General features: G+C 42.0%; 1 protein-coding gene across 1 annotated transcript; it reads left to right on the plus strand.

Annotated features, from left to right (window-relative positions):
• The first annotated feature begins 8,904 nt into the window (after positions 1–8,904).
• Positions 8,905–29,631, plus strand: TAFII59 (TATA BOX ASSOCIATED FACTOR II 59). Its single transcript, XM_078590481.1, has 12 exons — positions 8,905–9,160; positions 10,626–10,712; positions 23,350–23,451; positions 23,519–23,627; positions 24,320–24,426; positions 26,379–26,516; positions 26,593–26,688; positions 26,971–27,095; positions 27,785–27,917; positions 28,423–28,548; positions 28,668–28,779; positions 29,202–29,631. The coding sequence occupies exons 1-12, from the start codon at positions 9,035–9,037 to the stop codon at positions 29,495–29,497; spliced, it is 1,557 nt and encodes a 518-aa protein (XP_078446607.1). The 5' UTR covers positions 8,905–9,034; the 3' UTR covers positions 29,498–29,631.
• The last annotated feature ends 42,458 nt before the right edge of the window (positions 29,632–72,089 follow it).

Raw genomic sequence — 72,089 nt, forward strand, 5'->3', positions numbered from 1 at the left:
TCGGCCACGTAGGTCACCCGAAAAACCCCTTTGTTCTTTTGCATTTTAGTCCTTTCTAAAACGTCTATTTGCTGCTGGACGCCACCCATAAATATTTGCGTATATGCCCTTCGCATTCTCTCTCCTCCAATTTTTTTCCTGAAATCATTAAAAAATCCTAATAAATTGCAATTGAACCTTGTACTTATTTTAATAGTATCTTTATGCTTGTCGTCACGACTGAGAGCTGTTTTTAGGGGCATCATTGTAACAAAACATTAATAAAAACCCCTTGAAGTTTAAAAATTGCTTTAAAACTCATATTAGCCTTATAAATGTATCCTTTTCCTCTTTAAAAATTCATTTCTTCCTCGAATAAATCCCAAAAAAATCCAATAAAATCCTAGAAAATTCAGTAATTCATCCCCATAGTCATTAAGATTAAAATTAATTTTCAAAAAACTGCCATTTTCATTTAACAATGATTATTTAAAGCTTAAATAAACTCCATAAAATTCATAAATTAACATAAAATTAGGGAAAAATCAGAATTCACTTGTAAATATATGATAACAACCTCGTTTTAAACTCTTTAAATGCATAGGATTGTGCTGATTGCTTGAAATAAAAATTGAATTTAGGGTGTTATCACCCCTGTCCGTCTAACTTCCACTCTCTCATGCTCTTCTCCTTCTCTCCCTAACTCTCCCTCTTTCTCTCTCTCTCTCTTATGCTCTCTCCTCTCTCCCTCGTTCTCTCTTATGCTCTTCCCCCCCCCTCTCTCTCACACTCTTTCACCCCTCTCTCTCTAACTCTCCCTCTCTCTCACGCTCTTTCACCCCTCTCTCTCTAACTCTCCCTCTCTCTCACACTCTTTCATCCCTCTCTCTAACTCTCCCTCTCTCATGCTCTTTCACCCTTCTCTCTTTAACTCTCCCTCTTTCTCTCTCTCCTCTCTCTCTCTCACTCTTACTCTGCTTCCCCACTCTAACTCTCTCTCTTTTGCTCTCTTATGCTCTTCCCCCTTCTCAAACTCTCCCTCTTTCTTTCTCTTACGCTCTCTCCCCTCTCTCTATCTTACTATGTTTCCCTACTCTCTCTAACTCTACCTATTTCTCTCTCTTACATTCTCTCCTTGTTAAAGACACATGTCTATCATCCACCTAACATGTCAGCGCCTAACACCAAGCGTTGTTCACCTTAACCTGTCACTAAGTGCCATTCCTACTGCAATGATTATATCGAAGACTGCTTTGGACATCATTTGAACTTCTCCAATCTGCTTGATTAAGTCGAGCACATCCGCCCTTATAAATACATGTATAGTTTAACTTATTGTATACAGAGAAGAACATTGTATGCTTGCCTTTCTACTTCTGTCGTCTTTTTGTTCAAACTTCAACATGGTATCAAAGCGCGCTCTATCAAGATGTGAAGGAGCACCCCCTAATGAAGGCGTCATTCAACGTCAATGACAAAGAAGAACGAGGTCACCAGAAAAAGTTATAACACAACATGTTCCCCCAGTAGGAATCAAGCTCACTCAGATGAATTATCCGTTGTGGATGCTTTGTGTGAAAGCCACAATCGTGGCACAAGGGCTAGGTAAGCACCTAACCTACGACAGACCATCCGTGCCAATGTTTACAGATGTTGAATACTCTTAATGGAAGGAGGATATGGCAGTCATGGCAACAATGATGTCGTCCACGAGTGACGAAGTACTTCCCATCATACAAGTTAGTATGACAGCCCTTGAAGCATGGAGAATGCGCAATAGTAAACTATCCTCGAACTTGGAGTCAAGAATCATGGAGCTAACAAACAAAGTGCATAATGGTTGACGAGATACGCGAACTATTGATGATTCTTTTTGCAAAATACGAAGCATCACCACCTTCCTTGGTGGCGTCGAATGCTCCATCCATGAATGCAGATTAAGGTTTGTTCTCCTTAAGGGACTTGGCACAAAGTATCATGCATTTTCATACCAGTATTAATAGTCATACTAGTACTCACTCATTTGATACTATAATGGCTATGCTGAGATCCGAAGAAAATATGCTCACATTTGGTGATATAGAAGATGGAGATGAACAACTACCTCTGGAAGCAAACCAAGTTCAATCTGATCAACATTAACATCAACAAAAGCGCTCAAGTAGAGGTTGTGGAGGACAAGCACAAGGTCGTGGTCATGGTTGTGAAGGTCCACAGAACGTCAATCAGACGTGAAGGTCCACAGAACGTCAATCAGCAAACAAGAACAGGTTCGAGATGCCAAATCTGCTCAAAGATCATGCACTGGACAGATGTATGCTATGCATGATTTGGGCCAAGACCACTACGGAGTGCATCTCCATCACCCACTTCCAAGCTAAACAATCCTCCTGTTCAACCCTATTTTATGTCCCTAGAGCTGCTTCCTCTCCATCAACTCCAGTTCAAATACGTTGGTATCTAGATAGTGGAGAAACTCATCATGTCACTACAAACCCTCAAGTGATCACATAATCAACACCCTATCAAGGATCAGACAAACTCTTTATCAGTGATGGCTCAGGTTTGCCTATTTCCGCTATCTGTAATTCAATACTTTTCACAAAATCACGCAATATTTTACTTCAAAACGTATTTCATGTTCCTAAAATCACCAAAAATATCTTGTCTATTTGTGTTGAATTTCATCCATAAAATTATTTTACCAAGGATCAGCGGACAAGAGCCAAACTACACAAGGGTGACGTTGGTGATAGACTCCATCATTTGACATCTTCAGCACATCCACCATTTTTTGTTGAACAATCATCCTCCGGGCTATGGCACCAGCGACTTGGCCATCCTGCATTTAAAACTTTGAAAAACATTATAGTACATTTTAGATTTCCACTAACTGATATGCCTCAACCACATATGAGTGAATGATGTGCTATGTCAAAGGCCAAGCAATTACCATATGGTCATTCTAATCATGTTTTTATGGAACCTCTAGATATTGTTCTCTCTGATCTTCGGGGACCTGCTCTAATCAATTCTCATCTTGGATTTTCCTACTATGTTACATATATTGATGCATTTAGGAGATATAATTGATTATTTCCTTTAAAAATAAAAAAAATGATCTACTCGACACTTTTATTCTGTTTCAAAAGTCAATTGAAAGAAAATTCAACCGCAAAATTCAATCTCTCCAATCGGATTGGGGCAGAGAATACAAGTCTCTATATCAAGCTCTACGAAGGGAAGGCATCCAACATCTCATCGCGTGTCCTCACGTTCATCAAAAAAATGGATTTGCAGAGTGCAAGCATCGACATATCATTGAAACAATTCTTTCAATGATGCATTGTGCAACCATTCCACAGTGATACTAGGGCGAACCTACAACAACTGCAACATACCTCATCAATCAACTCCCCATAGTACAACTACACTTCAAATCCCCCTTCGAGGTACTATATTCTCAACCTCTAGACTACTCCTTTCTTAATCTCAGGACATGTGCTGCCTCCAAGGTGAGCTCTCGATTTGAATGATGTGTGTTTTTCAGCTACAACTCTCATCATCATGGGTACAAATGCCTGAACCTTTGTACGAATCACATTATCATTTCTAGAGATATTGTTTTTGATGAAAATGTATATCCCTTTTTATTTATCAACACCTCTGTAACACCACTATCCAACAATCAATCAGACACTACCACTACCATCCAACACTTGTGATGTAGGATGACAAGGACTAACATGGGTAGGATAGGATAAATCAACTAAGAATGGATAAAATAAACCACAAATCAACACGATCGACTTCAAACATTTAAATACAGTGAAAATGTTGATGGTGCAGCTCCTTTCCTTGGTCGAGGGCAAGAGTACTGTCTTACAACCAATACGGTGAAAACAAAGCTCCAAATCTAATATCTCAAATGGTTAATTACGAGAATATTCAAACCTATTCAACTAACCTATTCTAATAAGCCCTACGACGGTGAAAAAAAAACGCGAGAAAATATTGGATAAAATAATACAGATCACAAAAGGGGGAAGGGTGGACCTTTAGCGCTGGCGTAGTGCGAGAGGGCGATGTAGGAAGTTGTGGAGCCATTTGGTGGTGAGAGCGGATGATGTGCGCTTCGACAGGCTGGACGCGGATCAAAATATCATAATGCAGTGCAGGCGGTGGCTCCGTGCAGTGACCGTGCGGGCGACGATTGCATGTAGTGGTGGTTCAGGTGGAGCCCCCGTGCGGTGGCTGCACCGGCAGTGGCTATGCGCGGTGGCTGCATACGTGGAGCTGCACGAGTGTTGGCCGCGGTTGCGGGGCCGCGTGGGCGGTTACGGTGCGTCGGTTGCTTAGGCGGCGGCGGCAAGGGACGGTTGCAAGGGCAGCGGCTATGGGCAACGGTCGCTCTGATGACAGCTTTGAGTAGGGAGGTCTCCTCTCAATGGCAAAAATAGTGGTAAGCAGCAGCGGTGACAGAGATGAGACTAGGGAAATTTATTTTAGAAGAAGAAACTTCAATTCCAAAGAAAAATCACCAAGGAGTTGAGTATAGCATTGGCCTATGTATATGTTGGGTTCTTTAGGCCTTGACATGGATGAACAAATGAAACGATGCACAGCGGAAGACTTTTGCGAATCGAACGACATCAACATAATCATTGAAACGAGGTACCTTTGCACGAATCCCATTCATGATTTCTTTGATCCCAGAGCAAGACGAGTCGGGCTGCTCAAGTGTGCAGCCTCTAGACGTATCCATGCGGTCCTCGACACGTCCGATCTCCTCCTTCTCATTGATGAGCCCCGTTCTTTATCCGTCGGCATCGTTACGTCGTCCCAATCACATCAGGGATGGAGAGGGGTGTGGGGAGAGTAGAGAAGAAGGGGAAAGGCCCCTAGACAATTCTAGCGTGGGTGAATTTTGTTCAGGGCCTTCCCCTATTTATACTAAGTGGGTATTTTTCATAAAAGCCCCAAAACTTAAGTATATCTTCCAACGTCCAAAAGATCATTTGCGTGTGACCCTCTAGGCCCATGTATCAGTCTAGTTAACGACTCCAGCGGCCCAATAACCTTTATTGGCCTTCCAAATTAATTAACTATATCGTCATATAGATTAATTAACGTCGGATGAATTTAACCCAATCCATAGGTCGAGACTCTGACACGTGGGGTACCAAGCTACACCTCGTGTCTTGGAAGAAACAAAGGAGTGTGTATTGACTCACTCGTGGAACCTGTTCGTCATCGGTTACCATGTATGTGTAATCCCCCATGCACCTGAGACTGTTTGGACGACTTAGGGTATGGTCAACTATCAAACCCTAATCAATCATCCGAGTTAGTACTGATGCATTCAGAAATCATCGGAGAACTCTTCTCTGATATTTTACTGCCTTGGCCAAGGACTTCATCGCATCATCTTCCTTGAGTAGTCACCTCTTATACCGAGAGTGGACGATCACATCTTGACCACTCAATCTCCTCCGTGTACTTCTTGATGCACCCGAACTAAGACTGTTTAGAATCCCATGATTAGAGACTCGTTGGCCATAGCCAAAGTACAACCGTCCGTCCACAAGACGTCTTTGGTGTCTAAAGTCTAAGGACCACTTACATAACCGTGACGTGAATCAACCTGATTGATAGTTCGGTATAATACCATTTAGGGATTCGTACGAATCAATTCAGTGAACTCTTTCCACTAAAGAACACCCACTATCTATACTTAGTGTCGCCGCACTAATGGCTACGGGACCAGCCATACTCATCATATGAGTGAGGCTAGATAGTGCTATTCTATCCGGATACTTCGATGTCCTTCTCGCATATCCTTTGAATAGGAATGTTTAGAACACATGTTTAAAGACTAGTGATCTCCGTATTATGATCTCATCATAATTCACTAAGTCCGATTATGTATTCATGGACTTCATTATACGCATCACACGTGCACTATAATAAATAATAATGAACATGGAACGAGATGTGGAATGTACTATTGGCTTAGTACAAATGTACATAACATCTCTCAAACCGTTGAAGCTCTGAGTGCCTTGCTTGTAGTATGAGATCTAGGTTCTGCAAAAAGCTTCCTAGGTACCCAACTTCAACGAAACCAGGTAGGTACTTCTCTATCTCAAGAACATTATGCACTTAGAATACTTCGTACGGCTAACATGGCTGATTGCAGACCAGTCATCACTCCATGCTGCAATACATTAACATCCAAAATGAAAGGGAATTAAATCACATCTTGAATGTGATAGTACTGCCTTTTGTCAAATTGTAGGTAATCTACAATATTTAACCATCACACGTCCTCACATCGAGTTTGTTGTAAATAAGGCATGCCAATTTATGCACGATACTCATCCATGCCATTGGAGACATCTAAAACATTTTATTCGTTACATTATAGGTACTTTCCATTACTCTTTACAATGCTACAATACTTCATCAAACATGTTTCATATCTTTAGTGATGCTGACTGAGCTGGTGACCCTCTTGATCGAAAATCTACAAGGGCCTTCTTAATCTTTATGGGTAAAAATCTTGTTAGTTAGGCCTCCAAAAAGCAGACACTGTCGCTTGCTCCAACACCGAAGTAGAGCACAAGGCTGTAGCCAATGCGACAACTAAGTTTATACGAGTAAAGTCTCTTCTTCACAAACTTCATATCAAGACTTATTTAACCTTCACCTTGTGGTGCGACAATCTTGGAAATACCTGTGGTAGCAAAAAATCTAGTGTTTCCTGCTCTAACAAGGCATATTGAAATTGATTATCATTTCGTACGAGAATGTGTCTTGCAAGGCTCTCTACAAGTTTCTTTTATTTCCGCACACGATCAACTTGCGGCTATTCTTACCAAGCCTCTAGCACGTAGTCGCCTTTGCGTGCTCCAATCCAAACTCAACCTTCAACTAGGCTCGAGTTTGCATGGGGACTATTGAAGACACCTATTTATCATCCACCATAAGGGGGTGCTTGACATGCCGACGCCTGACACCAAGCATCGTTCACCTTAACCTGTCACTAAGCGCCATTCGTACTGCAATGATTATATCAAATACTGCTTTGGACATCATTTAGACTTCTTCAATCTGCTTGATTAAGCCGGACACATCAGCCCCTATAAATACATGTATAGTTTAACTTACTGTATGCACAAAAGAACATTCTTTGCTTGCATTTCTATTTGTATCTTACTCTGTTCAAACTTCAACATTAGTCTCTCTCTATCCTACTTTGCTTCCCTGCTCTACCTCTCCCTCTCTCTCTCATGCTCTTCCCCCCCTCTCTAACTCTCCCTCTTTCTCTCTCTTACACTCTTCCCCCATTCTCTAACTCTCCCTCTTTCTCTCTCTTACACTCTTCCCCCACTCTCTAACTCTCCCTCTTTCTCTCTCTTACGCTCTTCCCCCTCTCTAGGGATTCGGGATTTGGACAGATCGGTTGAATGTTCAATCGGATCGGACATCCAAACGATCGAATCCGAACACCAATCTGTCCAGTTCAGATCGGATGCGAACCCTATCTGCACATCGGGTTCAGATCAGATTGTTCGAACAAGAAGGTTGTTTCGGATCGAATGTTCGAATGCGATCCGATTCGAACACATTGTTTGAATCCGAATTCAGAACCCAGTTCGGCTCCTGCAGTACTGGTTTAGCAGGCGGCGGCCGGAGATGGCCAACGGCAGCCAGCGACGGCCAGCAGCGGCCAGTGATCGTCAGCGGCCACTAGCCATTTGTTCGAGCTTGTTCAAACAGTTCTAACGAGTGGACAATCAAACACAAACGAACCAAATTGTTCGTTCAAAACTTTTGATCGAACACGAATAAAGGGTATGTTCGATCGAAAGATTCGAACAGATCAGTTCAAGTCGGCATTTGTTCGAAATCTTTCGATCAAGATTAGAACGATCCCATCCAATCCCTGAAGCCCGATGCCTAACCCTCTCTAACTCTCCCTCTTCCTCTCTCTCTCCTACTCTATTTCCCCTCTAACTCTCCCTCTTTCTCTCTCTTAGGCTCTTCCCCCCCTCTCTCTCTCCTCTCTCTAACTCTTACTATCTCGTATTCTCTTTCCCTCTCTCTAACTCCCCTTTCTCTCTTACTCTCTTTCCTCTCTCTCTCTCTCTCTCCCTTTTCTCTCTCTTACTCTCTCTCCCCTTCTCTCTTACTCTCTTTCGTCTCTCTCTCTAACTCCCCTTTCTCTCTTACTCTCTTTCCTCTCTCTCTCTCTCTCTCTCTCTCTCTCTTTTCTCTCTCTTACTCTCTCTCCCCTTCTCTCTTACTCTCTTCCTCTTTCTCTCTCTCCCTCTCTCTCCCTCCCCTCTCTCTCTCTCTCTCTCTCTCTCTCTCTCTCTCTCTCTCCCTTTTCTCTCTCTTACTCTCTCTCCCCTTCTCTCTTACTCTCTTTCCTCTCTCTCTCTCCCTTTTCTCTCTCTTACTCTCTCTCCCCTTCTCTCTTTCTCTCTTTCCTCTCTCTCTCTCTCTCTCCCTTTTCTCTCTCTTACTCTCTCTCTCCTTCTCTCTTACTCTCTTTCCTCTCTCTCTCTCTCTATCCCTTTTCTCTCTCTTACTCTCTTTCCTCTCTCTCTCTCTCTCCCTTTTCTCTCTCTTTCTCTCTTTCCTCTCTCTCTCTCTCCCCCCCTTTTCTCTCTCTCACTCTCTCTCTCTCCTTCTCTCTTACTCTCTTTCCTCTCTCTCTCTCTCTATCCCTTTTCTCTCTCTTACTCTCTCTCTCCCTTCTCTCTTACTCTCTTTCCTCTCTCTCTCTCTCTCTCTTACTCTCTCTCTCCTTCTCTCTTACTCTCTTTCCTCTCTCTCTCTCCCTTTTCTCTCTCTTACTCTCTCTCTCCCTTCTCTCTTACTCTCTTTCCTCTCTCTCTCTCTCTCTCTCTCTCCCTTTTCTCTCTCTTTCCTCTCTCTCTCTCTCTTATTCTCTCGCCTTCCCGCCCTCTCTCTCTCTCTCTCGGTCGTAGAGAGACGAAGAAATACAGAAGAAACTCGCTGGTACGCAAGAACAGAGGACGTCGTGATGAGCATCGTGCCCAAGGAGTCTATCGAGGTCATCGCTCAGAGCATCGGGATCAGCAATCTCTCTTCCGATGCCGCCCTGGCCCTCGCCCCCGACGTTGAGTACCGTCTCCGGGAGATTATGCAGGTAGATTTACCTCATTCGACTCTCAAATTCCACCCACCACCAGGTTAATCCCATTGTGTTTCTGTTCCCCTTGTTTTTATATCCCATTTTTTTGCCAAAAATTCCATATTTTTTGGGCGAAGACAGTGAAATTCTTCGCACTGAACATTTATTTGTGTTGATGCTTGCCTAAGTTTCCACATTTTTGGGTGAAGGCATAAGAAATTCTTCGTACTGAACATTTATTTGTGTTGATGCTTGCTTAAATTTCCACATTTTTGGGTGAAGGCATATGAAATTCTTCGTAGTGAACATTTCTTTGTGTCGATGCTTGCTTAAGTTTCCACATTTTTGGGTGAAGGCAAAGGAAATTCTTCGTACTGGACATTTCTTTGTGTTGATACGTCCCTTGTTTGATCACATTTTTAGGGTGAAGACGTAGGATTCTCTTCGTACTGAACTGTTCTTTGTTTTGTTGCGCTCCGTTGATTGCTTAAATTTCCACATTTTTGGGTGAAAATATTGGCAATTCTTCATACTAAACATTTCTTTGTGTTGATACGTCGCTTGTTTGCTAATTGTTTCACTTTTTTTGGGGGAAGACGTAGGATTTTATTCGTGCTGCACACTTCTTTGTTTTATTACGCTCCACGGATTGCTTAAATTTCCACATATTTGGGTGAAATATAGGCAATTCTTCATACTAAGCATTTCTTTGTGTTGATATGTCGCTTGTTTGCTAATGGATTCACTTTTTTTGGATGAAGACGTCGGATTTTCTTCATACTGAAAATTGTTCTCCGTTGATTGCTTTAATTTCCACACTTTTGGGTGAAAATATTGGCAATTCTTCGTACTTGACATTTCTTTGTGTTGATGTGTCCGTTGTTTTTCAATATCCTTTTTTTGTTTCCTCTAGCAATGTGGTTGGTAGAGTTTCCACATTTTTGGGTGAACACAAAGGAATTCTTCGTACTCAGTATTTCTTTTTGTTCTCTTCCTTGGGGACTCTAGAAGTTTCCACATTTTTGGGTGAACACTTAGGGTAACTCAGAAAGAAGAGCAAAAAGAGTTCTGGAGTAAGAACCTAGCACTTAGCCAAAACTGCCGGAAAGTTAATCACCATTTCTACTTTTTCAGGGACTTTATCGAAGTACATGTGGAAAAAAATCTTCAATTTCATTTATTTTAGCAAAAGGGTTGATGTTCTCACTACGGTTTTTGCTGCTGAGGAGTTCCTAATCAAACATATGACAAATCAGCATAATCACACATTCTTCTATCCATTGATGTTCTTCCTGCTATTCTCTGGACAATCAAGATGAGCTTTTTTTTTAAATCGTAATGATATACAAACGAAGTGATCCAATAAAATATTCATTTTGAATGACACAAAACGTAACTAGATTTGCAAATATTTTTTTTGAAAGAATTGATCTGCAAATGTCTCAATCAAATGTCAATTACAAGTAATTTCTTCTTTTAGGAGGCTATAAAGTGTATGCGGCATTCAAAGAGAACAGTCTTGACTACAGATGATGTGGACAGTGCCCTCAGTTTGAGGAACGTTGAGGTAATACTTTCTTCATTTGATTTTTATACCTCATTCTCAACACATGCTTACGAGTTCAGCTCTTTTTGGATTTTTTTTATATTTTGAAAAATTGGTATTGCATCAACATATGGGTGCTATTTAATACGCCCTTTCCTAACACCTACTCAAGGAGGCATAAGAAGAGCGTTTGAAGCAAGGGCATGACTACAGGTTGCCTGTGAGCCCCGAGTTTAGACCAAGAAAGAAACACTATAAAGAGAGAGGTCTCCTGTGAAGGCACCAAGAATTCTGTTAGAGATGTCAGCCGAGATATTTAGAATATACTCCTTGTCTAGAATTCATTCTATTATGGGAGTCTTCTTGTTGTAGGCCCCACTAGACGTACAACCTGGCAAGTATATAAGTCAATGGAGCTCCAGTGGAGAAGTGTGTGACATTCTTGAAGTCTGTTACGGGATTCTGCAGAGGCATCAGAGGAAGACACGAGGACAAGGTACGAAATATGAAATTCAACATGGTATCAGAGCAGGTACTGTCGTCTTCCTCCAGATCAATCGTCGTCATCCGCGGTGCAGAGAGATCTTCTTGAGGCACTCGTTTTGTGCCGCAGAGATCATCATTGTCCAGATCAGGGATTGTCCGCTCCCGATCTGACTCTTCTTGTTCAAGTAATCAGAGATCGTCCCGTCCAGATCTGGTCTTTCACGTCCAGATCTCAGATCTGATCTTTCTCGTCTGGATCTGATTGTCCAAGCCGCTGATCGCACTGCAGAGCGTCTTGATCTTTCTCGTCTGGATCCGTTGTGTTTGGCCCTTCTTATCGCACTGCAGAGCGCTTGAAGGAAGTCAGATCGGAGGAGCGTGAAAACTGAGGCATTGTGTTACTTCCGCATATTTCTCTTCAGTGTTGAAGAGTTGTGAAGACTTTGTTCCAGATCTACTCAGATCCAAGCCTTCTCTATATCGACATCGGACGTGTATCTTCAGTGTTGAAGAGTTGTGAAGACTCTGTCTCAGATCCACTCAGATCCAGGTCTTCCCTATCGGCATTATTCCAGGTCAGAGTGTTATTGCTTTATTAACAGTTGATTGTGAGAAATTAAACCCAACGATTGCGTTGTGTTGGATCCGAGAAATTACTAGCACTTGAATAGTGGCGATTCTTGTTGATAAAATGGAGAACAATGATCTTCAGATTACTCAACAAGAACAAGGTCTTTCCTCTATTCTACATCATGGAATACCTGAATCCATGAAATACACTGGGCTGAATCTATTACATTGGAGCAAGTTTGTTGAGATGATACTGGAAGGAAAAAGACTGGGTCATCATCTGGTTGAAGAAGTGAAGCCATCCGATCCATGTTATACACTGTGGAAGGCTGAAGATTTGACAGTTGGTTATTGAGCAGTCTGAGAGGAGATTTAATTCCAAAATATCTTCTGATTGAAACTGCTAAACAGATTTGGGAAAAAATACATAAAAGTTGTTTGAAGACTAACAATGACTGGCGAATTTATGAATTAGTTACCAAAGCCACACTTATCCAGCAAGGAGATAAAACAGTCCAAGCATATATATGTGAACTTCAAAGTCTATGGGATGAAATTGATCATTACAGACCGACTACTGAGACAGATTGCTTGTGTCGACACTATACAATGAAGGATCGGATTTACAAGTTCCTTATGGGTCTTAGTCCTGAATACGACTCATTGAGACGTCAAATCCTTAACAGAGAAATAGCTCCAAACTTAGAGCAGGTTATACAACTTGTACTCGAAGAGGAGAGCCGTGTGCAACATCCCTCAAATAGACCAACTGGTGAGACAGGCACTGGACTCTTTACGACAAAGCACTCAAGGCCTTACTCAGGCGAGAATCACAAAACTCAAAGGGACAAACCGAAATGGCAAACTAGAGAACCAAATATATGCTCATATTGTAAACGAAAAGGTCACAGAAAAGAGAATTGTTGGGATCTACATGGTCGACCACCGAGACAATCACAGGCTAATCTCGTCAATATTCAAGAACCTACAGATGGTAACGATACAGCTCATCCCACACTCAATGATTTCCATTCTATCAATGAGGAGTTAGAAAGGCTGAAGAATATGATTCGTCCAGTGAACACATCTATGGTTTGCAAAGGGGAGCATCATACTGGTAAACATTTTAATTTTCTTGGCACTCATAATGCATATAGTTCTTCCAACTGGATTATTGAGTCTGGAGCAACAGACCACATGACATCATATCGGTCAAATTTCATTGATTATTCTGTATGTTCCAGTAGCAGGCAGGTATTAACTGCAGGGGGAGAAATGCTCCCAGTATATGGTATTGGAACAGTTAGGATAAAGAATCTGGGATTATTAAGAAATGTCCTGCATGTTCCTAAACTTAAAGTGCAATTGATTTCCCCTCAAAAGTTGGTTAAAGACACACTGCTTACTCTAACATTGGATTCTTCTGGCTGTTTTTTATTTGATAAGAAGCGGAGCCGAAGGATTGGACCAATTGAGGAGAAACACGGCCTCTTGACTGTGCATGATGGAGCAGTTGCTGTGCTGATGGCGGATGGAAGAGGCCTGCCAGAGGAGAATAATCTTTCAATAATAGAGAAAATCAAACTGTTCCATTCGCGTTTGGGTCATCCATCTTTTGAACTCTTGGAACGAATGTTCCCAGCTCTTTTTCATAATATGGACACTTCCAAACTTATATGTGACGCATGTCAGTATGCTAAACACAAGAGGTCGTCATTTAAGGAGAAGGGTGAGCGGAGTGCAAGCCCATTTGATCTCATACATACGGATGTGTGGGGACCGTGTTGTGTGTCATCAGTAAATGGTGCTCGATGGTTCATTATAATTGTTGATGACTGTACTCGATTGACGTGGACATATCTTCTTAAGAGTAAGCTAGAGATAACGTATATTGTCAAACATTTTGTCACCATGGTACAGACTCAGTTTGGTGTACAAGTGAAGAGGATTAGATCTGATAATGCCCGAGATTACTTTAATGCAACACTGAGTTCTTATTTTCAAACACATGGTATTGTCCACGAGTCATCATGTGTATATACACCACAACAAAATGGTATAGCTGAAAGAAAAATTGGTCATGTTGTAGAGACAACCAGGGTCTTACTTATCCATCAAGGGGTACCTAAATATCTCTGGGGAGAGGCCCTATTGACTGCTGTTCATTTAATCAACCGATTACCCTCCAAAATACTTGGATACGAGAGCCCTATTGATCTTATGTCCAAATTCTTTCCTGCTGTAAGATTGAAAACTGGACTAAAACCTAGACTGTTTGGCTGCACGGTTTTTGTTCATGAACATCATCCAATTGATAAACTCAGTCCAAAGGCTCTAAAATGTGTATTTGTTGGATATACATCTACTCAAAAGGGTTATAAATGTTATCATCCTCCAACCAAGAGGATGTTTGTGTCACTAGATGTAACCTTTAATGAGTCTGAAAAGTATTTTTTATCTCTGGGTGGCACAGCTGAACAACCAGTCCAAGTGGCAAGAGAACTTGAATTGCCCCTCATGCTATTGCCTTCAAAGGATACAAATAACACTCACACGCAAGTACCAGCAAATATACCATCTATGTTCGAAAATGGGAGCTCAAATTCAGTACCACAAGAAGACTATGATGAAGCTGTTGAAAATAATATTGAGAATGAAGTGGAGAATCAGGAATCAGGAGAGACGATTGAAGTTCAACAACAGCAAGCATATTCAGAGGATGACTCAGGCTGGCCAATTGCGTTGAGAAAAGGGAAAAGGACTTGCACCCAATTTCCAAGATACCCTATGTCACACTTCATAGGATACACACAACTAGCCGCTGAATATCAAGCACTCATCAGCAAGCTTGATACAATAGTCGCACCTAAAACAGTCCAGGAAGCTATGAAGGATAAAAACTGGAAACAAGCCATGGATGATGAAATGGATGCACTACTCAAAAATGACACGTGGGAAATTGTTACATTACCCTCAGGAAAGAAGAAAGTGGGATGCAGATGGGTCTACACTATAAAGTATAAGTCAGATGGTACATTAGAAAGATACAAAGCTCGACTTGTTGCAAAGGGCTACACTCAGTCGTATGGAATTGATTACGGGGAAACATTTGCTCCTGTGGCTAAACTGAATACGGTTCGCATTCTAATTGCAGTAGCAGCAAATTTAAACTGGAAATTATTCCAGTATGATGTGAACAACACTTTCTTACATGGAGAACTGGACGAGGAAGTGTATATGGAAATCCCTCCTGGATATTATTCATACACGCACAAGAGTCAAGTGTGCAAATTAAAAAAGGCATTATATGGATTGAAGCAATCTCCAAGGGCTTGGTTTGGGAAGTTCTCTCAGGCAATGAAAGATATGGGTTACTGTCCAAGTAATGGAAACCACACTCTCTTTGTTAAGACAAGCCCGGATGGAAAGGTAGCCGTATTACTTGTATATGTAGTGATATCATTGTTACTGGTATTGACAGTGAAGAGATTTCAATTTTAAGTAAAAAACTTGCACCGATATTTGATATCAAATCCTTGGGATTGTTGAGGTATTTTCTGGGAATAGAGATTGCCTATTCCCCTGATGGCGTTTTCATTCCTCAGAGGAAATACATTCTAGACATATTGAGGGAAATGGGTATGAGCAACTGTAAACCGTCACCAGTACCTATGGATCCAAATCTGAAACTGGGACCATGTGAAGAAACAACTCCAGTGGATCGAGGACAGTATCAGAGGTTGATCGGTAAACTCATATACCTAAATCATTCTCGACCAAATATTGCATTTGCAGTGGGACTTCTCAGTCAGTTCATGCACAGTCCACGGGAACCTCATTGGCAAGCAGCATTTAAAATACTTGCATATCTCAAGGGAACAGCAGGACGTGGGCTAGTATTCCAGAGAGGAAAGAAATTGATATTGGAAGCATACACAGATGCAGACTATGGTGGATCTGTGGTAGATCGTAGATCAACGACAGGTTATTGTATGTTTCTTGGAGGGAGTCTGATTACTTGGCGCAGCAAGAAGCAAAAAGTAGTATCAAGATCAAGTGCAGAAGCAGAATTCAGAGCAGTGGCAAAGGGAATTTGTGAGATTCTGTGGATCAGAAATATTCTCGTTGATCTAAATATATCTCAAAATTGTCCTACAATACTTCATTGTGACAGCAGATCTGCCATTGATATATCTCATAATCCACTTCAACATGACAGAACAAAACATATTGAAATTGATAGACATTTTATCCGAGAGAAGATTGATTCAAATGTGATTTCCAAGAAGTATATTCCTTCAGATCAACAGGTTGCAGATATACTTACCAAGAGTGTTCCCGGCAGTCTATTTCATTGGCTTTATTCCAAGCTGGGAATGAAGAATATCTACCTACCAGCTTGAGGGGGAGTGTCAGCCGAGATATTTAGAATATACTCCTTGTCTAGAATTCATTCTATTATTTGAGTCTTCTTGTTGTGGGCCCCACTAGACGTACAACCTGGCAAGTATATAAGTCAATGGAGCTCCAGTGGAGAAGTGTGTGACATTCTTGAAGTCTGTTACGGGATTCTGCAGAAGCATCAGAGGAAGACACGAGGACAAGGTACGAAGTATGAAATTCAACAAGAGGCTATGGCCAGAGGCTGGAGATCAGAGGCCCTCCGATCCAGAAGAAACATTGCTGATTTGGCGGCGTGATACGATCCTGACTAGGACCTATCATAGGAAGATGAGGCGTCAGACAGTTGACGCATTGTCATCTGCACATGGTCATGGGAATTCACAGGTGTGAATTCAAACTAGCTACCGGCGGGGGCCAATTCAATATAAATAAAGGGGAGAAGTTGTCAAGAAAGGGGATTACAAATTCAAGAAGTTAGCAACCTTGGCGGGAACGGGAGATCCTCCAGTTTAGAAGGGAGAGAATACCAATCCAACCTGCTTTCACCTTGTCCTTCCTCTAATCATCACTCTATACTCGAGTTCTTCTGTACAGATCTCAGATCTACAGAAATCCAGGTGAAGAATACTGATATTCTTGTTTTGAAGTACAATTCCTTGGCCATTTTATCGTTTCTTGACGTCAGGATCCGAGATTCTATCACAGCGTTAGAGTTATTTCCTATTCTTAGTTCTTTCCCGATCTTGTCCTTTCTCTAGTTGTATTGCTTCTCCTGGAACATTCTCGGGTGAAGCACTCTGATATGAGCCAAATCAGGAAATATAAATGTAAAAGGCAGGTGGAAAGGCTTGTTTAGATCCTTTCTAAAAATAGAGATGCTCGATATGTTAAATAAGATGGTGCACCCTCATGAAAGCTTATGTTTTTTGGGTTTTGGAGAATTGGAGTTCAGTCGACTAGTCGAGTAGATCCTCCAAGACTGAGGGGAGGATCGATCTGGTTCTTCTCCACGCAGGCGGTCTGCTGATTCAGCCACGTCTGGAGTCTATTTCTTTTGAGTTATTTTTCTTCTTCTTGTCTATTCCCGACGTTCTCCCTTCCAGGTCAACAAACTGGTTGTTTGTTTGAGAAGGAGTGGGTTTGTCTTTTCCCAGTGCTATCTTCACAAGTCTCTCGATTCCCTGTTTTTGTTACGATTTCGGATATGAAGGAGGGTAGCGTATCACACTTCTCTTGCCTTCTTCAATCTAGATTTCTCATCAAGAATTATCGGGTTACATATCACAATTTAAAATTCTGCAGCTGTTTTTTTGTGCAACATTCACAAAATCATCTGAACATTCATGTTATAAATGATAATCAGGGCATAATACACTGATTGATATTTGTTGACATTATTGTCTCCTTTCCTTTTTCTTTTCTTCTTTCTATTATTAGCCCATTAAGGGCCCTTTCTATTATTAGCCCATTAGGGCTCCCTATAAAACCCCTTGTAATCTCTTTGTTTGTGTATCAAGAATTGTTCTTTCTTCTTGTCTTCATGGTATTAGAGCCCTAACCCTAACCCTAATCCGGGTTCCTGGGCTCGACCGTAGCTCCGATCTCTGGCGTTTCTACATTCGCCACGATCTTGAGCTCCTTCTCCTTCCGGTTGGCTACCTGCTCCTGGCGGCGCAGCTTCTTTCCGGCCACATTTCCGGCTTCCCGCACCGCGCTCCCTCCTCGGCTGTGCTTCTCTCTCGGCAGCGTAGGCTTCCCTCTCGACCGCGCGCTCTCCTCTCGGTCGCGGCCGCGCTCCCTCCTCGACTCTTCAGCGCGCCTGACGCAGCCAATAGCCGCGGGCGTTCCTGCAGCCGTGTGCTCCTCGTGCGACACTTCATTCTGTGATCAAGATGACGGAGCCTGTATCGGTTTCCGGTGTGACGCCAGCATCGACGCCACCCAGTGTGGGTTAAACGTCAAATGCTTCGGAGGCACCTCTTGAGTCGGGGAATTGGTCGGCTTCACCTGGACCGTTTTCTCTGCCTCAAATGCCTCCAGATGGGATGTTCACCGGCTTTAACCTTCTTCAGTGGCAGCAATATGTCCAGATTACTCTCAAGGGGCGACTGATGCGTCATTTACTTGAAGAAGGGCCTTCAAGACAGACTCAAGTACTATGACTGGCTAGGCGTTGAAGGGGTGGTCCATCGATGGCTTTTGGATAGTATTTCACCGAGTATCAAGGGTGAATTTCTGTCTCTTGAGTCTGCCGGGCGTGGGAAGCGGCCCTGACAGCCACTCCAAGAAAAATAATATTGCCACACTGTATGAGCTAGTGCATCGGGCCGCCAATCTGCGTCAAGGAGACAGGACGATCATGGAGTACAGCACAGAACTCATTTCTCTGTGGAATGAGATTGATCACTACATGCCTCCGGACCCTCACTCGGTGGATCGCGAGTACACTCTTGAACTCGGGTTTTTCAGTTCCTTATAGGACTTAACCCGAATATGAAGCGGTACGGGCTCAGCTTATACACCGGGAGAAAGAGCTTTCCTTCAAGGATGCGCTTCGCAGCGCGAGAATTGAAGAATCTCGCTTTCAGCAGTCCCAGACCCCGGCTTCTGCACTTGTAGCACATTCGTCTTCCTCCACGCGCTCCTCGGTGACGACCACATCGACTGGAGCAGGAGCTTCGTCTCGTGGTCCATCTACTCGGACTGAGGAATCCTCCAAAGGTGATCCTTCCCTTTTCTGCAATTACTGCAAAAAGCGGGGTCACTCCAAGGAGACGTGCTTTAAGCTTCAACGGAAGCGAACACAACAGAGCAATCTCGCTACGGTTGCACCTTCTGTCAACCAAGTACCGATGCCTGGTCAAGTGCCTCTGTCCTATGGTCTTCTTCCAAGTGGAGCGTCTTCGGCGAGTGCTTCTCTTCCCGGCTTTACACCTGAAGAAGTGGAACGTCTTCGGCGATTGCTTGACCCTCCAGTCGTGGGCTCGTGCTCTCTAGCTAACGCGGGTATGTCCACCATTCCTTCTCCTCCTCCTTCACCATCTCCGTCGTCATCATCATCCACTTGGCTTCTTGACTCTGGTGCCACTGCCCACATGACACCCAATCCTAGAGCTTTTGTGACCTATGAACCCGTTTCCGGCTCCTCCAAAGTTAAAACAGCTTCCGGTGATCTTCTCACTGTGGCTGGGATTGGTCGTGTGTCTCTCTCTCCTTCGATGAACCTCACTAAAGTCCTTCATGTTCCACGGCTTGCTCATCATCTTCTTTCTTTATCCCGCCTTGTTCGTGATCTGAACCAAGATCTTACATTCACTCCTAATACCTGTTTTTATCGTGATAAGGTGTCGGGGAGGACGATTTCCATTGCTGAGGAGCATGAGGGTCTCTATCTTGTTCGATCTCCCTTGTCTCCCCTCGCTGTTGCTGCCGCTGCAGTTCCCCTTTCGGCGTCTCATGAGCGTTTGTGGCTTCTCCATCGACGCCTCGGCCATCCATCCTTTGCTACTCTTTATCGTTTATTTCCAAAACTTTTCCAAGGCCACTCTGTGGACCGCTTTGTTTGTGATGCTTGTCGAATTGCTAAACATCATCGTACTACGTATCCTATTTCTTCTTCCCATTTGACGACTCCTTTTGCTCTCGTTAACACCAACGTGTGGGGACCCTCCCCTGTTCATAGCACGTCCGGTGCTCGGTGGTTATGTATATTCATTGATGACGCTACTCGTTTCACGTGGGCCTATCTCTTGAAAAATAAATCAGAGATCTCCCTTGTTATTCCTCAGTTCTACTCTCTCATTCAAACTCAATTCTGCACTTCTATTCGTCGCTTCCGCTCCGACAATGCCCGAGACTATGTCAATTCCACGTTAAGTACTTTCTTCCAAGAAAAAGGCATCATCCATGAAACCACATGTCCTTACACCCCCCAGCAAAATGGAGTTGCAGAACGAAAATTTCGTCACATTTTTGAAATGGCTCGGAGCCTCTTATTTCACATGCATGTGCCAAAGTATTTTTGGGCTGAAGCTGTCCTAACTGCCATTCATCTTCTCAACCGTCTTCCGTCTCGCGTACTTAACTACTCTACTCCCATTGATTGTCTCCAGCATTCCTTCCCCAACATTTCTCTCCGAACCAATCTTACCCCTCGTGTCTTTGGGTGCGTTTGCTTTGCTCCTAACCACCATCTTGGTCGTGACAAGCTTGATCCTCGGGCCATCCAATGTGTCTTCGTCGGCTATGCTTCTACTCAAAAGGGTTATCGATGTTATCATCCACCCTCTCGTCGATTTATTGTCACCAAGGATGCTACCTTTGACGAATTCACTCCGTATTACCCCTCTTCTTCTCCACCTTCTCCTTCTTTACCACCTCAATCAGATCCCCTTGAATTTCTTATTCTTCCTAACTCATCTCCCTCGTCACCTGTCCCAAGTCCTTCCTTGCCTGTTCCTCTCGAAGAGCCTCCATCTGATATTCCCATGAACACCTTGTCCTCTGATCCTCTGCCTGCACCAATCCCAAATCCACCTGTCCTTACTAAAGATCCATCCTCTGCTTCATCGAACCCTCCTGTAGAGTCCCCATCGGATCCCTCTATCCCACTATGTTGTGCCCCTTTACCTATACGCCGTTGCCCGCCAGAAAAGCGCTATGGTATCACTCTTGCTCGTCGCAAGCCTCGTGTTCCTCCTACCCCTGAAGTTCCCTCATCCTCCTCATCCACTCCTCTTGAAAATCCTTCATTAGCACTTGTGTCTTGCCCTCATCCTTCTCCATTGTATCCATTAGCCGCATCCATCTCATCTCATCGTCTTTCCCGGCCTACCACGCTCTTCTCACCTCCCTTGACACTATCTCCCTTCCAAAGGCGGTGGACGTAGCCCTCTCTTCCTCATTGGCGTCGGGCAATGGAGGAGGAGCTTCTAAGCACTTGCCATAAATGACACATGGGATCTGGTTCCACTACCGCCAGGCAAGCACTTGGTTGGCAGTCGTTGGGTTTATGCTGTAAAGCACAATTCCGACGGCTCTATTGAAAGGCACAAGGCACGTGTTGTGGCGCAAGGGTTCACCCAACAGTATGGCATTGATTATCAGGAAACGTTTGCCCCTGTGGCCAAGATGAACACTGTCCGGATTCTCTTGGCTCTTGCCACCGATCGGGGCTGGATATTGCAGCAATATGATGTCAAGAATGCTTTTCTTCATGGTGATTTGACTGAGGAGATCTATATGGCCTTACCTCCTGGATATGCCTCCTTAGTGCCGTCTACTCCGAGTTCAGTTGTTTGTCGCCTGAAGAAAGCGCTATGCGGTTTGAAGCAATCTCCTTGTGCTTGGTTTGGCCGTTTCACCATGGCCATGAAGAACCGGGGATACCGTCAGTGTAATGGAGATCACACGCTTTTCTACCGTCATTCCACGTCCGGGGGAGTGGCTATTCTTCTCGTGTACGTGGATGACATTATCATCACGGGTGAAGATACGGAGTCCATTACTCAGCTGGCTATGTATCTGTCGTCGGACTTTGCCATACGTCATCTTGGCCCATTACGATATTTTCTTGGTATTGAGGTGGCTTATTCTTCGAGTGGGATTTTCATCTGTCAGCGGAAATATACAGTGGATCTTCTTTGCGAGCTGGGAAAGGAAGACTCCAAGCCTATTTCGACACCGATTGATGTGAGTCATCGACTTGGTGCGGATGAGAATGAAGATCCGGCTGAGCCCGGACAATATCGAAGACTTGTGGGCAAACTGCTCTATCTCACCCACACCCGTCCCGACATTGCATATACAGTGGGTGTTCTAAGTCAGTTTATGCAGAACCCTCGGATGAGTCATCTTCATGCTGCCCATCGCCTCCTCCGTTTCTTGAAGGGCACCATTGGCCGTGGATTAATGTTTCGTCGTCACAGTGGTCTGCGTCTAGAAGTCTACACTGATGCCGATTATGCAGGATCTGTGGTTGATCGTCGGTCGACCTCTGGGTACTGCACCTTCTTGGGAGGCAATCTTATTACTTGGAGGAGTAAGAAACAGAAAGTGGTCTCTCGATCAAGTGCTGAAGCGGAGTTCCGTGCCCTTGCGCATGGTCTTTGTGAAGCACTTTGGATTACCCAACTGCTTCGTGAACTAAGGTGTCCGGTTTCTTCCCCTGTTCAGCTGTTCTGTGACAACAAATCGGCTATCAGCATTGCTCATGATCCCGTCCAGCATGATCGTACAAAACACATTGAGATCGATCGACATTTCATTAAAAAGAAGCTTGAGTCGGGAAATTTCTGCACGCCATATGTTCCGTCAGCTGAACAGCTTGCAGACATCTTCACCAAAGGGCTTCATGCCCCTCGGTTTGAGGAGCTCTGTTCCAAGCTGGGTGCGGAAAACATCCATGCTCCAGCTTGAGGGGGAGTGTTGACATTATTGTCTCCTTTCCTTTTTCTTTTCTTCTTTCTATTATTAGCTCCTTTCTATTATTAGCCCATTAAGGGCCCTTTCTATTATTAGCCCATTAGGGCTCCCTATAAAACCCCTTGTAATCTCTTTGTTTGTGTATCAAGAATTGTTCTTTCTTCTTGTCTTCAATATTGATGGTTCAAAATATTTTGAGTTATGTGTTACAATGATTAAGCGAGAAAATATGAGAAATCCCAACCTGATTAGCAGTTTACTGACCTTAAATAAGTATTCATACCCACAACCCATTGACTGGTACATATCAGAATAAATTGTATGATGAATTTCTATGGAAAATATTGTTGAAAACCATTCTCAACTGTGGGCAGTTAATGGATGAAAAAATGTTGTAATAGTTTGGCCGATTGTGCGTAGTATAAGGCATATATTTATTTCCATTTTCTCAAATAGTGTGCAGGGAGGCCCTCGTGCATTTACCTATTTTCAGTTGGTTCTAGATATTCTTGCGTAAATGTGAGTTTTTTTGCTATGTCACATTTGGGCGCTCATTATCGTATCTTCTAAACTTTTCTTGTAACCAAACGTGAAGTTCTCTGGCACTTTGAAATTTATTGTTGTTGAATAAACAAAACAACGTGAACTAGAATTTGAAATCACTTAATCGCTCAGTATAGAAACACATTTGTTCCTAGTGAGGGAACTTCTTATTTAAACTTTTGAATTTCTATTTTTTTCTCTACCCCACGCTTATATTATCTTGTTTTCCCAGCCAATCTATGGATTTGCGTCTGGTGACCCATTGAGGTTTAAAAGAGCTGTCGGGCGTAAGGATCTGTTTTACATTGATGACAAAGAGGTTGATCTAAAGGAGGTAAGTGTAATTTTACTAATTTCACTGTATTTCTTTCCGTCTTTTAACCCTCCTATTTTCGTATCAGGTGATTGAAGCACCTCTGCCGAAAGCTCCACTTGACCCTGCAGTTGTTGTTCATTGGCTAGCGATTGAGGGCATACAGCCAGCAATTCCTGAAAATGTGCCTGTCGAAGGTAAAATCTATTAGTTTTGGGTTAAAATTTTGATTTCTCTGCTGGCCTCCAATGGAATATATTTTCCCTTAAATCATTGTAGTAGTCTTATGGTGGCTGAAATTATTTGGTTTTAGAAAACGAATTACGTCTTTATGATTAATATTTATTTCAATAACTTATTATCGATTGAAGTAACAAATATTATTGGTAGAACGATGTGTTGGAGCAATAGTCTTCATGGGACGCAGTTGAGACGAGGATTGAATCCAGTGGAATTTAATTAATGAAAGGATAATTCAAGAATTATTTGTATAAAAGTTTTGTTTCATCAGCTCTCCAAACCTACAAACTTTGGAGATACAAGGAAATCGATTATAAAATCTCTCTGTCTCGCTGGTATTTTGGGTCTTTGAGAAATAGAACGGCAATTCAGAAAGTCTGATAGTTTGAGATCTACAGGGGCTTTCTAAATCAGAGTTTGTTTGAATATTCCAGTTTCAACCATTGAAGTGATTGAGTCTATCTAGAAAAGTGATCCATTTTTTGTTTCTTGAGATTTTTCTTAAATTATTCCCCTGAAATTATCCATAGTATCTTAGTTCAGCTTATATATCATCTTGGATGACGAAAGTTCTCTTTTTTTCATAATGACTGCATGAATTCAATTTTAACATATTTTCTTATTTTGCGTTTTTTCTATTTTTTATTAGCGCTTGTAGCGCCGCCAGATAGCAAAAAGCTTGAACACAGAAAAGAAGACGTGCTTCCTGTTGACATTAAGCTCCCTGTCAAACACGTATTATCCAGGGAGTTGCAGGTAAAGCCAAGAGTCTTGTTGCAAACCTACGATTTTCAATCCCTCTTCTTTTCTTATCACGATCAGTTGCCTTTTCTCTTGACAAATTAAATGTTGGCCTCAAAGCTTGTTATGAGGTTCCATTTACGGAACCACATTATTATATTTTTTGAAGGGTTCATCATAACGTATTCTTTCCAGATTGTATGGGCCATATCCGTAATAAGGGTCGTCGTCCCTGGACAAACTTGTCATTGTCATTCAAAATTTGTTATCATCACTGTCATTGTCACAAGCATGTGGCTACGATGATTTCCTCATCTTCATCCCAGTTGCAGATGAGTAATGATGATGATTACGACTTTTTCATTGTCATTGTGGGGCAGACAAATGATGAGGAGTATGACAACTTCTGATTGTCCTCCAAAAAGGATCATTCAGTTCCATAGATTGAAGCAGAGGTCATAGAACAAAGGGAGAACGGAGAGACAACTTCTTTCGAAAAAAAAAAAGAATGGGAAGACAATATGAGAGAATGAAGAAGATGAAGAAAGTAGGCGAGAAATGAAGGAAAATAGATCTACAAGCCGGATCGGCCTTGTCGCCAAATCTGGATCAGGAATGCTTCCTGAGCTCCAGCCTGTCACTGCAGCAACCATCTTCAAGATTTGAATATTGCCTCTGGGTTATTCCCGTCCTCTTATATAGGGCCCGCTTTATTCTACGAGAGCATGTGCGTCTTATTGACAGGCGCTTCTTCGACCTCATGTAGGTTTGGGGGAGACTCGTAACAGCCCTCAAGAAGACCATAGGTCGTCTGCATCAGCTGCGGCAGGTCAGCAATGGGAGGAGGAATCCGCTGGGAGAGTAGTGGTTTTGTCATGCCATCACCACATCCTTGTCATTTTCCACTGCTAAGATGACAACTTCATGATAAGAATCCAGGAGCTTCTTATTGTGGAAGATACATATAGGGTACAGGAGATACTCCAGCGACAAGTTTGTTGCTAGGGACTCAGAGGGAGAGGAGAGTGATGGAAAGATCATCTGCCTAGAGAGGCTTTGGCTAGAGGAGGGAAACCGGTGAGATGGATATCACATGGGAGAGAAAGGAACAACAGTGGACTTTGATTAATTTCTTCTTGGCTCCCTCTTAAACGGAGAGCTGCCTTATTTCAAGGGAAATGAATAAAATGCTTCTATTGGGCTTCAAGAACAAAATAACACTGCATACTACGGGGATCATATCATTTTGTCATCATCATCTTCGTCCAGGTGCAGGGGAGGATGGCAAACTGTTAGAACTCGTACTTGAATCAGAGGATGTGCTAAACGATAGGAGTTACATAAGAGTTCAATGATAGTTCCCATCAAGAGAAACCGGATAAAGAACTATCGACTTGTCGCTGGCAATATTGAAGAAAACCTACTCAAGACTGAGACTAGGATAGATAGTTCCAGATGAGTACAGAAAAAGCAGAGAATAGAACCAGAAGTAGATGAATCATAAAAGAGAAACTGGACAGAGTTCTCGCTATTAGTTCTGAGATGGACGACCAGATCAAGCTCCTCTTGTTGGCAAAGACGTGGAGAATCTCCCTCTTCCTCGTCCATTTGGCTGACGATTTCTTGTATGCCTCAAACTGTCGAGCCCTCTTCCTTTATATAGAGCCTCCTTCCACCTTTATTCAAACAAACACACACATGTTGCTAACATGCGCGACGCCATTTCTGCGCCTTCTCTTGCTTTCATAAGTCTTCATCAGGGGCTTATCACAAACCAGAGTCCTTATACATATTAAGGGGCTTGGATCTCCTTGTTTGCTTCTCATTTCAACCTTTTGCTGACTTACTCTCTTAATTACTTATGTACCGCCAGGTTTTTTGGCCGTTTTGATCCTTGGTCTCTTGTTTCATGATCATGTTATTTTGATCAATGCTGAATATCTTGCTTCGTTTGTTTATTGGCACAGTTGTACTTTGATAAGATTACAGATCTGGCCTTAAACAGATCTGAGTCCGCCCTTTTCAAAGAGGCCTTATCAAGCTTATCCACCGATTCTGGGCTTCATCCTCTAGTCCCTTACTTTTCTTATTTTATCGCTGAGGAGGTCAGTTATCCATTTTTAGCTCAAGAATTCTTTTTAAAATCTGATGAAGATTCTCTTAACATGTAGTTACTTGCAGGTCACCCGGAACCTGAATGATCTATCACTTTTGGTTGCGCTTATGCGTGTTGTGCAGAGTCTTCTTCAGAATCCTCACATACATATTGAGCCCTATGTAAGTTTTTCCCTGTGATAAGGATGCATGGTTTGCAGAGGCAAATCCTATTGTGTTTCTTGAGAAGCAAATATGCACACAAAATCAGTTAACATTTTTAATGGAATGCTATTAAAAAAAACATTTTTATTGGAATTGAGGGAGAATCAAGATTGGGTATCTGAATTTTTTTCTGAAAAACTGTGGACGAGTGACATGTATGTCTTATCTTTCTTCTTTGTATTTTGAAATTGTTATAACTAGGTTTAATTATGGGACACTTTGTTTTCTACACAATTTCAGTTACATCAATTGATGCCATCAATAATCACGTGCCTTGTCGCCAAGAGATTGGGCCATAGGCTTTCGGATGATCACTGGGAGCTGAGGGACTTCTCTGCCACGCTGGTTGCTTCAATATGTAGCAGGTGAGCTTTAGTCGCATATCCTCTATTTCTGATAATCTCCCTTAATGAGACCTCAGATCCCGTTGACCATCGTTGGGAAACTTTCTACTCTCTTGTAATACCTTTTAAAGGTAAATGTCATTTTTGTAAAACCTTGTCCTTAAACTTCATCTTGGATATAAGAACAGGTTGTTGAGAGACGAAAAATCTAAGAAATTTGACATACATAGGCCTCAAAGAATCGTCTGACTTTTCATGTGCTGTGATAAATCTCAATCTTGGTGCTGACATACCGTTTTGAATCATGACATTTAGAGCCGAATTGTTTGTCTGTCAGCTAATCAATCTGGTTACTTGAGATTGAATTAGATCTCAATTTGAATCAGTTGAGTTGAAAGTAAAATTTGATTGATATGAGCTTAGTTAGCGAAATAAATGGAATCCATACTCATCAACATGACCTCAAATGTTCTCCATTTTTTTGAAAATCTAGAAATGCAAATAAGCTCAATATATATGGAGAAAGTTTAGATACGATGCATTTTTTTTTTTTGAAAAAAAATGATGATGCATTAACAGTGAATCAGTCCTAGATTAGAAAAATTTCGAGATTTCCCCCTATTTTCTTCCGGATTTTTGATTCTCCCCCAATTATCATTCTACTAGATTAATGGTAATACATGGTTCTCATATATCTTGTTCATCTTTAGGTATGGGCATGTCTACCACAATCTCCAGTCTCGGGTGACCAAAACCCTGCTGAATGCCCTCCTTGACCCCTCTAAGTCATTGACCCAGCATTACGGAGCCATCCAAGGACTTTCTGCCCTAGGAGCCAATGTGGTATCATAATCTCTCTCTCTCCTCCCTTCCTGTCCTAATTGTCAACGTTGATTATTATGGATAAACTAGGTCAATGTTAGTAAATATAGCTGAAATTTTTGTTGGTCAACTTTATTCACCCTGAGTCAACTTGTGTCAAAGATGGTCTCCCTTTCTCTCCCTTCTCCTTTCATTTCTTAATTGTCAACGTTGGTCAACACAGACAAGCCTAGGTCAACGTTAGTGAACATAGATAAAGTTTTTGTTGGTCAACTTTGTTTACTCTTGACCAACTCACGTCTAAGCTGGTCTCTCTTTCTTATCCTTTCGTGTCCTAAATGTCAACATTGGTCAACACCGATATACTAGGTCAGTGTTAGTAGACTTGGGTAAACTTCTTGTTTGTTAACTTTGTCACCCTGGGTCCACTTAGCTCAAAGTTGGTCAAGATTGGGTATGTAGACAGCTTGATCAACTTTTTTGAAATAAGGGTAACTCTCTCTTTACTCTTCGCTTTTGTTCTCAGGTGAGGCTTCTGATCCTTCCAAACCTGGAGCCCTACTTGAAGCTACTTGAACCTGAGATGCTACTCGAGAAGCAGAAGAATGAGGTCAAGAGGAACGAGGCTTGGCGAGTGTATGGAGCCGCCATGGTAGGCATAAAAAAAAAAAAAACTAGTAATCATTCGGGTTTGACTTTTCTTTGCATTTTTTGGCAAAAAACTGTAAGCTTGTGTAGAATGAATTAATACCATTGCTCTTTTTGGCTCAGCGTGCTGCAGGAAACTGTGTGTACGAGAGACTGAAGGCGCTTCCAGGCTTGTTTTCCCGGCCGGCCCGCCAGACCTTGAGGCCGAGTGCCAGAATCGACCTTTCCGGGCTGAGTAAGTGCAATCAGAGCTTTATATCTGTCCCCTTTTGAGTAAATAAATGAACAATCTCACATAAATTTCTAATGATGTCTTCCTTTCATGTTATAATGATAGTTAGATCATGGATTGATGGATGTTAAATATCAGTGGACTGATAGGTGGATGAATCCATTGATTGGTAGATAGATTGATATGTGGATATATAGATAGAAAGGCAGGTTAGTAGATCACAGCAAAATGTGCTGATAGGGGGATAGATGTTCTGGGATAGACAGGTAGATAGCCAATAGATTGGATAGATAGATGCACTGTGATAGACAGGTAGTAGACTGATAGATTGGATTGATTAATGTATTGATAAGAATATGAGTAGATAGCTTATAGATATAAAGAGATTGAAACTAACTTTGTTGGTTGACTTGTTTTGAGCCCAGACAAAAGAAAGTCAACAAGCACCGAGATGTTGACGCAACAGTCGCCGTTAAAGAAATTGGTCGTCGCTGCCAAGGCGGAGCCTAACAGCACTGCTGTTTTAGCGTCGTCGGGGCCGCTGTCCCAGGTCAAAGTTCAGCGTCCCGTGGCCGGAGAGCGGTCCAAGTCAATGCAAGCGCTGACTTTGGCATGGAAGGATGATGTGGACGCAAGCAAGTTGATGTCCTCTCTCTTAGAGCTCTTTGGAGAAGGAATGCTCTGCTTTCTTCAGCCCCCTGAGCTCTCTCTCCATGTTTGATATTTCTCTTTACGATGTAAATTATATCCATAATTCTGTTTTCTGATGAAGAAACTCATCATTGAATCAAATAATATTTATCTACTAAGTGATTAATGTTTTTAATGTAAAAGTTGTCCATTATGGCAGCTGTTTATGCTGGTCTTCTGATATGATCCGGACTCAGATTTACAGGAGGAAGAGGTCTGGGTAGATGAGCCGACTGAACTCGGAGGGCCAGCCACTGAGGCAGGTTCTTAAGCCCCTCAAGCCTCTCAAGAATTGAAATGTAGCCAACCTTAGCTGCCACTCTCTCTCTCTCTCTCTCTCTCTCTCTCTCTCTCCCAGTTGTCACTCCACTCCCTCCTTGCTATGCAAACTCATCCTCATCTCATCTTCGAAAGCAGCCACCCTTCAGTTGATGATCCTTCATAATCTCCTCCCACTCCTGTTCTCTCTCTCTCTCTCTCTCTCTCTCTCTCTCCCTCTCGTCTTTCTCCTCCCCCCTATCTTAAATGTGAAATGTTTTTAGAATCAAAGCCGTTACCATATTGAATGTCTTTTGGGCCATTATTACAATTAAAGAGATAGGAGGCTTCACCCAATCCAGTGGATCACTATAGACGATTCTAGAAGCAAGCTACCTTCTGGCTGTGGAATCTTATCCCAATTCCTTCGCGCTAGCTTAGTAAGCTAGCTTGGTAAGCTAAGCAAGCCTGGTTCTCTGGGCACTGTGGTATCGCATCATTTGGTATTCAAGGTACCACTTTTGCACTTCCACAATGCATCAAATGGACAAGAAGTCACTCTTTATGTGTCCCTCCTGTTAATTATAGACACTCTATGTGTCTTTGTTACATGTTTCTTTGTCTTCCTATTATTTGTTAATTCATTGTTAGTAAATGGGACACATGTTATAAGTGGCCCCTGTTGTTTCTATTTCTTTTAATTAGTGTATGCTCGGCACAGTTATATGTGGCCCACGTGATCATGTAACATCTAACTTATTCCAAAAAAAGTCACATTATAATTATGGCTTACCAAACTCTACAATTGGCTGGTATTGTAAGCCAGAAAGATGTAACAGAGTTCAAGCTTTTGTTCATTCTAAATTTGCCGCCAAAAGCCTGTTTACTGCCACCGGAGAGGAACCTCCAAGGGTGATCACAGAAGATGCCTAAAAAATAATGTCTAAATATAATTTAATTTGAAAATTGAAGTAGAAGTAAAAACTGTTCTGTCCTACTAACAATGAATTGTCTGAACTGTTAAATTCACCAACAGATCCAGTCATTATCCACAATGATCTATTCATTATCCAGAAAAAGGTAGGTGTCATCTGCAATGATCAGTTAAATGATCCTGGTCTGAATCAATATTTTGAAATCAATATTGTAGAGACATTAACTGAATCATCCTTGAACGCGGGCGGACTTGAGAAATAATTGGGATAAGTTTCAGCCCAATAATCAATCCATAAAATGTCCCACGATAAAGGAATGATTCCCTCAACCACCCATAACTACCATTAGCCCATAATTACTACTTGGATGTTGGTGGACTTAAGAAATAATTGGGCCAAGTTTCAGCCTAATAAACACTTCAGAAGATGTCCCATGACTAAAGTGTGCCAAAAACGGACACCCATAACAACCCCCATATCATCGAATGGAGCATTCTTCGGGGTAGGAAATCACATGCAAACTGGGGCACACTCTTTAGCCGAATAAGCTAGGTCAAAAGAACCTAAAAATTTCTTGTATACTAATTTTTTGCTCTATAGATTGCATCTAGGGCAAAGTTATCTTCCAAAATTTTATCCCTTTGAGGAGAGGCCATGAACAACAAAAAAATTGAGAAGGATAAGACTAGAACATCATCATAACTCTTTTCTTTATGATTATTATCCATAATTTATAACCTTCATAAAAATATGATGGAAACTAGTTTGTGGAAAAAATAATTAGGATGATAACTTTTAAAAATAGTCATCTTAAATCAAGATGCATCAAATGTTTCTTCTCCGTGGTAATTCTGACAGTTTGTTTATATCTGCTTCCACTTGGATCAAGTACCTAATAAAGATATTCATAATTAAACTGATGGGGGACCATCCAGCCTCGAGATATATATTCTATGTTTTTTTGCACGCCCGGCATGTACTTGTATTTTTTTCTTTTTTTTTCCCCTAACTTGGGCCCTTTTTTTAAAAAAATTTTGGGCCTTCTTCCCTTTTTCTGAGGGGGAAGGCCCATATCTTCCCTATAAGAGGGGGGGGGGGTTACCCATCGTAAAAAAGGAGGGAGCCCAGTGAACAAGAAGTTTCAAGATGTAACCCTAAGTTTCTTTTGGTTTCTTTTTTGGGAGTTTTTTTTAGTTTTAGAGTTTGGAAGATTTACAAAATTGCCCTCAAGAAAGGTGGTTAGGGCTTTTCCTGTCATCGTCACCGGAGCGCCGGCGCCACCATCTCCACCGCCTCGGTGGCTATGAGGGCCCCTTAGGCCGCCTCGGCCGCACCCGGCCGGCCTCGATTGGTTCCGGCCCCTCCGGCCACTTTCCGGCCGCCTCGCGTTGCCGCGGCCGTTTTCTGCCACCTGTGGCTGCCTCCGGCGCCCCTCCGGCCGGCCTCGGCCGCTTCTGGCCCCTCTAGCCGCCTCCAAGCTCCTCAGACTGCCTCGAATCGTGTCGGCTGCCTCCGGCCGACTCAGCCTCCTCCGGCTGCCTCCGGCCGACTCAGCCTCCTCCGGCTGCTTCCAACCGCCTCCAGTCGGCCTCAGCCCAATCTGGCCTCCCCCTTCGGCTGCCTTCCGACTGCCATAGGCCGCTCCAGCCGTGACGGCCACGTCCAACCGTGTCAGCCGCCGTCGGCCACCTCCGGTAGCCACCATCCGTCTCTAGACAGCTCTGGATGCCTCCTACTGCCGACGGCTGCCTCCGGCCACCTACGGCCGCCTACGACCGCCTCCGGCTGCCTACAGTCGCCTCGGCTGCCTCAGTTGCCCTCATCTGCCATCGTCACCCACGCCCGCTCTTGGCGGCCCTCGGCCGCCTTGGTGCCCCTCGGCCCGCCCTCGATCGACGGTGTCGCCGTCGTCCTCAATATCACGCTCGCTTCTGAGCTTGTATCCGCACCTACCTGTGCCACCGTGTCTACATGCGCTACATGCACGCCTAGCATCCTCTAAAGTAGTTTCAAGGAGAGCACTCACTGGACGACCCGCCGCCGCTAGTTCACCGCCGCGAAGTACATGCCGCCGCCTTCGTCGCCGATGCCTACCACCATCCACTAGTAGTTAGTTTAGAGTCATCTTCATCATCGAAGCGATGCCAGACGTTTCTGTCGCTGAAGTCCGATAGTATCTTGATGTAGCCGCCCAATGCCGCTGTGTCGTTACGCCGTCCTATGCCTGCTGCTACGGTCTCCTAGAGTCGCTACAAGGGAGAGGATTGTTGGATGACATGCCGCCGCTAGTTTATCGCCGCGAAGTACATGCCGCCACAGGATATACAGCCATTGCGTTGCACCGCCGACACCTGTCTTTTTCACCTATAGCAGATCATAGCCGAGGTCCACTCAGTGATCGACATCGACGCGGTCGCCTTGTGCTTCCGTTCTGCTGATCAGCCCTCCTTCCCTTGTCCCGGCATGTCGTGTTACATCATAAACCTGACTGGCTTTCCAAAAACTTGACTAGAATAAACTTCCCCATTAAAAAGGAATCCTAATATTTAGGTTAGACATCATATCATTTAATTGGCATGCTTAATCAACACTATCTTCCCAGTCACCTCTAGCATACAAAATTATGTATGTTATCTACCAAGTCATATAATGATCTAATTATAGAGTAGAGTTAGGATTAAAATGGAGTTAAATAGGTGCATACTCAGACAATGAGATTTTCCTTAGACCGTCAGTACGATTTTCTTTCACTAAAAACTTCAAGAGAAACGATGTTGAAGCTGTTTAAATTTTTGTCAAATGTGAGGTGGCCCCCCATGAATAAAAGAAAATATGGAAACTGTTATCTCTGATATTTATCTAAATATAATTTTTTTCCTTGGAAATAATTTTCAATAAGATGATACCCAAGGATGTCAATTATCAATAAATACGGAACTCATAGAAAATATCAAAACAATGACCCTTATAGTCTATAGAGGAAATAAATATGAAGTTAGGAAGATTAATAACAGGGAACATCAAATTTAACTTAGTTGACAGCACACTATTTATTATGTTACTTTTACTAATGTTACATATTAATTAGATTAAAAGAACATATGTATGTTTTCAAGCTTCAAATGATTTATGATATCTTTAGAGTGATATTTTAATTTTATAGAAATTATGGTATGTTTATGGAGTTTTTTGGAAAAAATTAAAAATTTAATTCATATGTAAATTTTTTTTTGGTCTAATTGAAAATATTTTATTGATGAAATGTGGTTTTCTTACCAATTAAAAATGTTTTCCCAAGTGTCACAATGAGATATGTTTTGATTGAGAAAATGATTGATTGTGGTTAATGTATGACTACACCCTTTTATGGGCTAAAAAAATCATTGAAAAATGTGCCACTCTGACATCATGATTTGTGATGCCATAAAACACCAATAATGGTACTAACTTCCTCTTGTCATACCTTCAAGGACATGTGGCACCAGGAAAATGTTGATTAGAATTTGAAATTTATCAACGAGACATGTGGAAGACGTGGCAGAAGATAAAATTTTCATTATTAAAACTGCAATAAATGTGGCATCAATGTGTACGTACACATCAGGCCACCTGATTTTCTGGAAATGAAAAGGACCTAGGTTTTGGATATGGATAATAAGGACAAGTGATATGGACATTTTAACTACTATGGGGAAATTTACATAGGAAGTCATTAATGGAAATGTATTTGGCTGACAAGCCAATCACACATTCCACATCTTATTCCATGTTCATTTAATAGAACATATTCATTATAGTGCACTTGAGATGCTTATAATGAAGTCAATGAATACATGATCGGACTTGGTGAATTATGATGAGATTATATTATGGAGATCACTAGTCTTTAAGCATTTGTTCTAGACATTGCTATTAGAAGGATACACAAGAAGGACATCGAAGTATCCAGATAGAATAAAACTATCTAGCCTCACTCATATGATGAGTATGGCCAGTCCCATAGCCATCAGTGTGGTGACACTAAGGATAGATAGTGGGTGCTCTTTAGTGGAAAGAGTTCACTGAATTTATCCATACGAATCCCTGAATGGTATTATACCGAACTGCCAATCAAGTTGATTCACATCATGGTTATGTAAGTGGTCCTTAGATTTGAGACACCAAAGACATCTTGTAGATAGATAGTTGTACTTTGACTATGACCTAAGTGTCCCTAATCATGGGATTCTAAATAGTCATATTTCGGGTGCATCAAGAAGTTCACGAAGACAATTGAGTGGTTAAGATGGGATCATCCACCCTTGGTATAAGAGGTGACAACTCAAGGAAGATGATGCGGTGAAGTCCTTGGACAAGGTAGTGAAATATCAGGAGAAGAGTTCTCCGATGATTCTTGAATGCATCGGTATTAACTTGGATGATCGATTAGGGTTTGACAGTTGACCATACCCTAAGTTGTCCAAGGAGTGTCAAGTGGATGAGGGACTTGATAAACTCAAATAAGGGTAGTTATTTCCATGCATTAATCATCTTATATCTTCTAAAAGTAAGTACATCATTGCCAAATTCTGCTTGTTTTTGCATAGTAATGAGATCATGCCTTTTCACTACCCTAGAGATGAAAAAACTTACATTTCTACTTAATTAGTGTTTCCATCAATGATTTGACATGAATTTCACAAGTTAAACAGTTCTGGATTTACTCTTAATTGGATTAGAGGGATATTTCTAACCCCCACTTGACTCATTGAGTCAAGTGGGATATGAATCTAACAATTTCCCTAGTGTGTTGACTTTTCAGGTCAAGGTTGACTTTTCATGGTCATAAAATTACGAAATTTTATGGAAAAGTCAAGAAAGTAGTCTGAAAGCTTGGGACAAAAATTAAAGTCAAAAGGAACAAAGATCAAAAAGATACACGCTGACCAGTGGAGCTGACTCAATTGATAGGCTTGGTGCAAAGGAGCTTGAAGGAGACCTTCTAGGATGTCCTTGGAGGCTTCCAGGTTGATCAAGACATATGGGGGTGACTCCAGATACCAGATCCTGGTTGGATGAAAGCCCAAGGTCGAGATCCAGGCCAGGATCCATGAGGTGGAACCCATCCATCCATCCATTCCAGCCCAAATCCAAGGGCTAGAGATGATTTGTAACAAACTCTAACCAACTCTAACCAACTTGTTCTGTTCCCTCCAAATTCGACCTGGAGGGAAAGAATCTGGTTGGTTGGGGTCTGTTCACCTGGATTGAAGCTTCAAGAATTCAATCCTGGACGTTCATCCATGATCCAACCACCAAGAATGACTGAAACAAACACATGTACCCCTATAAAATGGCCCCCCTCACCCTCTTTGAGGGCATCCAAGAATTGAGTATTGTTTTCTTTACTTTGTGTCTTTCTTGAGCTTGTTCCTGGGTCCATCTTCATTCAGAAGGTGCAAGGAGTCTTCTAGAAGCGTCCTGGATCTTGAAGCCAGATGGTAGGGAGTTGGAGCAACAATCTTGGGCCATTTGTGGTGTGACAAAAAGGTTACGCTGTTATTTCCACCCTATCTCCTTTTAGAATTCTCTTAAGCTTCTTAGCTATACTTAGGCAGATAGCCAACGTCTCAAGCTTTCCAACGCCTACTCACACGTGTCAAACCGATATCCGGAACTCCAGATATCGTCGTTTTGGTCCATAGCACGTGAGAGGACCTCCGCGCGCGGCGGAGTGGCGAAGCCCAGCGCACAAGCAGTGGCGTAAGCGCCCAGGCTTGTGCGCTATCTCTCTCCTCCTCTTCTTTTATCCATTCAATTAATTCAGAATTTTTTATCTCTCTCTAGAGACGATAAACAATTCTGAAAAAATTCTCAAAAATCATTTTCAATCTAAACTTTCTACGGAATTTTTTTTACACTTGGTAAAATTCATATCATCCTTCTTAATTGAACATTTACCTTCATAATCACTAAAAGCTTTACAAAAAAGGTTATATGAATCTTGAACTTGCAATACTAGTTGAAAATCTTTCTAACTAACTACCTAGCTCCCTAAGGGATCGACCCTTACTAAAATACTACTAGTAAGGAAATTAAATTATTGATTGGTACTTAACTATCCTTACAAACGACTCTCAATCAAATTGTACCCCTTAGTTAGGCCAAATCAGGACTATACATACACGGTAACCAATGACGAGCATGTTCCAAGAAGTGAGTCGATATACACTCCTTTGTATCTTCTAGAACACGAGGTGTAGCTTAGCACCCCACGTGTTGGAGACTCAACCTATCGATTGGGTTAAATCAATCCGACATTAATTAATCTATATGTTGATATAGTTAATTAATTTGGAAGGCCAATAAAGGTTATTGAGCCACTGGAGTTGTTAATGAGACTGATACATGGGCCTAGAGTGTCACACGCAAATGGTCTTTTGGGCTTTGGAAGATATACTTAAGTTTTGGGGTTTTTTATGAAAAATACCCACTTAGTATAAATAGGGGAAGGCCCTGAACAAAATTCACCCAAGGCCAGAATTGTTCAGGGGCCTTTCCCCATCTTCTTCCTTCTCCCCACACCCCCTCTCCAGCCCGATGCGACCGGGACGATGTAAAGACGACGACGGAGAAAGAATAGAGCTCGTCAATGAGAAGGAGGAGATTCAATGAGCCGAGGATTACGTAGATACGTCTAGATGCTGCACACTTGAGCAGCTCGACTCGTCTCACTCTGGGATCCAAGAAATCACGGATGGGATCCGCGCAAGTTTACTTCATTTCATAGTCTTAATGATGCCTTTTGATTCTGTTGAAGTCTTTCGCTGCAAATTTTTTTGATTCTTCATCTAGATCTAGGCCTCTAGAACCCAACAGTCAGTACTAGAGGACTTTAAGGAATTCATTTCTAGGGGAAGAATATTCAACAAATCAGAGGATTGTGCTGACATTCTGGTGATCAAATATGTGTATTGGTGGAGGAGAGAGAAATAACAATGGCTCAGGATTCTCCAACTTCTAACTGTGATATCTGAAAATTCAGAAGGCTTTTTGGGCTCAAAGTTTGAGTACACCTTCATCTCTTTTGCATATACCTAACCTTACCATAGGATTTACAAACAGAACCATATATATGTAAAAAATGTCATGGATTTTCTCCTAAAATTGTGGATCAAGTGAAACAGGTGATTCCATGTTCCATCAAGATTTCTTGGTGTTGCATCATTAATTGAAGTCGGAATACAAAAAAGAGGTGAATGAATTTACATTGAAGCAAATGAGGATCCAGTGTGATTTTTAGGTTCTACATAGTCCTAATCTTCTCCAAACCCCCTACAATATAGATCTATACATTCCTCTGATATCCAAACCATTTCAACATTCCATCCAGGCCCTAACTCATTCCATCATACAATTAATCATCATTCCATTGTGTCATAAGATGAAAATCCATTATGTATACGTATTTGTAAACATATGTATGAGTATTTTAACCTTTTAATTGCTTCGTCATTCCTATTTTATCCCTCCTACAGTTCATAATCATTTCACTATGTCATAAGATACAATGCCATTATATATACATATTTGTACACACATATATGAGTATTTTCACCTTTTAATTGCTTCATCATTCCTACTCTATCCTTCATCTCTCTCTTACAGAATCCCTTAAAAGTACGACATTTCTTATAAATATTCATAACATATACAGAATACTATTTATCGCCTCATTAACTCACCATTTCCCATTTCTCCATATATCTTATCTAAGAAATTCTCTCTTCTCATCTCCTAATCACTTAGATTCAATCTCCATCATAATTTTTTTATTAAATCCAATTGGGATTATTAATGACTGATTACCATAAAATTGAGTTTATCAGGAATGAAAAATGAGTGATGCCAAACTAAACCAGAAAATACGTGGGATTCAATTAATTACTAAAATCAAATATTTTGAGTAGAGAATGTTCTCCCAGGGTTACTATCACATGAGTGACGATATTTATGTTATCCATGGTATTCTTTTTTATGTAAGGTCAAGTGGGATATATTTTAATTGAATATTTTTATAAAATACAATTCATAGATGTGATATCTATGCGGACTATGTTTGGTGCCAACTCCTACTTATGCTATTCTAAACCTACAGGGATACATTTGCTTTGTCAGTCAGTGCAGTTTTAATTTTCACCATTTACACCTTTTCTTCACCATTCACATTGAATGGGAGAAAATCCAAAAAAGTTATCCAAGAAATAGGGGAAAAAACTCAATCCTGTGAGCAGTATATATTTTTCCAAGAAATTTTGAGCATGATTTTATTTAGAAATTTCGTTATGAATCATCAGGGATGATTCTGTACATTAAAAAATTACTTTCATGAAGTCTTAAAAGTTAAGGATGATGATAATGGTGATATTTTTTAATAAATTACTGTTATGATTCTGGTCGAAGTTGAATATAAATCAATACCTTAAAACCAAGAAGGTTGTGGTTAAAGGTGATAGCTATAGGCAAAGTGAGCACACAAAGATGGATTATTTAAAGGAAAGGCAGAATGAAAGATGATTATGACATGTGAAAAGGCAGTATTACTTAGCTTACTCCCAAGATTTAGATAAAGGTGGAAGGGTCGAAGGTAGAAAAAAGCCGAAATGGCAAATGCCCTAAATTCTCATAGAAATAGGGCGAAGAAAATTTGCAACCACATAGGACAAGAACACACGATGGGCAGTTCATGGAGAGAGAGCACATTCTAGAATAAAAACCCCATTTATTATTATTTTTTATTTTTTCATATTTTTTTATTTTTATGTATTATTTATGTCTTCTTTGTGCAACAAAATGGTGATGAATAACTCAAGAAATCCTTTTAAGTAAAACTTGTATTCATGTAAATTATGCATGAATATCTAAAAAATCTTGTTAATGAGAGTATAATGGGGATGACAAAATGAGATAGAATAATGAGGTTGGAAAATGGGGAATGAAAATGAAAAAAGGGATAAGAAGGAAAATATATCATACGATTATCACAAAGGGGAGGATAGTCAGACTGGGAGATAAGCATTTCATTAGTAAAAGTTCAAAAGGTTTAGAGATGTCTTCCTATAGGAAATAATAACACAGGATGGTGGTGTTAGGTAGGTGATAATGTGCCATCATGACATGCATCAATACCATTTATATCCAATTCTAACTTTTAACTCATAAGAACTTGATGTGCGTTAGCTTGCAGTTTCAACATTCCAGCATTCATTGCATTTCCTCGCTTGTTTGTTTTTTCATGAATTTAGTGTTAATATGATGTGATTTAGAGGTTTGGCCTTTCTCAAGGTCAAACCTTTGTGAATAAATCATTTTCTTTGGAGTTCAATGATTGTCAGAGCCAGATTAAGAGAATTCATGACTATCGGTCACTCCATGCTGGGCGCGGGCAGCAATTCAGGACTAGGGCAATGCCCACCACCATGAGCAGGAGGCACCTCCACACTGTCACTCTGACCTGCTGGGGGGGGGTGGGGCACTGCCAATCAGCCCCTTTATGTGTAGGGGTGACGTGGCCTCATCTTGAAGGATCACCCCCACTTAAGGGTGATTGGACGGCTAGGAGAGGTCACGATCACCCTTAGGGGTGCTGGTAGGCCCCTAACTAGGCGACATTCCCTGCCTAGAGGCCTGCGTGCTTATTGGGAGGGCGTGTCCGTTGTATTTTGGCTCACGACATTTTAAGGACTGAGTCATAATGGATAGTGATATCCAAATACCTGATCTATTAGGCCATTGCCACTGTTGGTGGTGATTCACGATAGACTACTCACGTGCCCGTCCACGCCCAGAGCGGGACGGATCAGGTACAGTCCACACGTGCTGGGCGCGCAGGCTGATTGGTGTGGGCGCGCGCGCGCCAAGCGCCACGCGCAGGCGCCAGCGCTGAGCACTGCGCAGAGGAGCGGGAAGTGCTTCACGCGGGTGCGGGATGCGCAGGCCGGGTGGCATGCCGCGGGTGCAGTGAGCGGAGTTGTGCGGGATGCCGCGCAGTGGCCGCGCGGGCAGCGCCCGCATTGCATGTGCGGGGCGCGCGGTCGGGAGACATATCCCGCCAGGAGACTAAGGCAAGTGGCACACAGAGAGCGCCGAGATGGCACAGCGGGCACGCAGCGCTCCTGCGGGTAGTGCTGGGCGCACAGCGCCCAGCTTGGGGGCATCAAATGCAGCGGTGTAGCGCAGACTGCGTACTAGAGTGTTGACATGGGTGCTGGTGGCGTGTGTGATCGTCAAGGCAGGGGTGGCGTGTGTGATTGCCAGGCCCGCAGGCGCACGACGCCTGGCCTGGCGCGCTTGTGTAGCGGCAGAGCGGGCGCGCGCGCGCGGAGCGGCGGCCCTGAGGCGGTGTGGCGACATTACGTCAGCGCAAGGCGCCTCGTCTCGTTCCTTGTAACACCCCTCGTCTTCCCCCACGTAATCTTGATGTACTCTTTAAGATATCAATGTAATGACCCTATTCACTGACGGGGCCTAGCACCAACATCTCCTCTAACCCCTCTCAAGCGATCTTAAGTAATTGCACAAGCTTCCGCTGCAAGAGATCAAGGCTGCTAAGTGTTCTGCTCCAAGCACTGAGGCCGGCACACGCCAATTCTGAGCAAGAAACCTAGCTCGAGATTTGACTGTGTGACAGGTGCCAATAGACAGAATGAAGATCCCCTCTTTCAAAAGAATACTCGGGTTCTTAGGTTTCTGTTGTGCAAAAATTGTCCAAGAAGTGCGATCCGGTGAGTGCTAGTGGCACCGATGATGAGATCCACCACCGGAGAACGACGGGTGAGTGGTGATGATGATATCCACACCGAAGAACCTTGAGGAAGTATTGCCTGCCACATGCTCGATAAAATGCCCGTGCTTGAACCAGGAACTCTATGGCAGGGATAACCTCAATTCGACGAGTGTGGATCAACCAAATCACGCATCCAAGATTAGTTCCTATGTGTTTCATCAAAATCTTTGCTAATAAGGTTTGATTTAATTTTTAATTTTGAATTTTATTTTTAAAAATCTGATAAACCGGCAAATTCTCATTCCAAAACTCTAAATTTGTGAGTCCTCATCTGATAAGAATCTGATTCGCACAATTTTGGATCCTAATGGATTGCTATCACATCTGTTTTTGTGTTTTCACCTTTTATTTGTCATTATTCACTCAATTTTATTCATCATTATTTACTCAAATATTTTCCTAAACACCTATTTCTCCATGGAGTCTATTGAAAGTTGAGCAGAGGAGGAGATCAACGAGAAGAAGAAGAAGAAAGTGGAGAACAAAAAGAGGAAGCGCCGATTGGCAACATGACTATGTGCCTCGGGTTTAGGAATAGAAAAAAAGATACATAAAGAGAGAGAGAGAGAGAGAGAGAGAGAGAGAGAGAGAGAGAGAGAGAGAGAGAGAGAGAGAGAGAGAGAGAGAGAGAGAGAGAGAGAGAGAGATGTGGGCCAATGGCCCACTTAGGCCCACAGAGGGCTCCTCTTCTCACACTTCCCCTCAAGCTAGAGCGTAGATGTCATAAAGGCCCAGCTTGCCTGAGAAGGTGATGTAAGACGTCACAGTCAGTCCTTTAGTAAATATATCTGCAAGTTGATCTGCAAATGCCACATATGGTGTGAAAATAAGTCCTGCGATGATACGGTGACGAATCACATGGCCGTCGATTTCAATATGCTTGGTATGCATGGAAGAAGTTTGGTTGTTGGCAATGAACATGGCCGCTTGGTTGTCAGACATCATCGACATAGCTCCTTTAACCAGAAAACCAAGTTTACATAAGAAGTTACATATCCATAGCATCTCGGAAGACGTCTCGGCCATCGCTCGTTATTTTGCCTTGACACTGGATACTGATGGGACAAATTGCTTTTGACTTCGCCAAATGACAAGATTAACTTCCACATGCACGCAGTAGCCAGTCATAGACTTGCGGTCTTGACGATCACCTGCAAAATTGGCATCGAAGTACCCGACAACCTTTAGATGACCATGATGTCAAAAGATAAGGCCTCATCCTGGGGCACATTTAAGATATGCAAGCAGACATAGAGTTGCCTCCTAATGAACCTCTCGAGGGCCATGCATAAACTGACTTAGAACATTTTTGATGAAAGTGATGTCAAGCTGAGTCAGCGTAGCATAAAGTGGAGATGTAGTACTCCAAAGCTGAGGCTTACTATCTATCGGGGATGCATATGGCTTGCATCTACATAGACCAGCTTCTTGCAAAATATAAAGTATATACTTGCGTTGATTAACAACAAGAGCGCATGGTCGAGATGCAAATTTGATGCCAAGGAAATACTTAGGTTCCCCTAAGTCGCGAATATCAAGATGCTGATGTAGGAATGTCTTGATATGCTGATTGCTTGCATGGTCACTGCCCGTAATGATCATGTCATCCACATAGACGGTGAGAATAATACATTCCTCCGAGGTAGTCTTGCGGAAGATAGTGGGCTCCATGTCACAAGCCACCAGTCCACACGTCGAGATGAGTTCACCGATAGAATTAAGTAGAACCACTAGAGAGAAGGTTTCCTCATAGTCGATGCCATGAACCTACAAGAAACCCCGAGCAACTAGCCGCACTTTGTAGCGATAAAAAATGCCATCAGGATGATATTTAAGGGGGAACACCTAGCGACAGCTGAAGACATTAGTAGAGATCGGTCCACCAACAAGCTACCACGTATCGCGACGAACAAGAGCTGAATACTCTTCATCCATAGCAGCTTTCCACTAAGGAATTGATAATGCAGCCCCATGAGATTGAGGAATAGATTCCACAGCCAAGGCCATGGCAAATGCCCGATAAGGGAAAAAAGTCTGGCGTACGAGACCACATCAGAATATGGATGAAGAGTGCATGAGCGTGTACCTTTTTTGAAGTGCGATCAGAAGGTGAAGATCATCAGGAGGACTTGAGGAGGACGTGGATTGGGCTTTAACAGGGAGCTCAGAGGGCGATGAGCTATGAGTCGGAAGAAGTGGAAGAGGTGGGGACGACAAAGAGGTGATAGTAGACGCGGGGAGCGAAAGTAATGCAAGAGAGGTAAGTCAGGTGCAAGAGATGAACCCGAGTGCTCCCAAGATGATGAAGTCATGGAAAAGAAATGGGTTGACTTATGAAATGTGACATCGGCTGAGACTATGTAACATCGACTCTCCGGAAGGTAGATCCAGTATCCCTTTTGCATGAGAGAGTAGCCAACAAACATTCCGTTGGTCAACCGTGGACTAAGTTTTGATTTAGTGGCCGAGTGGTCATGAGCAAAGGCCATACACCCAAATTTATGGGGCGGTAATGGAAATAGCTACGGCTCAGGATGAAGTCAATGGAGAGGAACATCACCACCAAGAGGTGTGGAAGGAAGACAATTGATGAGGAACGTCGAGGTCATGATAGCATCCACCCAAAATTTATGAGGGACATTCATCTCATATAGAATCGTCTGGGTCATGTTCAGAAAATGATGATGCTTACACTCAGCTACGCCATTCTGTTGAGAGGTATGAGGGCACGATGTTTGATTAATAATACTAGTTTCTGTGCACAAATCTTGAAATTCATGTTGAACAAGTTCTGTGGCATTGTCGGCATGGATTATTTTCAAAGTACACGAGTATTGAGTGGAAATTTCCTGAAGAAACTGACGGATCATCGGAAGAGCATCTGTGCGATCGATCAGAAGATAGACCCATGACACACAGGAGTAATCATCGATAAGAACCATGTAGTAGCAAAAACCAAGTGTATAATTAACGCGTGACTGTCCCCAAATATCACAATGCACTAACTCAAAAGGTTTTGCATGAATAGATTCAGCACTTTGAAAAGTAGAACGATGATGTTTTCCTATTTGACATGACTTACAAACAAAATCTTTAATTGGCATCTAGAGCTTGACAAAGCTTGGTGATACCAGGATGACCAAGGCGACAATGCCACTCAAGTGAGGAAGAAGAATGGGAAAGGTGATGGGAAAGGCTTATGCCCCAAACCAATCTGTGCGCCTGTCCTCAAGTCCTGAAACACACAGTGGTATGGCAAAAAGGTAACCGAGCATAAAAGAGCCTTAGTCAAGGTACTAATGGATATAAGATTGATTGGAAAGCTCAGAATATAGAGAATATCATGAAGCAGAAGCTGAGATGTAAGGAATGCAATGCCTTTTCCAATAACTAAGCAAGATCGATCGTCCGCAACAAATACATATTCAGGGTTGACAAGTGTGGCAAGGTGAGAAAGGATGGTATCGTCACCCGTCACGTGATGTGATGGCCCAGAGTCAATAATCCAAGACCTTGAAGAATGAGAGTGAGGGATAGTACCTTGACCAGAGGTAGGGGCCACGCGTAGCAGTGGTAAGAGCGGCGAAATTGGTTGGAGGACCACCAGGAGAGGGAGTAGCCAGGATAGAGGTCGAGGATTGTACAAACCCTAGAGGCGGCAAAAGTGGAGAAGCCGATGAAGAAGGGACATGACGAGGATGTCTGGGTGGATAACCCCACTTGTGATAGCATCGAGCGGATTAGTGCGTCGGTCGAGAGCAATGCATGCATGGAGGACCAGTATATTTGTTGCGACGACAATCAGAAGTGCAATCACCTGATTGTTGAGAATTGCCAAAGCTTCTCCTAGTGGTAGCCAGAATCGCAAGAGCAAAAGTAGCACCGAAGAGTCGGATGATGCGATAGGAGTGGACAAAGAAGATCCCTTGACGGGTGTGAGGCTGTCCACTCGTTGAACTGCATTAAAGACATTAGCCACGGACGGAAGAGTCGTGCCACTCAAGATGGAGCCACGTATCTGTGTACTTATGGCTATAGGTATAGAGTTATAGAATATGGATACCTGTAACTCCCCCCTATAATGCCTTTACTCCGCGAGATCCAGAGTGCATGGATGATAGACCTATAGTCGAGAGTCACATCCACGAAGAGTAGCATACACTATCTCGAGAGAACCCTCTGATCCTTGAAGCTTGAACATCTTCTCAAAGATGTCAATAGTAGATGGGATATTACTCTTTGGACCATACATGCAAAAGAGATCGTCCCATATTGTCTTAGCCAAGGATATAAGTTGTAGTGAGTCGGCGAGATCAGGGGAGAGCATTTTAAGGAGCCAAGCCGTGGCCGTACGATCATGAATGATCCAGTGTGCATAATGCGGATCATCAAGTGGTGGTGGGTCTTCCGTGAGAAGCGACTTGTGTTGATGTATTTGAAGAAATTGACAAAAACTCGCCGAACACGTGATATAATTTGAGCCGCGTCCAGAGAAAATGGAGCACGGCACCTGCAACTGTGAGATAAATGAATGGACTGGTCTGGTATTAACCGATGTAGGCATATAGTTAGAGGATGGAAAGTCTATAGAAGGATTCATCACAAGTCTTTGGTATATACCATGTATAGAAGTCTTCAGTAGGTCGCTTACCGACCAGGAAGTCTTCTGGTCGTCTCGGGCGACTCTGATTGAGTAGACTTGACCAACCCAGATGTGGTGCCAGACATTTTAGATCGGGTCAACTCGGATGCCCTGCCCACCCCGACATGGGCCATTCCGACCACCGCTGATCCGCTTGGCAATGACTGACCCAGGCTAGTCTGAGAGGGCTTGGCCCATAAGGGCAAAGTTGATTTGGCATCTCCCACTAGGGTGGCCCCCCCTTCTACCTTGGGATTGGGCAAGGCATCCGGCCACACCCACCCAGATTGGGACCCATTGGCCTGGCAGCACATATCACACAGGACGAGAAGCGCGACTCTAGGTCAGAAAGACAACCACCTGGACCACTACCATCAATGACCTGGGCAGCGCGAGTGGCAAGACCTTCACATATGACTACCATCCAACCACTACTGAAGATTACGCTTCCCCTCTATATGATGCCACGACATCGAAGAGGGGTTATATTGACTCTGAGGGCATGCGAGTAGTTACATTCTCCAAGGAGGAGATCACGCGAATGGCAGTACCATTCGCCTACACTTTGATCGAGTGATTTGCTACGAAGCATCCCCTCATTGATAACATCATGAGGGTATGCTTAGAGCTAGGAACTTTCTTGGTCTGGTGGTTATTGGGGAACACAACCATCAGAGTGTTTTTATTCGCTTCCAATTAGAAGCCGACTTCAGAAAGGCTTGGAGATGCACCACAATGGCTCCACTATGCACACCTATCGATGGACGACCGAGTAGACGAGCAGCTCACGAGATCACTGCCCTCACTCTGTCCTAGTGTGGATAGGCTTCCCTGGACTACGACCTCATCTCTTCACGCCAACTGCTTTGTAATCCTTAGCGAGTGCTGTTGGAACATTCATACATCTTGACAAAGACGTAGATCTATTCAGCTGCCATAGATATGCAAGGGTATGTGTAGAGATAGATCTACTAGAGCCCATACATCACACGATACTTATTCACAATGGTGATGAGTTGATCCGCCAGTCCATTGTGTATGAGAACCTCCCACAGTTCTGCACACACTGACCCTTTTTGGTCATACTCTTCACACGTGTCGCCAAAAGGTGACACGGACCACATCGACCCACCCGGAAGAGTTTCTTCCTCCATTGCCTTATAATGACTACATCGTAGAGGCCAAATCCACCACTCAAGGGCGTCACCCCAACCAGAGACCGCCTCTGGCTACACATCCCACACTCGTACCGTAGGGTGCGACAAGTGTGTTCCCTCCCCTACCTTGGGATTCTATGTCGGCTAAGCCTGTACCGGCTAAGCCTACCCCTACAGCTTCACAGTGGGTGAAGAGGGGCGCTGATAAGCACCCCCAATCACTACCTCGGGCTAAGGATGACCCTTCTATTAGCAACCGGTTGGGAAAGGTAAAGAGGTAAGTGCACCCGCACTTACCTCAAATGCTTTTGCCCTTCTGGAAGCACCAGAAGGACCCGATACGAGAGACTATGTTGGAGGTCGGGCAGAGTCGATCTAGTATCCCTAGCACCTATGGCCCTACACCCCCCTGTCCCACATCATCCCCTCAGCCTGCATCTTACCATCCCTCACTATTCCCTTAGCCAACAACCCCCCATCCCTCATTGCCCTTCGTATCTCCTTCCACCCCTTGTCACCCCTTCGGCCTACATCTTCCCATTCACCTCGGCCTACACCTCCCTGCCCCTCCCCTCCATTACCCCCAGCTCCACCTTCATCCCCTCCATCTCCTCCACCCTTTCACAACCCCATCTCAACATCCTCGCCTAGCCACATGCCCCCCCCACCCGATATACTCACCTCCCTGCCCGACCTTATCCATCACATATCCCATTTGAGCAGGAGGAATGCTTGACTGACCGTCAAGTTTTACTCACTAGTTCTGAGGATATTGGTGGAGGCACTAGTGGTCACGTTTCCACGGGAGAGGAGGATGATGATGCATCTCTTTCTAAGGATTCAAACATGGATACCTTCCCCTCTCCAGGACATCATTCGGATGCCCTTTTTACATGCTCCCTTTCAATTCCAGGCTATGTGGCTAGAGAACAAAGCCTTTCAAGGTTTTGTGCATAGTCACTAGCACGCAACGATCTCTGATTCACCTCTCAAGATCTGTGATTCACATGAAATGGTGGAATCGACATGTATTTGGAGACGTGCATGCACCAGTCGAAACACTCAAGAGGGAGCTAGCTGCTATTGAGCGGCAACTACAGGATGGTTGGACGGACGACGCGGGAGAGTGCAAGACTATGCTTAGTGAGTAGTTTGAGGATGCTATGCAACGACAGGAGATTTTCTATCTCCAGAAATCACATATCCAATGGCTGCGAGAAGGTGACAGAAACACACTTTTCTTTCATGCCTCGATTCGCCACAAAGCCCGTCCTAATTATACAACCCTATTAGGAATGTATAATCAGGACCCCGTCCAACTAGCGACTATAGGCATTGCATATTATAGCTTGCCCCTTTCCAACTATCGTGAGTGAGGACCTACTCGTCTCCATTCCCCATTTGGTGATCGACCAGGAGAACACACTACTCACAGCCCTTCCTACGCGAGCGGAGATCAAGGAGGTAGTCTTTTCCTTCGGTAGGAACAAGGCTCCAGGACCAGATAGATTCTCAGCGGAATTCTATATAGCATGTTGGGATATCATAGGCACGAACTTGGTGCTTGCTATCAAGGAGGTATTTACACGCAAAGTTCTACCACGGAATCATAAATCCACTTTCTTGGCGCTTATCCCAAAAGTGGAAAACCCAGTTTCGTTTAAGGACTACCCAATCAGTCTTTGTAATGTATACTATAAAGTTGCACCTAAGATCATTACAAATCGACTAGGGACCTTCCTTGATAGACTTATCTCACCTGAACAATGTGGTTTTGTCAAGGGTCGACAGATCCATGACAGTATCATGCTAACTCATGAGTTAGCAAAGTCCATAAACACTCATATTCGAGGTTTGAATGTCATCATCAAATTGGATATGGAAAGGGCTTTTGATCGAGTTGAGTGTAATTTCCTTACCCATGTGTTACGTCATTTTATGTTCACCAATATAGTCATTGATCTTGTCGATGCCTGCATTAGAGAGAACCACTTCTCTCTCCTGGTGGACGAAAACTCCACTGGCTTCTTCACGACCACGAGAAGTCTACGACAAGGTAATCCTATCTCACCCCCCGTTTTCATATTGATGGAGGAGGTCTTTAGCCAATCATCCAACCATTTATTATGAAAATAGGATGCCCTATCCTCTCGTGCTTACTATTCGTAGATGATGCCATCCTTCCCTCAATGGATCTAAAAAATCCATCAAGGAACTTATGAGTTTTCTCACTGCGTACAAATGGCTTTTGGTCAGCTCGGGTCAATTTCTCAAAGAGTAGCTTTATGGTCAGTCCTTCCACCACTGTAAAGCGCTCTCAGATTATCTAATAGTATACTCGATACTCTCGAGGATGCCTCCCTTTCGATTATCTCGGATGCCCTATCTTTCTTGGATGGGCTCACCATCATTATTTTGATGCCTTATAGGCCAAATTGAGAAAGAAACTTGAGGGATGGAAACTTCATTTTCTATCCTCTGGAGGGTGCATCCAACTTATGCGACATACCCTCATGAGTATTCTGTTACATACCCTCGCGGTCCATTCACTATCCCTTACAGTCCTCCACTCTGTAGAGTGACTATGCGCCCGATTCTTATCGTTCGGTCACCTCGAGAGAGAGAATCACCACCACTGGGTTTCTTGGGAGAAAGCTTATTGACCGACGGACGAGGGCAGTCTAGGGATCAGATGCCTTCAGGACATCCAAGACATGCTTCAGAAGAATCTCGTGTGGCGAATGTGTACCACGCAGTCCCCACTAGGGAGTTTTATCTCAGCGAAATATGGCAATTGGGCCCGTAGAGAGTTGGATATCCGGGGCCATCACAGATATGGGACTTGGCAATAACATTGGCTAGAGATTGCCAAGGTCACATGCTAGCATGTCGGTAGAGGCATGATTAGTGCCTGGTATGATACATGGCTCGCTGACATACCCTTAGCCCGCCATCCCCACTTTGAACCATTTGGATTGACAGTGGCGCAGCTAGTCACGGGCAACACGCGCCACCTTTGGGAGCAGCATGACCTCCCCTTAGACACTTTATCCCAAGCCCGGAGTATTGCCATCGGGACCACTCACGACTGTGCTATTTGGACGCTTATCCTTGACGGATCCTACTCCTGTAGATATTCTTGAGAGCATTTTCATGAGAAAACCCCCATCCAGCATTGGGGTCATCGCATATGGCATTCGGCGATCACTACTCAGGTCTCCTTCTTCCTCTGGAGAATCCTGCATTGTGGTCTCCCTACTGATGATTGAGTGATCCGTATCGGTCCCTCCCTCAGTTCGCGTTGCCATTGTTTCCCCACATCTCCATAGATTGAGACTATGGAGCACCTCTTCTTTCATAATGAGACAAACGTAGACTGTTGGCGCCAAATTACACATCATTGGCAAGATGTATATCTTGCTAACACACTCTAAATGGAGCCCCTTCCTCCACATCACCATAGCCTACTTACTATGGGAGATATGGAAAGGACAAAATTCCTCTCATTTTGCAGGTACTCCCATGCGCGCCTTGGATATCATGCGATGAGTCAAGCTATGGATAAAGCGCATCCACCATCTTATACCTCCTTGTGCCCATAGCTCATCCCTCGTATGTGACCTCCTTCGCTCTTGAGGCATCCGGATACCCTCGCCCCTACTCGCATTTGGCTACAAATTGTTCATTGGCATTCACCGCCCATCGGCACCCTCAAACTGAATGTGGATGGTGCGGCCAAAGGGAATCCTGTTCCAACTAGAGGGGTCGGTATCCTCTATGACCATATAGGGAGTATTATCTTCTCTTCTTTATCCATCTATGGCATTCAAACTAATACAATAGCCGAGGTTATGGTGATACGCGATGGTTTACTCCTCTGTGAGGAATAAAACCTTTACAATATCGTCATACAATCGGACTCACAAGTATTAGTTGACATGCTTCGTGCAGGTAAATGCTCCTAGTGGCGTCTTCAATGAGTCTGGAAGGACATCGTGCGATGCCACCCTCGCACACCGAGTGTTAGTCACCAGCTACGCGAGGGAAATCAAACAGCGGATGCTCTTGCCAACCACGCAGTATACACACGTACGCGTACTTCCTTTTTCTTTTCTTGGCAGGAACTCCCTACGTCAATTTGTGGATGGTAAAGCATGGAACGCCTTGGCTTGACGGCTCTTCGCATGCGTCGCACATGTCAAAGGAGAGGTCACGAGAGAGGCAAATTGCATGGAGGGATGACAGTAGGAGAACTCACCCTCTTGCCTGATCGTCCAATTTGCTGAGCACCTCAACACTAACATCTTTTGGTGGCGGGTTGGACTGCACTCCACGCATCGACTTTGCTATGCCGGCTCCCCATACTCCTGTTGGCATGCGTACATCTCCTGGAGATTTGCCCCCGTGGTTGGCATCTTGCATGAAGTGCGGGAGGCGGAGCGCTCGCTCTCTCGCCTTATTGATGTCCCCGCCATGCACCCCATCGACGACACTTCTTGATGGCGGGGAGAGCTCCACACACTCCATGCATCATCACCGTTGTGGGGAGATTCGGAGACACACTGGCACGAGCGACCTTCTTAGAGCACCTGCCATGTATCACTTATGTATCTTTTCTCCTTCCTGCACATGGGCGTGGACAAGTGGGATCCGAGTGTAATTGTGATATTTATGCTCACTCCATGCCTAAAATGTTGATAAACAATCCACTTTATACATAAAACCCCATTGGTGGCATGCAGGGCACGGCTGGATCAGTCTACGGGCATAACCGCATGGTTGGATGTACTCGGCGCAGTGTTTTTGCCAATAAAAAAAAGTAGGTCACTTACGCTCATAGTCTGGAGAAGATATACTAGTGGAGAGAAGAAGGTGCCATGGAAGAAGTAACGCCATCTGCACTAATGAATGAACCACCAGCAATAAGGAGTAAGGATGCCGAAGAGAGAGAGCACCGGCAATGAATACTAGCAATTGGGAGGCCGCCGGTGGAGATCCCGGCCGGTGAAGAAGGTGCAGGTTGAGAAAGTAACCACCCGACAATCACATGAATGCTAGAGGAAGAGCATGGCTCATGATGAACAGAGGAGCACCACTGGTTTAAGAAGACAAAATGCCAGTAAATAAGAGCGCCGCTCGAGATGGCTGTGGCCGCGCTGGTGAAGAAGGCCAACCCCGCTGAAGCAGATAGCCATCCAGTTGAGAAAATAGTCTGAAGAATGAAGACCAAATGAAGAATGTCGTTCAAGAAGATACGCGTCCGATTAAGAAAATAGCCTGAAGAATGATGACCAGATGAAGAATGCTGTTGAAGAAGGACGTCGCACCAGTGAGAGAAGGACGTTGCGCTGATTAGAGAAGAACGCCACGCCGATTAGATTCACCGCTCTGTACGAAAGCATGTGAAGATCACCACGCTGATTAGAGAAGATTGCCACATCGGCTAAAAGAGGAGAAGATCGGCCCATGGTGCTCTGATACCATGTTGAACGTTGAGCAGAGGAGGAGATTGTCGAGAAGAAGAAGAAGAAATTGGAGAGGAAAGAGAGAAAGAGGAAGCACCGATTAGTGACATGACTAGGTGCCTTAGGTTTTTTGGAAGAGAAAAAAAAATACATAAAGAGAGAGAGAGAGAGAGAGAGAGAGAGAGAGAGAGTGAGTGAGTGAGTGAGTGAGTGAGTGATGAGAGAGGTATGTGGGCCAATGGCCCGATTACATAGGCCCACAAGGGGCTCCTCTTCTAACAGAGTTTACCTCAAGTCGTTGGTATATTATGTTTCAATCATTAGGTTGACTGAGTCTTGTTTTATTTTCTTTCACATGCAAATTCATGTTTTAAAGACCAAAATTTTGCATCCGCTAGTATGATAGGATAGGGCTGATGATGATGCAAGAAAAAAAATGATTTTTTTTACAACACCTTCAAGAAGTACCAATCCCTTCCCTTCTCATGATTCCATTTACTGGAGGAACAAGGCATTCAAACTAGGATCGACTATCCATCCCATGAGAAGGTGTTCATGTACTATTTTGATTCTTTCTCCTCACTCCTGCACATAAAAATTTTACCCTTTATATTTTGAATCCCCAAATCATTCCACCAGATATCCTTACTATTATATAAGAATTAAGAAAATGTCAGATAAAATCAGTTACCCTTAAATATGCATTTTCAACTTGTATGATGGGTTTTAATGGAATACGATATTTATTATTCACATCCACTCTTGAGGTGTCTTGTCTCTCATAAGGACATTTGATGCAGGACAGCGTCGGGAACGTCATCCAATCGGCACCGAGTATGATGGCTCGGTACCGATAAATGATAAAGTATAGGATAACGGCGGTGTCGTCGTTTGACGAGTAACCCTAATGGGTTATGTAACTACGTGCTGATGAATGTCTTACGTATCGTACGTGCAGGTTCCAACTCGAGGGAGGCGCCGAGATCCAAGCTTGGACGGGAGTCGCCGGGTGATGGCGACTGGGCCTCTCGAACCTCGTCGGAGCGACGAGGACGTCTACAGCAGAACAGACTCAATCCGTTGGGCTTGCACGTAACGGACGTACTCGTCCGTACTGGTGAGACACTCACTAACGTAGTTATCTCTCATTTGATCTCTCTCACCTACCTAGCCCGAGCGCGGAGGAGACGGGATGAACGAATAGTGCAAGCGAATAATTAAATGAGTGATGGAAGAGGACGGCGTACCTCGTCGACGGTGGCTCGTAGTGCAGGACCTCATCCTCGTCAGTGGTTTGTCGAAGTGGGTGGGGCGGAGAGATGCCGGAGTAAACACGACGGCTCGACGTGCAATTGTTGCCGAATCTTTACTCAAAGGTCGGAGGAAGGAAGGATAGAAGCCGACAGGAAGGGGCAGGGCAGCTAGGATAAGCACGCGGGGCAACGTCCACGTTCAGCTGAGATGGGCCAATCAAATTTCTTTGCTAGGAGGTAGGATCCCAGGCGTCCGCAGGAACACCCAAGGCGGGGAATGACCGGGAGGACGAGGCGTTCTCAATCTCTCGCCTTCATCATCGTGCGTGGGCGGAATGGGTCCCAGGTTGCCATTCTTCGGATGAGCTGTAAATTCGCCCGAAGGGAACCACCGTAATCGATCGTCGTGGATACGGCGGCCAACTCTCAAGTAGAAATTGCAGTGCTAAAAAATTACTCAGCAGCTTGGATGTACGGGGAGGGAATCAGCAGGGGGGGAGTGGTGTTCTGGTCGCACCTGGCGATGACTTCCCTAGCAAAAGGCCGTGTCGGGAGAAATTAATCCAGGTCAGGCGAAACCAGAATTCTCACAATGAGGGAATCAGCAAAGGGGGTTCTGGCCGCACCACCCGTGGAGGAGCAGCCCTTTTTGTTCTTCCTTCTTCTTCTGCACGTACAATTGATCTTCCTTTCACTCGCTCTCCTTCCTCCCTCCCGAATTTCCTTCTTCGATCGAGAGGGGAGACCAAGAGCTTCCCACGATAAAATTCAACTTAGAAAGAAATCCTGGTCTGAAGAATTAGGGCGCCCACCCTGTCCCTTATAAGAGGGGAGAAGGATGGGCCCCTAATGGGCCAAAAGGGTCCTTTGGGGAGCCCTTATAAGTGGGCTCCCCCCATTACAAAATTAAAAGAAAAAACACATAAACAAAGGGGGAATTAAGGGGGAGAAAAGAGAGGGAATGAAGGACGGGCAAGGGGAAGAGGGGTAGAGAAAGACCCATCCCCCTTGATGGTAAAACATGAACGGACGAGCGTCGTGAGTGCGACGAAACACGATAAAATGGGACGAGCAAGAACGGGATAAAAGCAAAAACACGAGAGAAAGATAGACAGAAAACAGTAGATGATAACCGGAGCAAGATCACCCAGTCTTCAACGTCGCAGGCGCGTGTCGCGGATGACGTCGATGATGATCCTCGATGGCGTGCGCCATCAACATTTGCAATACACACATACCAATTTAGATTTATACCAGTTTAGGTTAGTGACGTCTCATTAGGAAATGCATCTAAAGTAGGAAGTAGAACATGTCAGATTAATTCTAGATAAATGATCACAAAAAATATTCTCTCATTAATTTTTATCTTGAATTTCAGTATCAATATACTCTAATAGTAATATCCACATAATTATTTGTGGTTCTGAGTTTTTAAAGCCAAAAATTAAATTATTATGCAGTAAAATTTTATCAGTTTACTCGCAAGCGAATAAGATGTAAATTTATCTAATAAAAAATAAATAACTAAGAATTCCTTTGCATCAGAGTGTAATTAACCTGAGCAGTTTAAAAGGACTCACTAGCATAGTAGATGTTCGCTGCCTTCTTTTATTTCCTTTGTCCCAAGATTGCTCCTCATTGCTAAAGCTGATGCTTTACGCATTAGATCACATGATAAGCTCTAATATGGAGCTTACAGAATATATATGTCAATAGTGATTATTTATATTACTGAAAGAAATCTTGGAATTTTCATCAATTATAAAATCAAAAAAATTTAGGATCATTATATAATCCAACATGTATCATTAAAAAAACATAGGTTCCTACTCGACGTGTAAAATCAGTTTTCTATTAGTAATTAGGATGAATAAATCTTTAATCAACATCCAATGAAGTTGATTTTTATCCTTATATTTAATCAACTTATAATGATATTTTTGAACATTTCCGTTTATTCCCAATCGCTCATATCAAACATAGATCTTTAGTTTTCCTTTGCAGAAATTATGGGTTTTTATTTTAATTCTAGAGAACTGATTATAGGTTATGTAAGACCTAGTACCATTCATAAAATATGAAAATGATTTTTAAAGGTATTTGAAAGAATAGAACGTTAATGTCCTCCTTAAATTGTGATTTTAGAATCAGAAAAAGGATAGAAAGTAGTAATGATGAAGCATTAAATCCAGTTACTCAATGACACATGCTCCCCAATAATTGTTCATGTTCAAAAACCAAAATATTGGTGAAATTAGGTCAGTTGAGGCTCTGATTTTTGCAAATATTTATAAATGTTTCCTTAGTACAAAGTAATGGTTAAATCCAGAGGGAGAAGGTATTGAGAGTGAAATTGTAACTTTAATTTTAATTTTGATGTATTTTGGGTATTTTCAAGGAATCACATTCACTAAAATGGAGGAAAATTAGTTAGAACTATTGTTCAATAAAAAAAAAATTATTTATTTATTATTTTTTAAGGATTTATTCTGATATTTTTAGAGCATAAATGTAATTTCAGTGTTTTGAAACACCCTTGGTCAGAGTTGTGATTGTGGGATGGGGAATTTAAGGGCAGTTGCGTTGTCCAGGCAGAATTTATGGGGGAATTGGATGGTGGCCTGGTTTGTTTTTCTGCAAATTGATGTGCTTGGTGCATGAAGATTTTTTATTGTGAATTGATGTGTTGAAATATTTTTGTCTATTGTGTCCACTAGAAAATGGTGGGAAATTTGAATTTGACATACCATTGATAAAAAAACTTACTGTCACTTTGCCCAAGGATACTATGGTGATTTTACCAAAGAATATTGATTAACATTGAACCCTCTCTCCCATAATATTTTAGAAAAGGAATGGATCAAAGAAATCTGAATCATTAGGCTGCCAAAAAAGGTTGAAAGCAGAAATCCGAGATGGAATGCAAATATGGGGTGAAAGAGTTTAAATTGACTTACCCTCACTCTCACAGCACATTGATTTAACTGTCCAGATTTGGAGGGAAAGTATATCTTATCATCCAGCCTTGACACAGTGGGTATTTCAGATTGAAGAAAATATTTTTGAAGACCAGATTTGTTGGTTTTTTACATAATTCTTAACTTTATTTGAAGTAGCTATCAAGAGGCCTAAAATGGGCTCAAAAAATAGACATCTTGTGTTTTAGGCCTCTTTTTTATGAAACATGCGTCGAGTTTCTTTGTTCTGGTCCAGGAGATAGATTGGGCATACTTTCTCACGTTTTCATCCTTAAATTTATAATGTTACTCACATAAGTAATGTGTTTCAAATACATCTACAAGAAAACGTGAGAAAAATCCACTTGAGTCTGAGGAGCGAAGTATGGTTAGTCTAAAAAATCAATAAAATATATAAAATAGAGACTAGTAAATTAATGTATAATTTTCTTATTTTCACCTTAAAACGTGAATAATAAAAATATATAGGTAAAATTATTGGCAAATGTCAGGTGTAAAAACCACATTTTAACATAATTAGATTATTATCACAAACACTAGATGTCACCAATGCATTCAATGTTATACTTTGAATTTCATTATATGTTTACAAAACTAAGAACAAGTGATGGTATGTGGCAGAGATGTATGTTGTCATTTTATGGTGTATTAATCTCAGGGCACTTACTCTGAGGTTAAACTAGCTGAAATTTAAACAAAGATTAAGTGCATGTATGTGGACTACTTTATGGTCCAATAATTTTATTGATTATTTTTTTCTAATAATTTAAATCTTTATCCACTGATTATACACATTAAAATTGATTCTTGCTTTGTTTGAGCATGTATGGCTCTTTTGGAATGAACTCACTTGCATCACACACAATATTATTATCATGATTCAGGAATTACCTGAGTTATCAAGACAAAAATATAATGATTATATACATAATATATAACACCTTTTAAGTCACTCAACAGTAGTTTTCACTTTTTCGTATACAACAGAATATCAAGTATTATAAATCTGATATCTGGTACAAGAAAAAGGAAGATAGTCTTTAGGATCATGATATAAAGTACAGGGATATAAATCAGTACTGTAGGCAATATCAGATATTGGTTTACCAAAATTTTGGGTTAAAATCATGTTATTCTTGATTTGAGCTTAATCCAAAAATAAATAATCACATAATAATTCTAACTAGTGGCTGAGTACAGTTCATATCCATAGGTAACAGCCCATTGGGATTTAACTCTCTCTAGCTAGAATGAGAAGGGATACATGTGGTTATGCAATGGAAATGGTGATATGAGATGGGAGGTATTAAGTATTTAACTAGGGTGTGATTGTACGTAAGAAGACAAGTAGGTAGGATGACGTGAATAGGATGATTGGAATTGAGTGAGTAAAATAGATGAAGAGGAAGATGGTGGTTGTAACAAATGCGTAATAAGGGAAGTAACAGAAAATATTGGTTTAGGGTTATAATTTAAATGGAAGGTAGAGTGATTGGTGTGATCGTGATGTTGTCGAGAATGTGTAATAGTGATGAAAGATGATGATGGATTGGAATGGAGGTTACGAGGAAGGTGATGTGGATCTAACTAATGTATGTGATGGAGAAAGATAATGTAAGGTAAGATACTAACCTTAGATCCCTATGTTCTTCCAAGGTCACAGAAATTTCCTGATGTAGATCCTCCTCTTCTCTGTCAACCTTCTCCAAGCACTTAAGCCATGAAGAAAAAAACTTGATGTACATTAAAAAACATCACTCTCTTCAATCTGCCTCACTGCTAGGAATGGAGTAGGAAGATATTTTCTCCACAATCTCGGGACGAATTTCTATGTCTTAGACATTGATTTAACCCCATATGTTGCTCTTATCTGATCCTTGTTGGCACCGTCACATTGTCTAGGGTTTTTCCCATGAAATTTAATAAAATTCATCAATCATTGACCTGTATTTTAACATATCAATGTTTCATGGTCGCCCCATGTGTCCCTTCACATATAAGACATAATAAAGAAAATAATTATATTAATTATATTAGGTGTGTGGCATGGGACCTCATTAGTGTGCACCATGTTCACATGCTTTTTTTACAGAGTGATTGGTAGATACATCTATGAAATGTTTACACATGGAGCAATGTCGCTCATGACATGAATTTGGCACCACCACTGTTCACAAGTCAAAAGTAAAAGTAAAAAATAAAATTTAATAAATATTGAATCCGAATTTTCTCAGGCTTTGTTTTGCATTTACAATGTTTTAAATTTCTCTTTTTTAATGGGCCACATCATATCTGTGAATAATAAAAATTAACTGTCATATAATGATTAGCTATGATGGTGACACGGTTGGCGATGCCATAATAGCATTTTTCACAATCATTGGTTGATGCCAATCATGAAATAGATTAAATGATTGGTCACATTTTGATGAATGAAATAGGAATACGTGGTGCAACAACTTTGAGCCTAGAAATATTTAATTAATTCATATGAAAATAGATATAATTCCAAAAATACAAATACATAGGTTTCAACTTAGTCAAATCGCATGAGATCTTATACATGGATCTTCAATTCTGATGCCCAAATATTTTTGAATCTAGTAAATATATGAGATTCTCATATCTGTTACACAACTGACACTATCAGCATGACGGTTGTATCAGCCCTAGTATCTAAAATAAACTATAGTGAAGATTTTTCCTACGATAGCCAATATCAATTATACTGGCATTATTTATATGTATATGTAATAACATGCATGTTTAATCATTTAATATGATGATATTTACAAGTCTATTTGCATTATATTAGTTATATGTGTGTGTTATCTAGACCAAAATTATTAAATCCCTTTTAAACCAATCTTCTAAATTTTGTGCATTTTAAATATTTAAAAGATTTTCTGACATTGTATTCTAAAATAAAATAATTTTTAATCTGGATATGATTTTTCTGATTTTTTTAGACATTATATTCATGAATTATTTGCAATTTATCATAATTTATTTTTATTTGCTCTCTTGCTTGCCTCTTGACACATTCATGCTTATCGGCTGACTATAGTGCAGGGACGCGGACGATACGGTTTTTTCATCCGGGGATGAAAAAATTGTTCCATCTAGGGGGTGTGGACAAATTTGGGGACGAAAAGTCATCCACCGGATGATGGGACGGGACACTTTTCGTCCGTCTGAAAGTTGTGGACGGTGGACGGACAATGTGGGACGAAAAAAAGGTGAAATTTGTAATAAATTCCCAAAAATGTATGGATTTGCAATAAAATATGTAAAAGTCATTATTGAACCCTCAAAAAAGAATATAAGAAATCTTAGTACATGCCAATGTCATCTTAAATCATTGGATTAAATTGCCAGATGAACATGTGGATTTACAATAAAAGTTGGAAAGGGCAATATTTAATCTCAACTTAGTAAAGCTTAAAATCAATTTCTATTCATTCCATTCTCATCATATTAAATTATGTCTATTTTTTAATCTCATTGGATTAAAATAATTGTTTAACATCAAATAAGGGTAAATTAAAGTTTTAAGAATGGCATTTTTATTTGGATTTTACCTTGATTTTCAGCAAGTCAGCTGCTGATTACACCTTATTTTTGGTGATTAGACCTTGATTATTTTTTCCACCAGCTTTGTGTTGATTCATATTCATTTTTATTCTGGAATGTTTGTTGTCACGGATTGTCAACTGCAGAACAAAACCTTATAGACTCCATCCAAAGTAAGACATACCAACTAGCCTAATTCATCGATGCACCGATGGGGCCCTTTCTCTCAACCCGCAACCCATTTGACGAAACATCAAAACAGTTAAGTCCTCCCAATAACTCAATGTAAATGTAAAATAAGCCCATAAGTATTGAAGTAAACATAATGAAAGGACAAACTTAAATCATTTTCCATCAACTAATCCATCATCCTTGCCCAGAAAGACACATAATTTCCAAAATAACCGACTAAAGCAATCAAAATACAAACTGTAACTGAAAAGCAGAAGTCATCCTCAAAATGGAAAAGTCAAAAAGCCTCAACACAGTTGAATCGAAGGACAAATTTAAAAAAATTTCCATCCACAACTCCATCATTCTCGCGGAGAAAACATAGAATCCCCGAATAGAATGACTCAAGCAATCAAAAATACTAACTTTAATTGAGTTTCAAAATCATCCAAACAAAACATCTAAAAGTCTCAACACAGTTGAATCAAAGGAAGACTTTAAAACATTTTCCATCAACTAATCCGTCATACTTTGCTAGAGAAGCACAAATTTCCAAAAATGACGAACTCAAGCAATCAAAATACAAACTGTAACTGAATTTTGAAATCATCTTCATTAAAAAATCAAAAAGTCTGAACACAGTTGAATCGAAGGACGAATCTAAAATATTTTTCACCATCCTTGCCCAGAAGAACACAGAATCCTTAAGTGAACTGACTCAGGCAATCAAAAAACTAACTTTAACTAAATTTTGAAATCATCCTCCAAACAAAAAGTCAAAAAGCCTCAACACAGTTGAATCAAAGGATGAATTGACAACATTTTCCATCAACTAATCCAACATCCTTGCAATAAAAAATACAGAATCTCTAAAATAGTTTTGTTTGCTTTAGTCAAAGAAACAACAAAAGAGCATCACTAATACACCATAGTGGAAGATGTTTGAAAGAGGGCTAGTGAAAAGGCGATGTGAGGTTGGGTTGTGGGAGAGGCCATGACATGCAGCGAGAGGACTCTGATACCTGCACTGAATAATAGCCCAAAATTATACACGAGTCGCACAACAGAAAACGAATCAAAATGATCGATATGTGTAAAGCATGGAAGATATGAAATAAAGATGCCATTTCATGGAATGAAATAAAGATATCATTTCTGCGTTACATGAATATGATGATGTGTCAAGCATGGAGGATATGAAATAAAGATATCATTTATGCGTTAAATGAATAAGGAGTGCTAACATGTCAGTGCCATGTGTACGATTTTAAACCGATAAATTTATGGTAAATGAGTACACGTCCATCTGCAGTCCTCTAAAACACATAAGATAAGACGGGACTCTGTTACATGGAATGAATCTGCAAATGAAGTAGAGAGAGAGTAATGAAGAAGCATAACTTACATTAAACGTTAGGGTGTATGAGCGAATGAGACCGTCCACTACGATCATGTTATCCCCCCTTACTCTGTAACATGGAATTGAGAGAGTCAATGAAAAGAAACATGTTTATGAAAAGATGGAAAGCGACAGAGCATAACGCATCGGCACCCGAGGTGTCATCATCGTCAGAGTCATCATCGGAGTCGAATGAGTCTTGCTCTACATGGCGAAACCATGCGCGAAGCATCATCAACATCTCAATGCTCTCTACATCCAAGCGTAATCTTCGATACATTGTGATGCCTCGGCCGACTGAAAAAAGGCGCTCCACCCGTGCGCTGGTCGGACTCACGGCGAGAAAGTGGCTAGCAATTACTGTCAAATTCGGCAAGTACCGCATCCCGACATCCTTCCACCAACCTAGAGGGTTGTCCTCCTCCTCACTGCATGGGATGTTAAGATACGTATCCAGCTCTTGCCTCGGCGTTGAACGTGGTCGCTGATGACTACACAGACACGTATATTGCTGCTTGGACGAATATTGCACCGGACGCCGGCTTACCGACAACACTCCCCGCTCTGAGTCACATTCAGCTGCTTTTGTCGTAGCTGCAGAATCCAATAGACTACCAAGGTAGGAAAGCACACTCTGTCTACATGACGGATTAACCACATCTAATTTTGAGAATGGATCCAATGTTACCGCTGTAGCGACAGTATTATTGCCCAAAGTATCGTTGCATACTACATCAATTTGTTATGCATAGCACCACATGCTGACCGCAGGGCATTCCGTCGCTCAGCATCTAATGCTACCCCTGCATTGTTCGTAGCATGTTCAAGGTGATTCGTCGGCTCCATGACTAATGACGTTACTTCAGTTATCCACAATTTCTTCGCCGAACACACAAAGTCAATTCCCTTGCATAGTGGGCCAAGGACGCACAGGTATTCATTTATCAACTCCTAGTCCTCTTGACATAGGCCGTAATCTCTGGTGGATGTCGAAAGGAACCACAGAGCCATGTGGTCCAAAGCATCTTTCTTACCAAGAGCATGCTCTAACATCATGAAAGTAGAGTTCCAGCGCGTTGGGCAGTCGATCTTTATCTTGCTTGAATCCGGTAAATCAAACATCTTGCACATATCAACATATTTGTCCAAATGCTGTGTGGATCCCTGAATGGCATTCACAATGGCTCTCACGCTTGATACGGCTTCTCCCAAAGGTGCAACTAGTGCCGTAATATATTTGTTGACATTTGAATCGGTTGGGTCTTCCGTGTCCAACGGTGTTACTGGGCGAAGATCTCGAACATGTAACAAATTAGTTATAGGGGGTTCTGGATTGTGAATGATCTTGAGTCCGGCCTGGACTACGAGGTTCAGTACATGGGCAACGCATGGGACATGTCGGTCCATGGTGAATTGGGGGTTTACTGTCTTCAACTTATCCACAATGGAAGCCATCATTATTCTGTTGTTGGATGCATTGTCCGTGGTGATGGCACATATCTTCGACTCAATGCCATAATGACATGCAAATTCAAGCCGCTATGGGGTCCCTTGATCTTTCGCAATCCTAGAAGAAGCTCACACAGCTTCCAATCGTTGTCGATCCAATGGAATGTGATTCCTAAAAGGGCGATGTTGTTTTGGGATGTCCAAGCATCCAAGGTAAGTGATACGCTGGAGACGTCGACAAACATCTCCACCAGCTTCCCTTGGACATCTCTATACATCCTTTCAGCCATCGCCATGACCGCAGCCGAACCAGGGATGTCCCCCACCACCTGTGTCCCGTAGAACCATAGTCTTAGGAAAGACTTCCTCTTCACAAGACGCCAAGGAAGGTTGTTGTCGCAGATGAACCTAACGAACTCTTCTTTTGTTTGCTCCATGGTGATGCTCCGTAAGTACAACTTACGGGAGAGTAGTTCGTAGTGGAGAATGGTTCTCTACTTAAGCTTGCATCCCTTAATTTCATCATGAAATTTATGATGCACCTTCTCCAGATGTCTCCAGAATACATTTGTGCTCTTGTCTTTATTCCTCCTGATGATGACCTTACGGATGGGATTCTTTGCTTGACATAGTGTGCACTAATACTCGTCCGGGCCAACTTCAAGAAAATGATCTAAAAATTTTGACCGATTACGTCTTCCGCTACGAGTTGATAGGTTGTCATCAACCTCTATTGCGATGCGATCGGCGGACATCGACAGCGTAGCCTTAGCTGTCGATTTTGGGGTAGTAGCATATGTGGACTCCATTACTCTACCTAGGCTACAAGATGCAATCATTTGTAAAATACGTGTCAGTTATAGTTAAAATTAAATTCTGTCGAGCAGGAATTTCAGTAAATATTTTCAATCACATGAAATCTTGCAGATATTTTCCTCATACAAAAATACATTTGCAATTAGCATGGTTGCTTCATCAACATTTACAGAAATCCTTAAAAATCATAAACAAATTCAAACACCGCAATCAATAAAGTTGAATAATACATTCAACTAAAAAAATCATACAATCGCAATCCATCACAAGCAATATAAAACCCAAATTATTTGAACAAATTAATCGTTATATCATTATCTCAACAAATCACTTATTTTAAAACAAACAAAAAAATCGCCCAACATACAAACCACCATAAACCATACATAAATACAAAGAACGCAAAGAAGAATGCATATACCTGATTAAAAATCAATGTCAATCCCTATAGAGGCCCCAAGAATGTGGGGGCAATAAGTACTCACCTTGCTGAAGAGTGTGACCAAGACCCGGCCGTACCCGCGGGGGGGTAAGACTGCATAAGACAAAGTGCATTTATAAATTGAATTGCCACATCATCAAAATAAGATCGCAAATGGAAAAGGAAAAACAAAAATGAAGCTAAAAGATTGCATTAAACAGTCCAGAAGGAAAAAAAAAACATTACTTTAAAAAAAGAAGATTGGAAGATGAAAAAGAGAGAAAAACAAAAGGAAACAAGAAGACACAAAAAAAAATTTGTAAATAGAAGAATGAAAAACCGAAAGAAGATAGAGAAGAGAGGGAGATCATAAAACAGAAAGAATGATTAAGATAGAAAGAAACAAATAAATAGCAGAAAATAAAAATAATACAGAACAAAAGATGATGAAATTAAGATTGCAAAACGAATACAAGAATACTAGAAGAGAAGAAGGAATGAGAAGAAAGAGAAGTGGTGAGAAGAGAACAAGAGGACAAAATCATTACATTTCATCCACAACAAAAATTAAAATAGGAGAGAATGAATTAATAAGTTGAATTAGCAATTCATCACTACGTTACAGTACATGGAAGAAGTTCAGTTTTAAATAGTCGGTTTTAAAAATGAAAGATGTCATCAACCTCAGTATCAGTTAATCACAATGAAAATTAAACTAATAGAGAAAGAAAGAAGGAAAGAAACTCTTTCCACATTGTTGAAATGAAGGCATCTACCAGCACACTTATTATAAAATCTAGAGATGCATTAAACGCCTGTCCCATGAATGTCTCGTAAAAGTATCAAAATGAAACTAGCATAATTAAGAATTAATCTAGGACAAAAAGAAGAATAAAACCATTGGTAATCCACAGAAGGGGACGGTGTCCACTAAGATCAGAGGAACTGCAATGTCACCAAAATATTGTGTAGTGGATTTGGGAAGAGATAATATTATCAAAAATGGTAAAAAATGGAGCATTTATTGCCTCATTTAAATTCCCAAAAGGATACTAAAATGAATTAAAAGGCACTGATAGGAATTACAATTTACAAAGAGGGGTATCCCATTTTTACAATTATTAAAATCATCAAGTATCAGTTGTGAATTTCATAAGCGTCGATTTCAAGTCATAAATAAAGAAAAGAGGAATTAAAGAGCACCTTTAGCATTAGATTGACAAGACGAACACGAAAAAAATACATTTTTAACAGGTGGTATAATGGACAATGGATTACCTAATTTCAATAGTAAAACCCCAAGATATATTCTAAAATCTCCCAGCGAGTTATTCAGAAGATATTAGTGATTTCAGACCTTAAACAGGTCAAATCCAAATTTCTAGAATATGGGAAATGATCTGAAGATGAAACTCATGTCTCTCAATTTAGTTCTGGCTAATGCATGGTCTTAGATGATGACCAGTTACTATGTTTATAAATATCCCTATGCCACATTACAGACACATGATATCTCTATATTTTTCATCGCTTATAAAACCAACATTGTTACATTTATTTTACTGAATTTATAAATTAACTCAAAGTTAAAAATATGTGGCAATTGATATGATTTTTCCTTCTATCACTTTCCCCAAAATATTTTTGACAAAAAATACATTCATAAATTCGAATTTAAATAATAAATTTTATCGTCATATGTGGACATACAATTGGAAGACAATATATGGAAGGAAAATATTTAATAGAAAACTGACCAATAAAAATGTATGAAATTAAATTGTGATAAATTTTGAACCTTCCATTACAGATTTCACCACACTATGCTTGTGAGAATCCATTGTATTTCAGAAAACTCACGTTGGAATGTCATTTTTGTGTGACTGTGTGAGTAATGAAATAAATGCTGGTTTCATGGGTAAGAGAGGATTAGCAAAATTTGAACCCAAAATATCATGCGATGAATGGGAATTATTGTCCAAAAATTATAGATCTAACAAAAAAATAATGAACTAAACTCATACAAAATCCAACACAAATTCATACCAATATCATTCGCTCCCGCAATAAAAATTTCACCAACACAATGAAATACAAATTTCTCAAATTGTACATTTTGGAGTTCCACAGATTATATATACAAAAGAGGCTAGTGCGATGATCACGACAAAGGCACAAATGCACATATCCCTCAATGGCGCAAAGGAATGGAATCAATCGAACTATGAAAAAATGGGATGCAATACAGAGACAGAATAATGAAGCCATTGAAAGAGATAAAGTCAGAGGAGAATATTCGGAGACAATCAATCTGCGAACATACCTCTACGTCAAAGAAGCGATGGAGGAGCGCCCTGTGCCTGGTGGTCTTCTTCTTCCTTCAGAGTCCAAGAGGATGTCCTAAATCTGTCAGGTGCGGAGACTTCACGTTTCAAAGAGGAAAGCTTAAAATAAAAAAATTTCCTTTATTAATATTTTTCATCCGGGAGAAAGAACGGGACGGTTTTGAGCCTGAATGGGACGAAAAACCATCCCAGTCCTTCGTCCCTACGCTAACATTGGACGTATAACGGGATGAATTTCATCCTGTCCCGTCCTCGCCCCGTCCCATCCGCGTCCCTGCACCATACGGCTGAGTGTGTGTGATCCCATATTTTGCTGCCTTGATAACATGCACATTAAGTACTTTATTATTATCACATTTAAATGTCAATTTGCATTAAATCAGTCATATCTGCATGTTATCAAGCTTAAAATGATTAAATATATGTTTAGAATGATTTTATGAATTTTCTACATTTTTGTGTATTTTTTGGGAATTTTCTGACAATAGATTCAATAAGAATATAATTTTTGAGACAGAATAAGATATGCTTTTTTGAATCAAAAAATATATTTCTATGTATTTTTGGGATTTTATGTGAATTAATATGAATTTTTGAAATATATTTTTAGTCCTTTTATTTGTGCCGCCACGTGTCGCCATTCGATTCGTCGAACGGTGACAAATCGTTGTGATCGCTGATGATTGGCGATGTGTAGCTTATGAGAAATATGTTTTACATAGTGGGATTACCATTCCATGAATTTGAAAAATATATTGTCAGGATTGCACTTGAACTATTTGCTACATCCTAATCTAGATGATAAATAGTTTATTAAGCTACACATTGTAATGACATCCTTTGAATATAGTAAGTATTTGAAGAAACTATTTCTGAAATTAAATAAATGGTCATGCCAATCAGTAAAAAATATTTTCTTCAAATTTCTTCTATTTACTCCTGCATGAGAACTTTTCTCTAAAATTATTTCTCTTTGTATAGTCAAAGTTTGAATATCATGATCCTGAACTCCATCAAGAAATTTGGTTACTTTCTATTATAGTTGGACGTGGATCGGAATATTCATCAAGAAACTGATTACTTTGAAAATACAAAAATAACATCTGAATATCATAAAATATCTTCATCAAAATATTCCTTTCTTGAGAATATATCATTTTCATAAGTTCTATCCATAGACGGAGCATCTGAAAGTAGAATCTGAAAGCTCAAAGTTTCAACAAGAGGATATGAAATAGTTTCATCTTTATGTTCAAAAACTCATTTTTCTTCATTATAGATTATATCACTTGAAATAGAAATTTCATTATCAACCACATTATTAGAAACCTCAACACATTTGTTTGTATTACATTCAACCAAATCTTCTTCAAAGTAGTCCTCATCTGATTCTTCACCATTATATGAATATGGTTTAGCAAAACAAATCTCCATTTTTATCTTGTTCATTTTTCTTTTGAAATAAAATTTTCCAATTTCACTACATTCTTCGAACAATCTCGGCAATAAAGTATTGACATCTAGTAGAAAGTTCATAATTTTTTGATAATACTCTCCTTTATCGTAAATGTCAATTTCAGGAAATATATTTTTAACCATATTATGAAGTAAAAATACATTTATATTTAAATTCCTCGTTGTACTTATTAAAATACTCGATTAAATATTGATCATTTTCATTTGAATCATCAAGTTGTGAAATTTGATTTTGAATCGATGCATAATCATTGTGCGTACTTTTAGACTATTCGTGCATTTGGATATTATGAGAAGATTGAAGATGATGACTATAAGAAGTTTCATGATTTTTAAAATAACTAGGAACATTAATAAATTTTTTTTAAGAGGATTGAAAATCAAAATGAAAAGGTTCACATAAATGTGGATTAAAATTTCTCTCATATCTCCTCTCACATAATTTATAATTTTTTTAGGAAGATTTGAAATCATAATATGGTATCAAACACAAAATTATAAAAAGACATCTAAGAGTAGCATTAGGAAGAAAAAAATTCATACCTGAGAATGATGATTTCCTCATCCTTGGCATACTTAATTACCCTAAGAGGATATTAGTATAACGGGAAAAAATCACTAGAAAGAAAATAAATCCCTAATGGCCACCGTTCCCCCGCAACGGTACCAAATGATGATCTCGATTTTAGGGGTTTTAATTCGTGGTTGGTAATTGAGATTATTCAATAAAAACATATTTAACCGTACTTAATTAAGAATATTTAGTTAGTGATGAGTATGGATTTTCTCCACAGGGAACAATGACTAAGGATTTAATTTTCTCACTATAGTGATTGTCGGTACGAGAAGAGATAAATACAAGAAAAGAATAGGAGAGATAGTGATATGGAGGAAATAACAGTAGAATTACGCAAAGTGCTACGAGAATAAGGTAGAGGATGCGACGGATACAATAGTGATCAAATGCATGAATGATATGATGGTAAAGATGGGGACATAAGTAAGCGAAATGATATATCAAAGGATGCTAAGAAGATATAATTACGATAACAATGATGTCGGGAGAGAAACAACATACGTCATGACACCTACCTTAGATCCTTATGTTTCACCAAGATCACGGTGATTAATGAGAACCGATAAGCTCCCCCTCTTCTCAAATGCTTCTTCCTGCACACCCAAGACACCAAGAACACACTTGATGGATCTCAAAACTCACTATCTTCTAATCAGCACACACAAGTAGGAAGCAAGTTCAAGATGAATTTCACAATGGTCTGTGCCTCTATTTATAGATCAGATATGGATGGACAGAGGAGGGAAAGTGATGTAATACGACCTCCCGGGATCGGTCGGCTCGTATTACGTCACAGGAGTAGACGCACGGGTTCAAGATTTATATGAATGAAGTTCAAGATTCAAAAACTCAAACTCCCAATGACCCTAGTGACCAACTAGACGTCTAAGATGAGAGGGGCGTTTGACGGCCCTAAGGTGTTCGGCGTCTAGGTCAACGATCACCCTTTCAACCACAAGTAAATCCTATTACTCGGCGAAGTGGCTATCCTATCAAGAGTTGTAATTTTGGCAGAGGACGTGATAGCAGAAGACGAGACTGGAACATGTAATAATACTGGGTATTGATGGAGGAGAGACGGGTGGGTACCTGATTGGTCGATAGTCCACGGCGCAAGTTGCACCCAAGTCGATGATGAAGCTAGGACTGGCAACGGATGGCGAGAACAGGCGGCTGCTCGATGTGCGGGCACGGATGGAGGCGCCGGTGCGGATCAGCACACGGATACTGGCGGGCGTGGGGTGCGGGGCGGCGGGCGGGCGCGGGGCACGCGGAGCGGGGCACGCGGGCGCAAGGGCACACGGGCGCGGGCACGCGGCGCTGGGCGCGTGGCGCGGGACACGCGGACGCTGGCTCCACGCTAGCACGGGTGCACGTGTGCGGGGCGCGCGGCGCGGGTTGCGCGCGAGCGCGGGACGCGCGGGCGCGGGCGCGTGAGCGCTGGGCACGCGGACACGGGTGCGGGCGCGAGCGCTGGGCACGCGGACACGGCACGCGAGCGAGGCGCCGCAGGTGGCGCGCGCGGCGCGGCGCGGGCGGCGCACGGGCGATGCGCCAATGTGGGCGGCGAGCGGGCACGGTCGGCGTACGGACGCTGGCAGGAGCCGAGGTCGGCGGCGGTGGAGGGCGACGGTTGCAGAGGCGACGGCGGCGACGGAGGTGATGACGGCGATAGAGCGGATCTGGGGCCCAAGGATGGGCCTTCTTGGGCTGTAACCGCCCAAGAATCCTTCAAGAAGATGGTTTCTTGGGCCCTCTTGGGAACCTTGGTGGGATCTTGAATAATCCCGTGGAAGGTGATCGTCAGCGACGAACCTGCAGCTTAAGACTCCCTCGTAGTGATCTCGACGAATGTTTCTTCAGCTCCAGACAACGACGACTTCTTGGATTCTTTACTCGTCCCGGAGTAATCTCGACGGTACGCTTGGACACGTTGTCACGGAGTGATCTCAACGTGACGACGAGGACTCTATCCACGGAGTGGTCTCGACATGGGCGAGGCTAGTCGGACCTCTCTACTCTCTACTCTCTATGATAGTGGAGACACAAGTTGGATTTCTTTTCAACAAATGACTCAGAGGTTCTCTTGGGCATGCTATCCCCTTATATAGTGAGGATAGGTGCCAAGGAAACGTGGGGGGAGGATGAACCGTCGCGAGACGTGGTTCGGCCTCTCCTTACAATTTGAAAACAAAACTGAAAAATAAAAGGTAAAGCACGAGGACTAGGCCCAACATTGGCCCAGTCCATGAACTCCAAAAACACAAACACAAACAAAAACAAAAACAGGGAAGATAGGGATGCTTACGCGGGGTACTTAAACCCCGGGTGGCGAGCATCGGCGCGAGCAGCTCGGCGAGGCTGATGTCGTCCGGTCGTGACGTCTCCGGGATGGTCCCCCATCAGAAAGACGAAGTAATCATAAAATTTTAGCTCAATTGGAGCTGTGGATCAAAAGTTATGGCCGTTTGAAGTTGAGACAATCCTAGCCCTTGATTTCTTTCTCTTTCTCCTCATCAGCGTCCTTGTTTTCTATTTCCGCTAAGAAATCAAAGCGCTTGGTATTCCGTGCTTGGTATTCCGCGCTTGGCATGTGCTTTTTGGAGTCCATGTGTATCTAGAAAAAATGAAATGAAAGAAAAAAAAAACAAAAAGAGAAAAAAATATTCCTCTTGTTGCTAACGTGGTGGCACATCAGCGCGCACCATTTCAATGCCTGCCCCCATTTTCTCGTCCTCTCAATGGCTGCCACGCAAGCGCCTTGTTGTTTTGCACGGTCCACTTGTACACATCGCCTCGCGTAGCGCAGCCACGTCGCTCGCCACGCTATCCATGTAAATGTGATCATATTAAAGTATTAAATATGCATGTTATTAGACCCCC

Source organism: Wolffia australiana, chromosome 19, assembly GCF_029677425.1.
Source record: "Wolffia australiana isolate 7733 chromosome 19, ASM2967742v1".
In the NCBI taxonomy this organism is placed as follows: domain Eukaryota; kingdom Viridiplantae; phylum Streptophyta; class Magnoliopsida; order Alismatales; family Araceae; genus Wolffia; species Wolffia australiana.

Excerpts from the sequence above, each read along its gene's own strand:
- TAFII59 (XM_078590481.1), top strand. The coding sequence starts at position 9,035 with ATGAGCATCGTGCCCAAGGAGTCTATCGAGGTCATCGCTCAGAGCATC. Across the intron at positions 10,713-23,349 it reads TCAGTTTGAGGAACGTTGAG|CCAATCTATGGATTTGCGTC; the intron begins GTAATACTTTCT and ends TTGTTTTCCCAG. Across the intron at positions 27,096-27,784 it reads GTTGCTTCAATATGTAGCAG|GTATGGGCATGTCTACCACA; the intron begins GTGAGCTTTAGT and ends GTTCATCTTTAG.